General features: G+C 42.0%; 7 protein-coding genes across 10 annotated transcripts; 2 read left to right on the top strand and 5 right to left on the bottom strand.

Annotated features, from left to right (window-relative positions):
- Window positions 1-1,185: 1,185 nt before the first annotated feature.
- Window positions 1,186-15,037, top strand: LOC120045075 (dystrophin-related protein 2-like). Its single transcript, XM_038989942.1, has 21 exons — window positions 1,186-1,360; window positions 3,041-3,197; window positions 5,126-5,234; window positions 5,399-5,661; window positions 5,976-6,122; window positions 6,330-6,408; window positions 6,550-6,610; window positions 6,994-7,055; window positions 7,150-7,224; window positions 7,333-7,552; window positions 8,619-8,704; window positions 8,832-8,989; window positions 10,185-10,351; window positions 10,441-10,552; window positions 10,649-10,785; window positions 10,900-10,965; window positions 13,468-13,599; window positions 13,801-14,035; window positions 14,155-14,278; window positions 14,388-14,486; window positions 14,689-15,037. Exons 1-21 carry the CDS (start codon window positions 1,197-1,199, stop codon window positions 14,706-14,708), a joined length of 2,673 nt encoding a protein of 890 aa, XP_038845870.1. The 5' UTR covers window positions 1,186-1,196; the 3' UTR covers window positions 14,709-15,037.
- Window positions 14,902-16,791, top strand: rpl36a (ribosomal protein L36A). The gene is made up of 6 exons (XM_038988204.1): window positions 14,902-14,922; window positions 15,360-15,512; window positions 15,797-15,902; window positions 16,133-16,200; window positions 16,384-16,506; window positions 16,716-16,791. Exons 1-6 carry the CDS (start codon window positions 14,902-14,904, stop codon window positions 16,734-16,736), a joined length of 492 nt encoding a protein of 163 aa, XP_038844132.1. The 3' UTR covers window positions 16,737-16,791.
- Window positions 16,792-19,231: 2,440 nt separating this feature from the next.
- LOC120044267 (glycine receptor subunit alpha-4-like) lies at window positions 19,232-19,932 on the bottom strand. Its single transcript, XM_038988874.1, has 2 exons — window positions 19,770-19,932; window positions 19,232-19,516 (listed from the first exon to the last, which is right to left on the bottom strand). Exons 1-2 carry the CDS (start codon window positions 19,899-19,901, stop codon window positions 19,259-19,261), a joined length of 390 nt encoding a protein of 129 aa, XP_038844802.1. The 5' UTR covers window positions 19,902-19,932; the 3' UTR covers window positions 19,232-19,258.
- A 343-nt stretch (window positions 19,933-20,275) lies between these two features.
- LOC120044268 (glycine receptor subunit alpha-4-like) lies at window positions 20,276-22,188 on the bottom strand. Its single transcript, XM_038988875.1, has 6 exons — window positions 22,032-22,188; window positions 21,715-21,938; window positions 21,439-21,521; window positions 21,101-21,238; window positions 20,797-21,011; window positions 20,276-20,591 (listed from the first exon to the last, which is right to left on the bottom strand). The coding sequence occupies exons 1-6, from the start codon at window positions 22,113-22,115 to the stop codon at window positions 20,298-20,300; spliced, it is 1,038 nt and encodes a 345-aa protein (XP_038844803.1). The 5' UTR covers window positions 22,116-22,188; the 3' UTR covers window positions 20,276-20,297.
- Window positions 22,189-30,198: 8,010 nt separating this feature from the next.
- aifm1 (apoptosis inducing factor mitochondrion associated 1) lies at window positions 30,199-49,435 on the bottom strand. 4 transcript variants are annotated; one of them, XM_038989943.1, is made up of 21 exons: window positions 49,190-49,435; window positions 47,982-48,112; window positions 46,896-47,004; window positions 46,759-46,785; window positions 41,138-41,200; window positions 40,953-41,018; window positions 40,775-40,849; window positions 40,446-40,511; window positions 40,265-40,336; window positions 39,647-39,795; window positions 39,323-39,453; window positions 39,146-39,236; window positions 38,700-38,784; window positions 38,506-38,582; window positions 36,251-36,359; window positions 32,681-32,788; window positions 32,277-32,506; window positions 31,897-32,039; window positions 31,680-31,804; window positions 30,871-31,064; window positions 30,199-30,749 (listed from the first exon to the last, which is right to left on the bottom strand). In XM_038989943.1, the coding sequence occupies exons 1-21, from the start codon at window positions 49,275-49,277 to the stop codon at window positions 30,678-30,680; spliced, it is 2,211 nt and encodes a 736-aa protein (XP_038845871.1). In that variant the 5' UTR covers window positions 49,278-49,435; the 3' UTR covers window positions 30,199-30,677. The 4 variants fall into 4 exon arrangements, with proteins under 4 accessions (XP_038845871.1, XP_038845872.1, XP_038845874.1 ...); XM_038989944.1 differs by lacking the exons at window positions 40,953-41,018; window positions 41,138-41,200 and having other exon boundaries at window positions 49,190-49,434; XM_038989946.1 differs by lacking the exons at window positions 40,265-40,336; window positions 40,446-40,511; window positions 40,775-40,849; ... (1 more) ...; window positions 41,138-41,200; window positions 46,759-46,785 and adding an exon at window positions 42,225-42,311 and having other exon boundaries at window positions 39,647-39,739; window positions 46,888-47,004; window positions 49,190-49,434.
- Window positions 49,436-51,413: 1,978 nt separating this feature from the next.
- On the bottom strand, window positions 51,414-57,773 carry LOC120045077 (non-POU domain-containing octamer-binding protein-like). The gene is made up of 10 exons (XM_038989947.1): window positions 57,659-57,773; window positions 56,847-56,973; window positions 56,561-56,754; window positions 53,557-53,858; window positions 53,352-53,447; window positions 52,998-53,194; window positions 52,582-52,769; window positions 52,298-52,319; window positions 52,087-52,187; window positions 51,414-51,915 (listed from the first exon to the last, which is right to left on the bottom strand). The coding sequence occupies exons 2-10, from the start codon at window positions 56,971-56,973 to the stop codon at window positions 51,811-51,813; spliced, it is 1,332 nt and encodes a 443-aa protein (XP_038845875.1). The 5' UTR covers window positions 57,659-57,773; the 3' UTR covers window positions 51,414-51,810.
- Window positions 57,774-64,923: 7,150 nt separating this feature from the next.
- zgc:113208 (uncharacterized protein LOC550591 homolog) lies at window positions 64,924-68,864 on the bottom strand. Its single transcript, XM_038989948.1, has 6 exons — window positions 68,498-68,864; window positions 68,078-68,233; window positions 67,895-67,993; window positions 67,712-67,782; window positions 65,630-65,760; window positions 64,924-65,513 (listed from the first exon to the last, which is right to left on the bottom strand). Exons 1-6 carry the CDS (start codon window positions 68,625-68,627, stop codon window positions 65,279-65,281), a joined length of 822 nt encoding a protein of 273 aa, XP_038845876.1. The 5' UTR covers window positions 68,628-68,864; the 3' UTR covers window positions 64,924-65,278.
- Between the last annotated feature and the right edge of the window lie 410 nt (window positions 68,865-69,274).

A 69,274-nucleotide genomic window follows, 5' to 3' on the forward strand; every position in this document is an offset into this window, starting at 1 on the left:
TCCTGCCTGCCCTGACCTTGATTCTGCCTGCCCTTCGGTACCTTTTGGACTCTGAACTGGTTTTGACCCTTTTGCCTGTCCACGACCATTCCATTGCCTTACCCTATTGGATTAATAAATATTGTAGGACTCCAACCATCTGCCTTCTGTGTCTGCATCTGGGTCTCGCCTTGTGTCAAGGTACTGAACTCTAAAACAGCAACATTTTCTCTCAGCCTCATGGCAAAATGTGTAAAACCGTATAAGATTCGCTATAAATACTGCACGTTTTTCTTTCTGCACCATGGAAGAAAAAATGTATTCTGAAGTAAAAGGGGGGTGATGGGGCTTACTCTAACCTTTCGGGGGCCGCGAACTGCACTGCACTGCTAATACCCAAGTTCCTTTGGAAACATCACTCTAATCGCAAACATAGGCAAGGTTCTCACTTCTCACCAAAATTATATTTTTAAGATAGTGAGAGGGCCCTAAATGATAAGGAAACCATTTCTGTTTAGTCCTGTTTTACTGAGATATTGTGACATACAATAACTGTATTATGTGTGATATTGGGCTCTTTTGCCAAATGACTCTGCCCTGCAAGTTATGTCTGTCACAAGCATTTTATGTTTTTCCTGGCAATGATGTGTGTGTAGGATCTTAAATTGAGCACTCTTTCGTTGCTGAGAATCTTCCTGCTCCCTAGTAAATGCAGATGAGTTTTGTGATTTGCATAAATTAACTGAAAGCCCACACTAACACACATATTAACAGTATTGCACTTTTCATGTAGTTGACGTTTGGCCATCTAATAGCCTAACCATCGATCAACAACATTATGGACTAACCGTTCAAAACCTGTTGCTGCAGGACTATTTTGATGTGATAATATAGGTCAAATTAAGATCCTACGTATGTAGTGCTAGACAGCATGACTCCCAGTATGCAGTAATGCTTAGTCTCATAGATTAGGCACAAGACACAGAATGGTTGCCTTATTTGCAGTGACACATTTTACTGTAGTGTGTACAGTGGCTCAGTCAGGATCACAACCATGCTTAAAGATGAGAACAGATACAGTATATAGTTTGCAGGAATAAATCACTTAAAGATTTAGTCCGATTCTTGTCTACGTTTGCTGTTTATTTGTTTGTATTGTAATGGCCATCTGTCATGGGTACCTGCTTGTGTCTCATCTAGCTCGGGGACGCCTCTCCATGCCACAGTGTCAGTGTGAGCCACAGCCACACCCTGAGGTTCCGAGGGACCAGGAGTGGGCCAGAGATGGCAGAGGACCAGCCAGCCAGCAGGGAGGGCAGTGTGAAGACTGTGAGATGTGTCTGTGGTGTAGGGGAGTCCAACACAGTCCTCATAACACCAGGTAGGACTCTGCAGAGGCAGGATTTGTTTATAATGCATTATTCCTAATGCTTAGAGAGAAGTGTATAGCACTGGGCAGAAAGTATGTATTTCTGTTGACGGGCCATGTCTGAAATGTTATCGTTAGCCTTGGATCTGCAGAAACCACACATACTTAGTATGAACTTTGTATGTAATGTGCATGAATGTGTTTTCATAATATTATGTATAAATTGAGTCTTAATATGAGCATGAGTCTACGAAGAGCATGTTTATTTGTGCAGTGTGTGTGTACAGTATGGGTGTGTGTTATGCCTGTCAATGTGTGTATGTCTTGTGTACGCTGATGTGAGGACTGATGTTTCTGGGTTAATTATTACACAAGGTAAACCAGTCAAGCGAAAGAAGAGAGATGCAACCCTGCATTTCCCCGGGCATTAGCTTTCAGCTTCCATACAGAACAACCCATTTTATTTTTACTGTGATGCCAGTAGAAGTCAAACACAACCCTGGTAGTTTGAAGCATGCATTTGTGTGATGGTAAAATCACATAATCATTTTTAAATTGCTTGTTTATTTTGCTTAATAACAAGCGGTTGGAGATTCTGTCTGTAATGAAAAGCTCTATAAAAGTAAAATAAATTATTATCATTATTATAATAGATATTTATTCCACAATATTCTTAACTGTGGTGTGTTTTCTTTACCAAATATGTTGTGATGTGCCCTCCTAGATGTATTTATATCACGCTACTTATCATCTGCCATCTGTTAATTTAGCCCCTGACTTTCTGGACCAGTGTCTGTGGCTCTGTTTTGTCAATTCTATATTTTCCTGTTTGATTATCGTTTACAGTTTTGGTAAATTGCTACTTGTGTGCCGTGTTGTTTTTGTCACTGCCGAGGAAAGTGGAACTTATTGAACCAGGGAGAATTCTATGTAGAGCGGGGTAAATTAGTGCTAACCCAGAGCTTATCGCCCAGGCTTTAATTAGCACATAAACCATGAAGGGACCCCCACTGACTCTCACAGCACTTAATAGACAGGCTGGATGTAGCATTTTAATTGCTGGTGTTGACATTGAACTGACAGAAAGTAGACGTTGCTCTGAATCATAGATAACACAGAGGGGAACATGCCCTGCAAGAATGTTACTTGTCAGTACCATGTTGGATTGTGCGTTTGAGGGTTCCCTCATTCAGACTGCTGGGCTCAGAAGTGGCCTCTGGCAGGACATTGATTGACTCTTGAAGTTTAGGTCAGGTCAGGGGTCAGTGTTGAACTCTAGGGCATCTTTGGAAGAATCTCAATTGCATACTCCTCACGTCCTCTCCCCTCGCCTCCTTCTCAAAACCCATTGGAGAAGTTCACCTCTGGCTTTCTCATCCAATAGGTTTTGAGAAGGAGGCGAGGAGAGAGGATGTGAGGTTTATGCAATTGAGATTCTCGCACTGTGCTGATAGGCCTAGATGGAGAGCATGGTCTGGTGCGGTTTTCTGAGGAAGTCATTACAGTACATTTCAAATACATCCATTAATGTGTTTGAAATTCTTAACCACCCACACATAAAGATTACCCACTTTCAAACTTTTCACATATTTTAGAATGATTTGTGAGAAAATTGCTGTATTTACTCAACATTTAACAATGTATGTACGATTCGTGCTTGTCTGTGTTTCAATGTATTTCCAATCCACACAGTGTAGGACTGGAGACTCTCTCAGACATTAATGAGAGGCTTCAGCGTTCGCTACAGGGCATCATTGATTGGCTATCTGTGAAGGATGAGGAGCTATCTGACAGTTTGCCTTTACATGGCGATATAACAAGCTACAAGCATCAGAGTGAGGTACATCAGGTAGGCCAAAACAATCTATGAGATATACACTATTGTTCAAAAGTTTGGGGTCACTTAGAAATGTCCTTGTTTTTGAAATAAAAACATTTTTTGTCCATTAAAATAACATACATTTGATCAGAAATACAGTGTAGACATTGTTAATGTTGTAAATGACTATTGTAACTGGAAACGGCAGATTTTTTAAAATGTAATATCTACATAGGTGTACAGTGGCCCATTATCAGCAACCATCACTCCTGTGTTCCAATGGCACGTTGTGTTAGCTAATCCAAGTTTATCATTTTAAAAGGCTAATTGATCCTTAGAAAACCATTTTGCAATTATGTTAGCACAGCTGAAAACTGTTGTTCTGATTAAAGAAGCAATAAAACTGTCCTTCTATAGACTAGTTGAGTATCTGGAGCGTCAGTACCCGCAAAACACCAGTCTCAACGTCAGTTGAGTGAAGAGGCGACTCCGGGATGCTGGCCTTCTAGGCAGAGTTTCAAAGAAAAAGCCATATCTCAGACTGGCCAATAAAAATAAAAGATTAAGATGGGCAAAAGAACACAGACACAGGACAGAGATATGGCTTTTTCTTTGCAACTCTGCCTAGAAGGCTAGCATCCCAGAGTCGCCTCTTCACTGTTGACATTGAGACTGGTGTTTTGCGGGTACTATTTAATGAAGCTGCCAGTTGAGGACTTGTGAGGCATCTGTTTCTCAAACTAGACACTCTAATGTGCTTGTCCTCTTGCTCAGTTGTGCACCGGGGCCTCCCACTCCTCTTTCTATTCTGGTTAGAGCCAGTTTGCGCTGTTCTGTGAAGCGAGTAGTACACTGCGTTGTACGAGATCTTCAGTTTCTTGGCAATTTCTCGCATGGAATAGCCTTCATTTCTCAGAACAAGAATAGACTGACGAGTTTCAGAAGAAAGTTATTTGTTTCTGGCCATTTTGAGCCTGTAATCGAGCCCACAAATGCTGATGCTCCAGATACTCAACTAGTCTAAGGCCAGTTTTATTGCTTCTTCAATCAGACACAGTTTTCAGCTATGCTAACATAATTGCAAAATGGTTTTCTAATGATCAATTAGCCTTTTAAAATGATACACTTGGATTAGCTAACACAACGTGCCATTGGAACACAGGAGTGATGGTTGCTGATAATGGGCCTCTGTACGTCTATGTAGATATTCCATTAAAAATAAGCTGTTTCCTGCTACAATAGTCATTTACAACATAAAAAATGTCTACACTGTATTTCTGATCAAATGTATGTTATTTTAATAGACAAAAAAATTGCTTATCTTTCAAAAACAAGGGCATTTCTAAGTGACCCCAAACTTTTGAACAGTGGTGAACATTTTATGTTTGATTTTTATTGTCAATTTTTTTTGCAGGATATGTACACAATATACATGTGCCGTATATAAATAAAATATGTGCATAAAAATGGCCTTGTACAGTTATTTCACATTAAGCCATTGTTTATGGGGCGGTTGGCAAGAATGGTTTTGATGATCTTTATATGCCTGTGAAAAATCATCTCTACAGTCTTTGACGTCTGTCGGTTGTACTGAATCGCAAATTCCCAATGTATGAAATGTAGTCCAAGTGAAATTCTAAATAGAGAGAGAGTACGTCAACCCACATTATGATGTAGTCTGAATGTATTGTCATTGGAAATCAACACAGATTCAGTCTGGAGCCTGAGCGTGTGAATATTTCTTCTCTTGTTTGCTCTTGGCTATATTTGCAAGTCCACAGAGGTCTGTTATCTAATTCAGTTACAAGGATGAAAAAAACAAGATATCCAGTGTCTTGTGCATACTCCAGTTTTCTAGTTTATTAACGTTAAGTCTTGTTATGCTGCTATGTGCAGCACTTAACCCAGAGCAGATAGAATGACGATAAAACGGATGTCTGTTCTGTTCTCTTCTTTAGGTTTTCGTTGAGGATTTAAAGTCTCGGGGACCCTTTATTTACTCGGTGTTGGAGTCCGCTCAGGCCTTTCTGTCACAATGGGCCACTGTGGATCCAGATGACAGCAAAGGTGGGGAAGTCAACAAGATATGGCAAACCCAATTATCAGACTAAGAAGTTATGTGTTCCTGGTTAGGAAGAAAATGCTTATTTCATAATAAGCTGAATCCTGATTTGTCATTGTCTCTCCAGTGAGACCTGCCCTTTATGTTCCTCTGCATCTCCTGTCTGTAGACGTGAGTACTCGGCAGCAGAGTGTCAGTCGCTGGGTGTTGAGGCAGGCCGCAGTGGCCGGAGACCTGTGGGAGAGTGTGATGTCACGCAGTGTTCAGCGCCACAAACACATGCAGTGTACTCTGGAGCGCCTCACAGAGCTACAGGGGGCTGTGGAGGAGCTGTGCCTGGACATAGAGCAGGCTGAGGGGGTGCAGGAGGCCTGGGGGCCCATAGGATACCTCCTCATTGACTCACTGCAGGACCACATCGACGCCACCAAGGTATGCAGGAATCAACAACATACAACCATTTTTGTTTTCCACTACCAAGGTCCATTTTTATGTTCCATTATATAATGACTACTTAGACTAACATTGAAAATGAGCTGATATGCTCCAAATGCTTAATGTGTGTGCATGGGAATAGAATAACTAAATTAGCAGCTATTCTCTGCACATTATAAAGTTTGATTTATTCTAGATTGCTTTACCAGCAGATACAGCATATTTGGTCAAAGACCCTACATACCAGGATGTTGTGTTATGATTGGCAAATGGTTGCCATGTTAGTGACTGGCATGGCCTCTATGTTGTAGTTGTTCCAGGAGGAGCTGACTCAGGGTCAGGAGGGCATGAAGCATGTCAACCAGCTAGTCCACCAGCTGACCATCTCCAGTGTCCCCCTATCAGAGGACAACACCCAGGGTCTGCAGCAACTCAACACCAGGTGGAAACTGCTGGAGGTACAAAAAAGGGAGAGGCTAAAATCCTATGAGATTTTACAATCCTGATCTTCCCCTGCAACAATGTTCTCCAGCAGTCTCATTTTTCCCATCACTTTTCTAAAGCCTCTTGTCAGATCCCGTGTAGTATGTTACTCTGTCCCTGGGAATGTGCTGTAGCAGGCTTAGAGATGTGTGTGCTGTAGTGTGTGTGTTTCCCTGTTGCAGGAGTCCACTGAGAAGAGGCTGAGGCATCTGCAGGATGCCCACAGAGACTTTGGGCCCAGGTCCCAGCATTTCCTCTCTGGTAAGCTGTGTCTCTCTCTCTCTGCTGGAGAACCCCCTCAGAACACTGGTTACATTTGCCATGCTGTGTGCCCTTGTTCTTCTGTTTACATTTTCCATGCTACATTGTTGTGCTTGCTTGATTTACATTGTTTCATTTTAGGTTCAGTGCAGATTCCATGGGAACGTGCCATATCGCCCAACAAAGTGCCATACTACATTAAGTAAGCATAAATAAAAACACAAAACCAGTGTGAAAAAACATCAGCCTTCCAGCACAAATACAAGTCTAGCAGCATACAGTGGTTCTTCCTTTAAAAGTTTAGAGCTTATGCCGCGACCGTTTGTGGTAGATGGTGGCAGATTGGGGTAAATTGTGTCATTCTGGCACAATAGCTGACACTTAAATAACGTGCCATATAATTATGCGGCACTCTGCAAGCTGTGCTGCAATAAGGCCGCAACTTTTAAGGGAAGAACCACTAGCATGTCACAACAGTTTCCCTCTTTTTGTGACCCGTGTCCCAGTTTGTTAACTGTGACCTCAATATTTACTATGACCTCTGTCCCTCTACGTCTCTCCACATGTTACTCTCTCTTGCTACAGCCATCAAACCCAGACCACTTGTTGGGATCATCCACAAATGAAAGAGCTCTACCAGGCACTTGGTAAGACTGAAGAAAAGGATCGCCATATGATTGCAAGGATGCTTCCTATTATGGTGTTGATCTAAAGATGCCATTATTTACCATCTTTCCCCAGCTGATCTGAACAATATCAGGTTCTCTGCCTACCGAACAGCCATGAAGCTGCGACGTGTACAACAGGCCTTGAGATGTGAGTGTGTTACTATGTCCAGTGGCCTGTCATATTAATTGCCCCACTCAATCACCGCAGCAGTAGTGTCACAGCTAGCGACCTTCTCCCTTTCCCCTCTACCCAAAGTGGACAAGCTGAGCCTTGGCTGTGTGGCAGCGGTTTTCCAGGGCCTGGGGTCGGGGTACGATGACCCCGTGGTGGAAGCTGTTGAGGTTATGGATGTGCTGGAGGTCATCCATGCTCTGACCAGCCTGTACGAGCAGCTGAAGGAGAAACATGGCGTCTTGCTCAACATCCCGCTCTGTGTGGACATGTGTCTCAACTGGCTGCTCAACGTATACGACAGGTCTGTCTAATGGAACATCTTAATTTTCTACAGTTTATTCCCCTTTTTGTCTATCCTTTAGCCTTTCTATTCCCAATCACTATCTATTCCGTAACACGTCACTCTCTCCACTCTTTCCCTTAAATATTTTCCCCCCATCTCTCTCTGCATCTTCCTCTCTTCCTCTAAGAGACATCCTAGGTCAGTCCCACATCAGGGGTTGCTCTCTCTATCTCTTAGATAATTTAGCTACAGTACATCACTCTTAGCAGGGCTCCTTGGATTAGCCATTCAGTTTAGTGAACAATATTCCCCAGGGCAACATCACCAACCAAGTATCAAATAAATATCCAATGATGCGTGACAGCGCTCAGTTTGTGTGTGTGTGTTTTATACTGCGGCATTTACGCTCTTTGGATAGCGTGCATTTGTCCCTGGGCGATTGTATGTATATGTGTGTGTGTGAAGACTGTGGACGTGTTTAACTTCTTGTGGGGATCAGAAGTCCCCACAAGAGTAGTAAACAAACAAACATTTGACCAACTGGGAACATTTTGTTAGTCCCCACGAGGTCAAATGCTATTTGTAGCGGGTTAAGGTTAGAGTTAGTGTTAAGATTAGAATTAGGGTTAGGAGCTAGGGTTGGTTTTAAGATTAGGGTTAGGTTTAGGGTTAAGGTTTGGTTTTTGGGTTAGGGTTAAGGTTAAGGTAAGAGTACGGGTTAGGGAAAATAGGATTTTGACTGGGACTGAATTGTGTCCCCCCACAAGGTTCGCTGTAAACGTGTGTGTGTGGCTATAGATGCATTCATATGCACTTCAGCTGAGCGGCTGAAGGCCAAAACATTGAGTTTAGCGCTCTGGGGCTAACACCTGGATATCTTATGAATGCGTGTGGGTAATGAACCATGTGCATTTGTGTGTGAGAAGGATAGTGAGGGTGTATTACTGCATTATCTCATGCTTAGATGGCAGTTGACGCTGTTGAGTAAGAATGTTTTCCACTGTGAAAAAACATCCACCTCACTCCATACTGTGTGGCAGTCAAACACTGAGACTTCCTCTTTTTCTCTCTCTGCACCCTCTAGTGGCCGTAATGGGCAGGTGAGAATCCTATCCTTCAAGACAGGACTGGTGTGTCTATGCAATGCTGACATTCAGGAGAAATGCAAATGTAAGATGTGCTTTGTTACTGTATATGATGCATTTCCAATCAACCGTAACTCACATAATCACTACAAGCAAGTTCAAGAGTACAGAGAAGTGTAGGTTGTGTCCTGTCTGAGGAGAGGGTATGTCAGATCTGTTCTGGCAGGTGTCTGGGCCTGGTGGATGTGCTGACCAGCAGCACCTCAATGCCCTGCTTCAGGAGATAATCCAGATCCCATGGCAGCTAGGAGAGGTGGCTGCCTTTGGAGGGAGCAATGTGGAGCCAAGCGTGGCCAGCTGCTTTCGCATGGTGAGCTAGGATTTACATTGGTCAAACTAGCTACTACTGTTAAGTATAGCTAAGGTTTTCCCCATCTAATTCCCTGTTATTGTGTGAGATTACAATAAGTAAAATCCAATCTGTGTTAAAAACTGATACTTGTCATTAGATTATCTCCAATCTTGATATGTGATGTTGATTATCAAAGTGGATTTTGAACATTCTTTATGCATTTGTAAGGTGTAATCTATAACAAATAATGTGAGCAGCAGACTAATGTCACAGAGGATTTGAGGCTGTTTATAAGTCTGAGTAGCTATGAGACCATGGTGGAGAGATGCATATGCCTGATTAAACACTGTGAGCCCTATTCAACTAACCATCTATGATGACAGTTATGCTAACTCAAACTGTATAATGTTAAAAGCTAATGTCAAACATTCATGATAAATACTGAGACATCAACGCCTCTGATAGACTCTTTTAGATCAGCCAGTCATATGTCTGCTGCCTCTTCATCTTGACATATCTGAGTGAGATTAGTAAACAGTCAACTATGTCAAAGGGGTCATGGCATTTTAATAGGCTGTGTTAACTTATCTTAAAGGGCTAATTACCACAGGCTCTGTCGCTCTGACCTTTTGCTGTCTGTCAGCTTGTTTGTGTGGGCTTTACGGAGGTACATATGTGTACATTGGTGTATTTGTGTACGTTGTGTATATTTGCATGTCCACATGCATGTCTGTTTTGTGTAGTAAATATGTGATTTGTCCTCTGGTATGTCCCCATGATAGATACTCAGCAGTCCTTCACTCCAGTGGCATCGGGATGCTACTATAGTAGACAGGCTTTATCAGGCTCCACAGCTGGATTAGAGCACACCACTGGAACCCAAACGGGAATGACAACTTAATTATGCAATTTCTCTCATCAAGGCCCTCAAGAAATTTAACATGGAGTGCCTTTCAAACCCTTTTAATGAGAATTTAGTCCAGTAATGAACATTAGTGACTCATGAGGCTTTTCTTTAACATTTCTTATCATCAATGTCATGAATTATTTCTGGCAATGAATGACTGTGAAGCGCCAGTAATTTACTACAGCTCTACTTAGTCAGTCTCTGAAGGGGACCAGCTGCCCTCAGGGTGCCAGATAGCACAGGCCCTGCCTTCGAGATCTCTGGTGGTCTCATGGTCCTCTTCTCCTCCCCACCGTGTGGCTGCAGGCTCCTGGGAAGTCCTCCATCCAGCTGTCCAACTTCCTGGAGTGGATGAGCCTGGAGCCCCAGTCCATTGTGTGGCTGCCCGTGCTGCAGCGAGTGGTCCAGGCAGAGAACGCCCAACACCAGGCCAAGTGCTCCATCTGCAAACAGTGTCCCATCAAAGGCTTCAGGTGAACCACAGGGCCTCGACAGGGGAACACCATTTTAACCATATAGAGAATGTCAATAATATTTAGGCTTCTAACTCCTTTGCCCCCAGATACAGAAGCCTCAAGCAGTTCAATGTGGACATTTGTCAGAGCTGCTTCCTGTCCGGACGTACTACCAAGGCCAAAGCTTTAATTTACCCCATCATGGAGTATTACACCCCAGTAAGACTCATTTTATTATGCTATACTACACCCAAGCATGGCTACAAGAATATTCCCATGGAATTGAAATGTACATTATTTTCTGATCTCTGGCAGACCACTTCAGGGGAGAGGATGCGTGATTTTGCCAAAACACTGAAGAACAAGTTCAGATCAAAGCAGTACTTCAGCAAGCATCCCCAGAGGGGCTACCTGCCTGTACAGTCTGTCTTGAGGTCAGGGAGTGAGGAGACGTGAGTCCACAGAATTAGGTCTAAAGCCTGGGAGGTCTTATGTGATGGCACATCCGGAGACTGTCAGCACAGATTGACTCCTGACTTTGATTGACATCTCTGTGCTTCCTTTAGGCCCAGCTCGTCCCCGAGGCTTCCCCACTCGGACACACACTCCAGGATTGAGCACTATGCCTGCAGGTATGAGTCAAGAAATCCTAATATAGCATCAGCCACCTGCTGCTGCCCATTAGCTGGGTGGACTTCACCCTGGGGGTGTTGGGTCAGGCTGAGTCAGAAAAGTGAGCCTGAAGCCTACCAGCGCTGGGGCCAGGAGGAAAGCACGCTGAAGGTTAGCAGTGTCCACAGAACCCTATAATCCAGTTTCTCAGGCAATAACTCCTGCAGCCTATATTTAGAACAGCTGGGCTGAGATCAGCAGCCTGCTGAACACTGCCACACATTTGTCAGTTTCTTTACTTCAATGTCAGTGAAGAAATCTCAAAAAACTTCTCTAGTAACTTCTTAATTTTCATCTGTTCACTATCAATGCATGCAGTCTTTATCTGTCCCTACATTCGGCCCTCAGCAGCACTGCTCACGATGTGCCTTTTCTCTGAAATAATCTTCTCCACACAGATGAACATGATGCCACTAATGAGTATGGTGGAGTGGCGTGACTTCCTTATTTCGGCTTAATCATATTAAAACATTTAGTCTGGCGTGTCCTCTTTCTCTGCAAGATCATGTTTATAAGAAATTAAAGCAAAAAGTGAAGAAAACACAGAAATGTAATTCTGCCAAGGAAAGTGTCTACAGAAAAGCACAGAAGCCTGATTTAGGAGCAACAGAAGGAGCAACAGTTGTTTCCCCTTGTAATGTTTAGACTGCTGCATTTGTACTTCTTGGAATTCCCTCCCATGATACATATTCCATTTACCTCGCAGTGAACTACAGTACCAGTCAAACGTTTGGAAACACCTACTCATTCAAGGGTTTTTCTTTATTTTTACTATTTTCTACATTGTAGAATAATAGTGAGACATCAAAACTATGAAATATCACATATGGAATCATGTAGTAACAAAAAAAGTGTTAAACAAATCCAAATATATTTTATATTTGAGATTCTTCAAAGTAGCCACCCTTTGCCTTGACAGCTTTGCACACTCTTGGCATTATCTCAACCAGCTTCACCTGGAATGCTTTTCCAACAGTCTTGAAGTTCCCGCACTCGTTGGCTGCTTTTCCTTCACTCTGTGGTCCAGCTCAATTGGGTTGAGATCGGGCGATTGTGGAGGCCAGGTCATCTGATGCAGCACTCCACCACTCTCCTTGGTCAAATAGCCCTTACACAGCCTGGAGGTGTGTTTTGTGTCATTGTCCTGTGGAAAAACAAATGATAGTCCCACTAAGCGCAATCAGATGGGATGGTGTATCGCTGCAGAATGCTGTGGTAGCCATGCTGGTTAAGTGTGCCTTGAATTCTTCTAAATAAATCACTGACAGTCACCAGCAAAGCACCATCACACCTCCTCCTCCATGCTTCACAGTGGGAACCACACATGCGGAGATCATCCGTTCACCTACTCCGCATCTCACAAAGACATGGCGGTTGGAACCAAAAATCTCACATTTTGACTCATCGGACCAAAGAATGGATTTCCACCGGTCTAATGTCCATTGCTCGTGTTTCTTGGCCTAAGCAAGTCTCTTCTTATTATTGGTGTCCTTTTAGTAGTGGTTTCTTTGCAGCAATTCGAGCATGAAGGCCTGATTCACGCAGTGTCCTCTGAACAGTTGATGTTGAGATTTGTCTGCTACTTGAACTCTGTGAAGCATTTATTTTGGCTGCAATCTGAGGTGCAGTTAACTCTAATGAACTTATCCTCTGCAGCAGAGGTAACTCTGGGTCTTCCTTTCCTGTGGCGGTCCTCATGAGAGTCAGTTTCATCATATCGCTTGATGGTTTTTGCGACTGCACTTGAAGAACTTTCAAAGTTCTTGACATTTTCTGGATTGACTGACCTTCATGTCTTAAAGTAATGATGGACTGTCATTTCTCTTTGCCTATTTGAGCTGTTCTTGCCATAATATGAAATTGGTATTTTACCAAATAGGGCTCTCTTCTGTATACCACCCCTACCTTGTCACAACACAACTGATTGGCTCAAACTCATTAAGAAGGAAACAAATTCCACAAATTAACTTTTAACAAGGCACACCTGTTAATTGAAATGCATTACAGGAGACTACCTCGTGAATCTGGTTGAGAGAATGCCAAGAGTGTGCAAAGTTGTCATCAAGGCAAAGGGTGGCTACTTTGAAGAATCTAAAATCTAAAATTATATATTGATTTAACACTTGTTTGGTTACTACATGATTCCATATGTGTTATTTCATAGTTTTGTTGTATTCACTATTATTCTACAATGTAGATAATAGTCCAAATAAAGAAAAACACTTGAATGAGTAGGTGTGTCCAAACTTTTGACTGGTACTGTATGTTTTTACTGTCTGCTTATGTTCAAGACTCGCTGACATGGAGGACCAGAACTGCTCCTTCTTCAATGAGAGCTTGTAAATTCATCATAAAAAGCTCTTACTTAATGATACAAAATGAGACTGTCCAAGATGAACATTACATTATCTTTCTTACATGTCCGCATAGTTCATTCTGTCCTTCCCTCTGTTAATGGCCAGGGATGAGGATCAGTATCTTGACCGCCTGGAGCAGGACTCCCTGGCCTCCTGTCATCATTACCTGGGTTATACAGGCTGTGAGACCCAGGATGAGCTGCAGAGGACTCTGGCCATGCTGGAGAACGAGAACAGGTGAGAGGTCACTAACGCTCATGTCCTTATCATTTCATGAGTGGTGAGGTCAGTCCAATCACGTACAAATCAAAATATTTCTGCTATCAGGGTATCGAATCCAATCATCATTTGTTTACCTCTGATCTGCCATAAGAGCATAGATGAAAACATAAAAACACAAATGAGTGCCTGGGGTCACAAAGGTGTAATTTCCCCCAGGGTGCTCCAGGGGGAGTACCGACGTCTGAAGTGGCAGCACGCTGAGGCCCAGGCATGTCCACACCTGAGGGAGGGCTCTGTGGACCAGGAGGACTACCAGGACCAGGCCTTGCTGGCTGAGGCCAAAGACCTGAGGCACCATAAGGGCAGGCTGGAAACCCGCATGCAGATCCTGGAGGACCACAACAAGGAGCTAGAGTCCCAGCTTCACCGGCTCAGGGAGATTCTACAACAGGTGAGTCTCAGCCAGAGGTTAGCAAATAGGGGGATGCCTCAAATGCACAGTCCTGTCCACATGAAAGTGCATCCTTTTATTTCCTTGTGATATTAGAATATGTTTTGTGAGTCCAACAGAACAGAGAGGGTTCAGAGGACAATGTATCGACTGGAACACCGTCATCTGTGTACTCTCCTGTGTCACGAAGAGACCAGCTGGGGAGACAGCTAAGCTCAGGAGCCTCCAACACAGAACCCCCAGGTAACATACTATGCTAGTTTGATATGAGGATTAACTATCAAAGACATGTTGCCATTAGGGGCTTGTCTAAAAGGGAACCCTCATGCCTTTTTTTCCCTTGTGTAATCAGGGCCGGCCTTGGAGCCAGAGCAGGGTGTTACAGCCTATCACCTTCAACAGGTCATAGAGCAACTGAAGAACGTCTTCCCCTTAGAGACCAGAGAGAACGGTAAGTTCAAAGGGGTGATAACCTGGCACAAAGGCTACATTCTTCTGATAATGATCAATGGGATATCTCCACTGCATAATCCTTATTACATCAGAAAAATATGTCTAAGTATGCCAGACTTCTTTGACCGTCTCTGGATATTCTCTAATAGTGTGTACTTAGTACATTTAAATGTCTGTTCTTTTTCTTTTTGGCCCCATAGGTGTTGCATCACCTTTTTGACTTGTTTGCCATTCCAGAGACCAGACTGTGAACCTAACAACACCTATCGTTAACGGATAGCCTTCAAGATACCTCTCACTATGATCAAGCACATATCACTACTGAGATCCATGTGTGTTTTATCCAGCTTAATACACATTGAAATGAACAAACAGGCTGATAATGAATACGTTTTACAAAATAAGTGTACATTATGGATGTCCAGTGGCCAAATGTACTACTGGATGGAAATATGATGTGTTTTATGGTGTCAGGTCCATCTTTGTCAATGTGTAATATTTCATGTTGATATTTTTACATTTTCAAGAATTAATCAATTCATAATTCAATGTTTCTCTCTAACCGTTTAATTATTTTGCACAAAAGTACATTTCCACATGCAGTTATTCATGTCAGTATTCAATATTCTGTCTCTCAGTAATAGTTTAAATATATGAAAAAGTTATATTTCATTGTCACAATATAGGCCCACAGAGGGAACAGCCATACAAATCACTTATCAGTACTTTCCATGCAAGGATATTCTCTTCTGTTAAATTGACTTTATCGACAGAACGGCACAATTTTCACGCCACTATACCGAAGTGACTTTTTCGTAGCAGGTTAGGAGAATTTACACAGCAGGTTAAGATAATTAACGTAGCTGGTTAGGAGACTGAGGTTAAGGTTAGGAAATGGTTAGGTTTAGAGAACGCTCTCCAGCCGACCCACGAATTTCCGGTTTACTACCGGTGTACGTCATTTACATGTGGTCCCTTACATTTTTCTTCATTTGAGCACCTGCCCCAGGAGAGTGCAGTCATGGTATGTTTATTCTCCACGCATTTCTAATAAATAACTTTTTCTAATATGTATATTAGCTAATGTACAGACATACATACAAGCCATTTGTTTGCGGCCCTAGCTAACGTATTCGCAGAGGTGTTAGCTAGCCAGCCACGTAGCTAACACTTCCAATGTGTACTTAGCAAAATCGCTAGCTAACGTTATTGAAATTGCTAGCAAGCAATGTGATACAGGCTTCAGTGGAGCGAAGTCTTAACTATATCTTTGGTTCAGTCGTTTACTAGTGTTTATGTTGTATCTAGGTAAACGTACCGAAGACCCGCAGGACTTACTGCAAGAAATGTAAAAAACATCAAACTCACAAAGTTACCCAGTACAAGAAGGGCAAGGATTCTCTGTATGCACAGGGTAAGTTTGATACGGTGTTTAACGTGCAAATCAAATTGTATTGGTCACATACACATTTAGCAGAAGTTATTGCGGTTGTAGCGAAATGTTTGTAACTTTTTAAACTTAGGAGCTAGAAGCAGAGCTGCCATGTGTCGTTACTTCCCAGTCTCTGTCTGCTTGAACATTCACATGCATTTATGCGTGGTGTCTACCTCAGCATGCATTAATCAGGTAACAATGTATTTTAGGCAAAAGGAGATACGACCGAAAGCAATCTGGTTATGGGGGCCAGACAAAGCCTATTTTCAGGAAGAAGGTATGCAAGAATCACAATGGGGAAATATTTTACAAATGCACTGTTACCCTAGTCTTCCCTTCTAAAGATGGGACTTGTTTGCAAATTGCCTCTGTTTTAGTTACCATGTCTACCCTAGTCGGCACATGAATGATTTCCATATTTTTATGCTGCATGCTTGAACCCTTGTGATTTGTCCTGCAGGCTAAAACTACAAAGAAGATTGTGTTGAGGCTGGAGTGTGTGGAGCCCAACTGTCGGCAAAAGAGAATGGTTCCCATCAAGCGATGCAAACACTTTGAATTGGGAGGAGACAAGAAGAGGAAGGTAATAGTACTGGTTCTCCTCAGTTTTGAGAGCCAGCAATCCTTTGTGCCTAATTGTGAAAGGTAGGCACGAAGCAGATGGTGGTGTTAATGAGATGGACACTAAGACAATTTAGCTTCTTATAGATGGTGATTTGAATCTATTTGCAGCAATCTGTGAAATGTTATATTTTTTTTACCTAATCGCTATCCTTTTTCTTACTCTTTCAGGGCCAGGTCATCCAGTTTTAAACTGTTTCTCTTTTCTTGGGCCACTTTTATCAATAAAATATGTATTCTAACTGTACCTGAACTTGTACTGTTGTCACTTTATAATAAACCTCTAGTATACGTTGAAACATTGGATCCAGTCAGACAAGTGATCTTGAATTGTCTGACACATGCAGTTACACATGATAATGCAATTCTGACCACGGCTCCATTTTGTTGCTCCCAGCCTATAGACAGAAACTATAACAGGAAATGCCCGTGCTCAGGTCTGTTCAATCTGATTCCACGCTTCGATCACGTAGACTGGGATGTGTTCCGGATAGCGTCGAACTATTCGGTGAGCGAGTTTATTAGCAAGTGCATCAGTGATGTTGTACCCACTGCTACTATTAAAACCTTCCCAAACCAGAAACTGGTTTGATAGCAGCATTTGCGCGAACCACTGCTTTTAATCAGGGAAAGGCGGCCGGAAACAGTGTAGCTATTCCCTCCAAGCCAATCAAACAAGCTAAGCATCAGTATCGAGACAAAGTAGTCGCAATTCAACGGCTCAGACACGTGGCAGTGTCTACAGTCAATCACGAACTACAAAAAGAAAACCAGCCCTGTCGCAGACCCTGATGTCTTGCTCCCAGACAAACTAAACTTCTTTGCTCGCTTTGAGGACAATACAGTGCCACCAACACAGCCCGCTACCAAAACCTGCGGGCTCTCCTTCACCGCAGCCAACGTGAGTAAAACATTTAAACTTGTTAACCCTCGCAAAGCTGCCGGCCCAGACGGCATCCCTAGCCGCGTCCTCGGAGCATGTGCAGACCAGCTCGCTGGTGAGTTTACAGACCTATTCAATCAATCCCTATCCCAGTCTGCTGTTCCACAATTGTTCCTGTTCCCAAGAAAGCTACGGTAACTAAGCTAAACAACTATCGCCCCGTAGCACTCACTTCCGTCATCATGAAGTGCTTTGCGAGATTAATCAAGGATCATATCACCTCCACCCTACCTGACACCCTAGACCCACTCCAATTTGCTTACCGCCCCAATAGGGCCACGATGCAATCACACTGCCCTAACCCATCTGGACAAGAGGAATACCTATGTAAGAATGCTGTACATCGACTACAGCTCAGCATTTAACACAATAGTACCCTCCAAACTCGTCATTAAGCTTGAGACCCTGGGTCTCGACCCCGCCCTGTGCAACTGTGTTCTGGACTTCCTGATGGGCCGCCCCCAGGTGGTGAGGGTAAGAAACATCACCCCGCTGATCCTCAACACTGGGGCCCCACAAGGGTGCGCTCTCAGCCCTTTCCTGTACTCCCTGTTCACCCACAACTCAAATCAAGTTTGCAGACGACACTACAGTTGTAGGCTTGATTACCGACAAGACGGCCTACAGGGAGGAGGTGAGGGCCCTCGGAGTGTGGTGTTAGGAAAATAACCTCACACTCAACGTCAACAAAACAAAGGAGATGATCGTGGACTTCAGGAAACAGCAGGAGCACGCCCCTATCCACATCGATGGGACAGTAGTGGAGAAGGTGGAACGTTTTAAGTTCCTCGGCGTACACATCACGGACAAACAAATGGTCCACCCACACATAGCGTGGTGAAGGCACAACAGCGCCTCTTCAACCTCAGGCGGCTGAAGAAATTTGGCTTGTCACCAAAAACACTCACAAACTTTTACAGATGCACAATCGAAAGCATCCTGTCGGGCTGTATCACCGCCTGGTACGGCAACTGCTCTGCCCACAACCGTAAGGCTCTCCAGAGGGTAGTGAGGTCTGCACAACACATCACCGGAGGGAAACTACCTGCCCTCCAGGACACTTACACCACCCGATGTCACAGAAAGGCAAAAAAGATAGTGACACATTACATCCAATTTTTTATTATTAAAGGGGCTAGAGATTTGAATCAGTCTGATGGCCTTGAGATAGAAGCTGTTTTTCAGTCTCTCTGTCCCAGCTTTGATCTCACCTTTTTGATTTGTTTAATTGAGGATGACAAAGTCAATACTTGACACAGGCAATGTCCTTGATTATCATACTAACTAGACAATTCAATATGTCCAGCATTCACTTCTGTACCAATAATGTACAATTACATAAAGTGTACCATATGTTGAAATCAATATATTTGTAGGGGTTTATGATTTGCTAATGTGGCAATCCACAAGAGTACAAAATAAATACAATTCTGAAATACCAAAAAATATATTTTTTTCCATGCAGTCCTGCTTCAATATCTGGACTTGTGCCCTCCATGAGGGTGACATTAAAAGTATCCATAGTGCAAGAGGGCCTATATGCCATTAGTGCGTTCCATTGGAATTGTAAAAAAAACTTACAGATGACACTTCGAAGAGACATCAAGTTTGCTTACTTTCATAAAAAAATGAATGGAACTGGACATGCAGTCAGTTATTTATCCATTGGCACAGCTGATGGATTTTAACATTGTCTCAAAGTGTTCTGTGGAAGATTCAACTCGGTATTGGTTTCTAGTGCTATAATTCAGTCATCAGATGTTGGAGTAGCTCAGATGGCTTCATTCCGTAGCACTTTGTAGGTGAGCCAATAGAAAACATTGAAGCAAAGGAAACTCAGAGGGAACACAGCCCTGGATATAGTGTCAATCCTTTTTGCCCGATCTACAAATGGCCTGCGGATGTCATACAGTGGAAACCCAGGAGGTAAGGCCTGAAAGATTGGGGCATCCATCTCTGGTGGTGCATCTTCTGCTACTCCATAACTATGGAGAAAATAGGCCTGACTCTGCTCTGCCAGTGCCTGCTCCTAGGAAAGAGCAAAAGGAAAAGGGTCAAATATGTCTGTCACCCTCAACCTGCAACATTTTCTCCACATACAGTATTATGTGGCAAAGGACTTGGATTTTGTGATGAATACATTTCACGAGAGAGATTAAACAGATAGCGATGACAACCGTATCACTGTGAGATCTACCATTTTGTTTTTCTAAGTTAACAAACAGTGGAATATCCCCATTAAACTAGACTCCAGTCAATGTGAGAAAAATAGGCGTTTTTACCCTGGCACAGACACTGCACTGCTGAGGGCCAAACAAGGTCCCCTGGCAGGTGTTGTTGCCTGGCACGCTGTTACCTTTCACTTTGCTGCTCTCACCACTTCCACTTCCCTGCTGATAGAGCCAGAGCAACATGGAGGTTTAGCAGGCATACGGGAATACTGTGATTCAATCTAAACAACATGCTGTGACACATTACTGATGACATTCAAGTATGTTAACAGAGTCTGAGAAATACCAACTGAATGTGTAAAGGTCTCAAAATAAGATGAGACTTAGGTAAAACAGTAGGCTACCTGGTCCCTGGAACTGATCTAGATGGAGGTGTCAGGGAAAAGTATTGGACATTTTCATAATATAGTGGAAGGCTAACTGTGGAGCAACAGACAAACTACTACCTCAAGTCAGTTCAATAATTCCAGATAATTCTTTTTTTGATCACTCTTTTGGGTTACTTGTTTATTTTGAGGTCCGAAGTGAAACGGAAAGCCAAGCAATTATGGCCAGAAGAAGGAAGAAAATGACTTGAATTCAGAACAGGTCTGTGGATCTCCCAGCATGATACGACAGCCAGCTGAACTGTGTTGCTGCTGCATAACAGGGCCTAGAGGGAATAGCAGGTGACAGCAGCCTGAGGGAGTGGGCTGCACAGGGTCTTGTACTCACAGTTCTCTGCCGCTGTTGTTCTTTGATCTTTTTCCTCAGTCTGAAGAACTCTTTGTGCTGTCGTGAGACAAAGTTTACTGCTGCATACTCCAGCAGTGCAGCGAACACAAAAAGAAGACACACAGCCATCCAGATATCAATGGCCTTCACATAAGATACCTACAAACAGATGAATAAGTGTTAGAACCTCAACATGCAGGTAAACAACTGAAATAACCTGTGATGATTAGGTATTAAGTATAAAACTGGTAACTGGCATTTTCTGAATGAAATAATCTTTTGAAATCAATTTTGATTGAATGTATGTAGGTTGTCCAGCTAGAACACCTGAGCAAAATAAAAGATCAAACATTTCCTCTCTTACCTTAGGCAAGGATGCCCTGGACCCAGAGCTTTGTGTTGTCATGGTGAGCACTGTGGTGATACCAAGGCCCACTCTAGCTGGGGCAGCATCCATGTTGATCCAGAAGGAGACCCAGGAGAGGATGACAGTTAGCAGGCTGGGGATGTACATCTGGATCAGGTAGTAACCCATCTGTCTCTCCAGGTGGAACTTTACCTCGATGCAGGCAAATTTACCTGCCAGCAGATGCCAGATGGTTAGAGATGAAGACATTGTCATTAAGCAAACTGTGGCAATAACATTCCATTGAGAGTCCAGAATCTACCTGTGTTGTAGTGTTTGGTGCAGCAGCCCAAGTCTTTCTCCTCTTTCAACACAAACTGAGGAAGCATCAGGTCATCAGCCACCTGCACAGGGCCAATGTCCAGCCACTGGAAACACAGGTCATTCATGGTGTAGCCAACTAGAGCACAGAGGAGAAGGGAGAACACGGGTTTCTTTTATTCATGATCTAGCCTGCTACAGAGGGAGAGGCAAGTTTATATATAAAGTTGTCAACATAAAAAGCCTGTCTAGTCAAGTGTAGAGAATGGGGAAAAAGAGGCACCAGGAAGTGAAACTAGCCAAGTGCAAAGAATGCATAAAAAAAGAGGTAAAACTCACAGCTTTCCAGCTGCATAGAGCATGTCTGAATGTCCATAGGGAAGTTCATCAGATCCATAGGGCAGGACAGGATCAGAGTTAACCTGACTCACAGAACCAGAAGCACATAGTGAGAGGGTGACTAGAAGACAGGTATGGGGAGCTTTGTACACTAATCTTACTTGTGGCTTCAAATTGAGTGTTGATAATTATTGTTACTGATCACATGTTATAAATAACACAATTGTACTCTTATATATCATTATGAGGAGACACTGTTTTAGAGACATCGGCCACCTGATACTGTAGAGGACATTCCCATTTTGAAATATCCGCAGCAGTTTGTTGTCTGTGGTGACTTCGTGAAAGTTTGCCCCTTTTTCATTGGCAAAGAAAAGGTCAGGTTTCCAGATGGAGTCCAACATGGAAGGATCCAGGTCCAGAGAGTCGTCAGGGTACTCCTTATAGGCTAGTCGTGGGTCATTCCATTGTTGCCGTAGAAACACATTGAGCCGATAGTCCTATGGTAGTTATAGTAGAAAAGAGACAGTCTATTAAAGTGAGCGAACAGCCGCTGTTTGGAGGAAAGGTGGATGAGGATAAAAAGCCCTCACCATAGTGGTTTCTGTGATGGACCCAAAGCTGTTGATGAACAGGTTGATGGTGACATTCACAGGAGGACCTGAAAAATAGTCCATGAGAAACACAGCTACTCATATATACTGCATTATAATTTCCCTGTGTTTCACTATACTATTTTCTGAAACAGACCGTTTTTTCATTGCTTAGCCTGTACTGTAAAATGCATTACTCATACAGTACATATTCATACAAATGTATTCATATTTCAAGGAAAATATCTGTGGCAAATAAAAACAGATCTGAAAACATTGTCAGGTCTATTTAATGATGGTATAATATTGTATTCCAGCGCACAATGGAATAAGAACTATTTTACTGTATATACTGAACAAACATTGTAAACGCAACATGTAAAGTGTTGGCCCCATGTTTATGAGCTGAAATAGAAGATCTCAGACATTTTCCATAAGCACAAAAAGCTTATTTCTCTCAAATTTTGTGCACAAATTTGTTTACATCCCTGTTAGTGAGCATTTCTCATTTGCCAAGATAACCCATCCACATGACAGGTGTGGCATATCAAGAACCCGGGGACAATAAAAGGCCACCTGTGGCGGACTGCACTAGCATCGAATAGTCCCCGTGATATGCAACTTTTCAGGGAAGTCAGGAACCAATACACGGAGTCAGTCAGGAAAGCAAAGGCTAGCTTTTTCAAACAGAAATTTGCATCCTGTAGCTCTAACTCCAAAAAGTCCATGGAGAATAAGAGCACCTCCTCCCAGCTGCCCACTGCACTGAGGCTAGGTAACACTGTCACCACCGATAAATCCACGATAATCCAGAATTTCAATAAGCATTTCTCTACGGCTGGCCATGCTTTCCTCCTGGCTACCCCAACACCGGCAAACAGCTCTGCACCCCCCCGCAGTTACTTGCCCAAGCCTCCCCAGCTTCTCCTTCACCCAAATCCAGATAGAAGATGTTCTGAAAGAGCTGCAAAACCTGGACCCGTACAAATCAGCTGGGCTAGACAATCTGGACCCTCTCTTTCTAAAATTATCCTCCTCCATTGTTGCAACCCCTATTACCAATCTATTCATCCTCTCTTTCATATCGTCCGAAATCCTTAAAGATTGGAAAGCTGCCGCGGTCATCCCCCTCTTCAAAGGGGGTGACACTCAAGACCCAAACTGTTATAGACCTATATCCATCCTGCCCTGCCTTTCTAAAGTCTTCGAAAGCCATATGAATAAACAGATCACTGACCATTTCGAATCCCACCGTACCACCTTCGCTGTGCAATCCGGTTTTCAAGCTGGTCACGAGTGCACCTCAGCCACGCTCAAGGTACTAAAAGAAATCATAACCGCCATCGATAAAAGACAGTACTGTGCAGCTGTCTTCATTGACCTGGTCAAGGCTTTCGACTCTGTCAATCACCGTATTCTTATCCGCAGACTCAACAGCCTTGGTTTTCTCAAATGACTGCCTCGCCTGGTTCACCAACTACTTCTCAGACAGAGTTCAGTGTGTCAAATCGGAGGGCCTGTTGTCCGGACCTCTGGCAGTCTCTATGGGGGTACCACAGGGTTCAATTCTCGGGCTGACTCTCTTCTCTGTATATATCAATGATGTCGCTCTTGCTGCGGATGATTCCCTGATCCATCTCTACGCAGACGACACCATTCTGTATACATCTGGCCCTTCTTTGGACATTGTGTTAACTATCCTCCAAACGAGCTTCAATACCATACAACACTCCTTCTGTGGCCTCCAACTGCTCTTAAATGCTAGTAAAACCAAATGCATGCTTTTCAACCGTTCGCTGCCCGCCCGACCAACATCACTACTCTGGACGGTTCTGACTTAGAATATGTGGACAACTACAAATACCTAGGTGTCTAGCTAGACTGTAAACTCTCCTTCCAGACTCATATTAAACATCTCCAATCCAAAATTAAATCTAGAATCGGCTTCCTATTTCGCAACAAAGCCTCCTTCACTCACGCCGCCAAACATACCCTCGTAAAACTGACTATCCTACCGATCCTCGACTTCGGCGATGTCATTTACAAAATAGCTTCCAATACTCTACTCAGCAAACTGGATGCAGTCTATCACAGTGCCATCCGTTTTGTCACCAAAGCCCCTTATACCACCCACCACTGCGACCTGTATGCTCTAGTCGGCTGGCCCTCGCTACATATTCGTGGCCAGACCCACTGGCCCCAGGTCATCTATAAGTCTATGCATAAACTTGTTCTCAACTAGCTTACCTTTTTTTTTTTTTTTGCAGTTTTGTCACACAACCCAATGCCACAGATCAAGTTTTAAGGGATTGTGCAATTGGCATGCTGACTGTTGGAATGTCCACCAGAGTTGTTGCCAGAGAATTGAATGTTCAATACTCTACCATAGCCTGTCATTTTAGAGAATTTGGCAGTACGTCCAACTGGCCTCACAACCGCAGACCACGTGTAACCACGCCAGCCCAGGACCTCTACATCCAGCTTGTTCACCTGCGGGATCGTCTGAGACCAGCCACTCGGACAGCTGATGAAACTGAGGAGTATTTCTGTCGTTAATAAAGCCCATTTGTGGGGGAAAAACTAATTCTGATTGGGTGGGCCTGGCTCCCAAGTGAATGGGCCTATGCCCTCCCAGGCCCACCTATGGCTGTGCCCCTGCCCAGTCATGTGAAATCCATCGATTAGGGGCTAATTTATTTATTTCAATTGACTGATTTCCTTATATGAATTGTAACTCTATAAAATTGTTGAAATTGTTGCGTTTATATTTTTGTTCAGTATAATAATAATACATTTGTATAAAGCTTTTCATTACAGAGTTATTTTTGATACTGTATATATACAATAAAAACAACATACATTTAGAATCAAGGCAGATAAAATAGCAATAGTGTGCTGGGTGCTAAATACAATTTAGATTAGGAATATAAAAAATTCAGTCTGTAGAAGTGGGTTTTAAGGCATGTTTTAAAAGTTCAGAGTGATGGTGCAACTCTCAGATGGCCAGGGAGAGCATTCAATAGGCGAGGGGCAAGGGTCGGTCCCCCATAGTTCGGAGACGTGTCTTGAGGACTTGAAGCAGTAGGGAGTGGCTGGAGCAGAGAGTGCAAGGTGGCTCGCTGATTGAGATAAGGTCGCTGGGCTTTAAATACAAGCATGACCATTTTGAAGTCAATCCTGTAGTTGACCGGTAGTCGGTGGAGTTGGACCAGGATCGGGGTGATATGGTCTGACTTCTTGGTCCTGGTCAGGACCCTGGCAGCACTGTTCTGGATTAGTTGGAGCCTTTGTAGGGATTTAGCTGGGAGGCCCCCAAACAGCGCATTGGCGTAGTCATTCTGAGAGAAGAAGGCATGGATGAATTTCTATGCATCTAGCTGGGAGAGTGATGGTATGACCTATTGGAAGAGGTAGGAGGAGAACCAGTTCAGAGCTGTTCCAGAGACAGCAGTGTGTTCTCTGAGATGCCACAGGAGGATGATGTGGTATACAGAGTCAAAAGCAGCACTGAGATCTAAGAGGAGGAGGATGCTAGGAGGTCCAGAATCAGCAGGTCATTGGTAACTTTAATCAGAGCTGTTCTGGTGCTGTGCAAGAAGTCAGATTGGAAAACCTTTTACAACTGTTTTGAAGATTGATGGTACTATATCTCTCCGGTCAGCAGGGACTTGTTGATCAGGGTGGTGAGAAACATAAGCAGGCTTGATGAGCAGGTTTTGAGTAGGGATGTAGGGAGAAGGTGGTGGCCTTTCATTTTAGAGATGATTGACTGCACAGCGGTGGATGTGTTTACACAGTTTATAATGTGGCAAGCTGTCTTGTATTAGATTGAGTAATCACAAACAGACAGGATAAAATGGTTGTCGTTTCCAATATGCTCCCATTAGTATATTGCATCTCTCAACTACTGACATCATAAATATTTCATAATCTAATTTCCTAAGAGGGTATAATTTATTGATTCTACTTAAATTAAATTAGTGTATTTATAAACAATCAGCAGGGAGTTACTTTGCATTGCATTCACTGGCATATTTCAGTGATGTGCAGCAAGTATAAAATATATATGATGAGATTTGACCCTTGAGAAATAAAGAGGAACTATGTCAGAGGGAATCTGCTGGCTTCGCTGGCTGTGGAGAAACAGACTGAACTAGGGGCTCTATTCATTCTGATCCCGAGATAACATTTTTAGGTAATTTCCGATTGAGCTGACATATGCAGCATATACTGTGAAATGCAGTCTCCGCTAAAGCAGGAATATTGGCTTTACATTTCAATCACACTGTAAGGCTGAACTTCTGTGACGCGGATTTAATAGAGCCTAAGGTCTGTGGGTTATCATACACGCAAAATTACACTTTCTAACCAAAAACAAATGCTCTGAGTAATTCCGGCTTTAAGTATCAAAATAAATCATAATTATAATATGAAAGTGGAAATCTTTCAGATTTATATCCAATTGTATCTTAAATATATTCTTTAAAGCTACTGTACTACAGCCACCTGTTTAGGCTTTACTGTACTGTATCATAATGTGTATAACTGTATATGTATTGTTGTATAATCTACAGTGTATTGCATTATACCTTTGAAGTTGGGTCTAATGCGGGCGTCATACCCAGATGTCCTTCCCATGAGTTTATCCAGAAAGTCAGATGGGGAAGGGGCCTTCCCTACCCTGCTAGGTAGCTTCATCTCCTTACAGGACCCAGGCCTGCCAGAGGGGAGGAAGAGGAGCAAACTGTGAGAGGAATGTCAGGAGTGGTATTATCTGGAACTGATGGGCAACTACTGTTTCAGACGGTCATGATAAAGAGATGTGATAGAAAGGATTTGATTTATAAAGGTGAAGTGTTACATACTCTGCTCACCAAGTGATTTTCTGCAAAAACATATTTCTGAAAATATAAGGCGGGAATAAGAATGGTAGGGACGATATATGCTTTTTGTAATTACTATTTCTTTGTAATCAGCCACAAGCAGTAAAGTAGTGACTATTTTTGTAATAAAATTTGAATATTCATGTATTACAATGAAGAGATGGTACTTGAGTTGGTGTGATCATTTATATTGATTTTAGTAAACACACAGGTCATGTAGCTTTCTCCTTTATGTAGACTGCGTATATCTAATCCCTGGACAAAATCATCTCTCCACTGTGTCTTTCCCAACATTCCAAATCACCTTGCTCCCTCTATCAGCGGTTTTCTTTCATAGATGATCCTACTTTGTTAAGTGTAGGACGTCTACGGTCTAGTCCCAATGCATTAGACTAACAGCAGAATCGTATAATATTGTTACGGTAAATGTAGAGTTGTTGTATGAATAAATATTTAATACAGGGTAAAAGTCTGCAAAATTTGGAGGAATAACTACGTCATACACCTTTTAGTATACAGTCCAAATAAATATCCTACAGTTATTGGTAATTATTTTTACAAAATGTAATGTAAAACATGATTAGCTCATCAAAATCAATTTAATATCTATTATACATGTATTATTTTTAGGCACATTTAAAAAACATAATATCTTGTAGAACATATGAACCTTTCAAGGTGAAAAAACAGATTTTATTTCTCTGCGATTTTCATATAATTTGGAGAACATTGTACATTCCCCATGGAACAACTTCTCTCACTTCAAAAGTAGCAGATCTCTATTTCTTCAGTTTACACAAATGCACATTGAAACAACATTTTCATTTTTCTTAGTCTCCTTTTAGTTTTACTCAAACAACCACAGGCTATAATAAAACAATAATTACTTACTAAGCCAAAAGGCAAGACAATTATGTATCTTACCTGCATTGTAGAAAGCAGACCGAGGAGACCCATACCATCCACAGGACTAGTGAAAGCATTCTCTGCTTACAGCTCTATGTATAAAATAAAATACAAACGGATGAAGAAATGTTTAGCGGCATATAACTCAGTGAAGAGTCTGTGAACCTAGGCTGAGAAACATGGTGTTGCTCCTCTACCCAGACAAATCCTTATTGAGCCCTCTGAGCCTCCGGCTCAGGTGTAACATCCAAGATGATGCTGGTCTATAATTCAAGGTCTGGGGAAGTTTTGCCATGTGATTTTTTGTGTTGAAGACCCACAAGCTTTATGTCTTTTTCATAGCCAAATGCATGCTCCAGGAATTACAGCAGGAATATTTAGAGACAGCAGCATTTGAGACCTCTTTAAAAAAAAAAAAAATTGTCAGTGCATCTTAAAGTTCCAAATATTTTTAGACTTTATCTTATGATGGCTTTAGACTTTAATGAGCACAGTTTGGATCCACAGTCAAGGCATTTTCTATTAAATACCTTTTTTCACCTAAAAATAAAAACACAATCATAACAGAGAACATGGACATACATTCCCCAAATATATATACACTGAACAAAAATATAAACGCAACATGTAGTGTTGGTCCCATGTTTCATGAGCTGAAAAAATAAATGTTCCATACGCACAAAAAGCATATTTCTTTCAAATGTTGTGCACAAATTTGTTTACATCCCTGTTAGTGAGCATTTCTCCTTTGCCAAGATAATCCATGCCAGGTGTGGCATATCAAGAAGCTGATTAAACACCATGCTCATTACATAGGTGCACCTTGTACTGGGGACAATAAATTACCACTTTAAAATGTGCAGTTTTGCCACACAACACAAAGCCACAGATCTCAAGTTAAGGGAGCGTGCAATTGGCATGCTGACTGCAGGAATGTCCACCAGAGCTGTTGCTAGAGAATTGAATGTTAATTTCTCTACTATAAGCCCTCTCCAACGTCATTTTAGAGGATTTGGCAATACGTACAAACGGCCTCACAAACACAGACCACATGGGGGGTATTTCTGAGGAGTATTTCTGTCTGTAATAAAGCCCTTTTATGGGGGAAAACTCCTGATTGGCTGTGCCTGGCTCCCTAGTGGGTGGGCCTATGCCCTCCAAGGTCCACCAATGGCTGCATCCCTGCCCAGTCATGTGAAATCCATAGATTAGGGCCTAATGAATTTATTTCAATTGACTGATTTCCTTATATGAACTGTAACTCAGTAAAATCATCGCATTTATATTTTTGTTAAGTATATTTCTAGATACAAAGTCTACCTCCATTATTAAAATAATTAATTTCAAGAATGTATTAAATAAACATTAATTGGTAAAAGGATTTTGAATTATTCAAGGATGAAGAGGGGCACTCAAGGCAGTTAAGCAGACAAATGAAAGAATAAAGGGCACAACATTGTTATCAAAAGGAAAGTACTTTCAAGGTGTACAATACAAAAGGGAAAGACATTTTGTATATTTCTTTGAGAAGTTCTCGACTAGTTAATTAAACTATCCCTCGAAGGGATACGTTGTCTGTTCACAGGTTAATTACTTGTCTCTTTCAACACCTAGATAAATTATCACACCTTTGGAGGAACTCGGTAGTAACAGTCAGACAAAGCGGCAATACATTACTTTTAATAATTACGCCTATGGCAGACTATCTTAGCAAAAGCGATGCTAGCTGTACCTCACACGTGTTAAGACATTTCCTTCACATCTGTAAAAACTTTCCCGCCTTCCCACAGGGAGGTGTTTAAGAGCCAAATAGTGTCAGCAGATTGGGAGGGAAAAAAATCTTTAAAATCATGCAAGTTTTCTGCATGTAAAAGCATGTCCAGCTCCATAGTGGTTAAGTAGGCCAGCTTTAATTTTAAATGTGGCAGCCTTCTGTAGAGTATAAAGTTATACTGCAGACCTACTTTCCCAGTGAGTGTTTCTGTATGCTGTAGCCCACACAGGTCAGGCACCCTTGGAGCAGGACTGCCTGTTCCCATCCACTCTGAGGAGAGCCATGGCACTAACCTGAGAACACCCAGGACAGGAACAGTCTACGTGGGAGCAGTACAGGCAGGTGAGCAGTGATGGTTGGGAATGGATCTTTTGTTCAACAACAGTCTCAACATGGTAAACCATAGCAAAAGCCACTGCATAAGAGACTCCATATTTGAGCTTGTGTGATTTAATTACCAACATTTAAAACAATGTCAAACCATGTTATAATACAAGTTCTCTTGGAAATGTATCAAGGGACTTTAGTGCTTACAGTCCATATCAGAACCAGTTCTCCTAACCGAGTGATAACATCTTAGGAAATAAAAATGCAAATGGTAGGATCATTTCAATTTAAAAACATGTTTATTGCAGCCTTTAACAATAGGAGCTGCTCTGATGACACTGGAAAAACAACCTCTATGTACCAGTATGTTGTTAGGCTTGTACACTGTCACCTGTATTCCCGGGATAGACAATTTCACCTTGATCACAAAACGCAACAGAATAGATCTGGGGATATGGGGGCGGCATTCATTCTATATAGAATGATTAGACTGATCGACATGGGGAATATTTCTACTCACTATCTTGAATAGAAAATAAGAAAAAAAACATGCATGTGATAGAAATTACAAACATGACAATATTCCAGCGACATTAAAATGTACAGAGTAGATGTGTGTCCAGAGATTCTCCCTTTTCAAGTGCATCATCAGTGGGGTCTGCCAAAGCCTGGCGATGACTGTGAAAGTTCAAAGCCTTTATGAGTAGTGACAGCACACATCTCTCCCAGCATAGGCTCAGCCTCCCCAGAGGAGACTCAGTCCTCGTGAATGTTGAAGAGCTTAGCCACTTCATTCAGATCGGCATGTTCCTCTCCATCTTTGATGATCTGCAAAGACAAGAATGCAAAGCAGTCTATATTTAACTGTTTTCAACATCACTTAAGTGACATGGAGCGGGTTAAAGAACAGAGAAAATATGTATCCTCTGACATTTGTGACAGTTCTCACCTTCCTTGCAACGGGCATTCTGTTGAACACGTTCCACAGGATAATGCCCACCACCACTTTGTCTCGCAGATAGAAGATCACTCCTTTCCCGTAGTTGTCCTTCCGCTCGGGTACTGGAGGAGGTTCAGGGGTGGAGGAGGCTACAGGGCTACTGGCCGTCCCCTCAGTCTCACTCTCTGAACGGATTCCAGTTCCTATCAGGATAGGAAAGACGCTCAGTCTATGTCTTTGAAACAATTGTTTGGGAGGGGGGTTTAAACGTTTAGTTGATTTGTAAAATAGAGGTCCTTCTGTAGAATCAAATAGTTGTCGTCACATGCTTTGTAAACAACAGGTGTAGACTAACAGTGAAATGCTTACTTACAGGCCCTTCCCAACATTGCAGAGATGAAAAAATAAAAAATGGTACCGCGAGGAATAATTACACAATGAGCAACGATAACTTGGCTATATACACAGGGTACTAGTACCGAGTCAATGTGCAAGGTAATAGAGGTAGATATGTACATATAGGTAGGTGTAAAGTGACTAGGCAACAGGATAGATAATAAACAGTAGCAACAACGCATGTTATGAGTCAAAAGAGTTCATGCAAAAAGGGTCAATGCAGATAGTCCGGGTAGCTATTTAACTAACTATTTAGCAGTCTTATGGCTTGGGGGTAGAAGCTATTCAGGGTCCTGTTGGTTCCAGACTTGGTGCATCGGTACCACTTGCAGTGTAGTAGCAGAGAAAACAGTCTATAACTTGGGTGGCTGGAATCTGACAATTATGTTGACTGTAAATCAGTATAATGTGGATGGTTATACCTGACTTCTCTGTGGCAGCTTTGGGGGTGTCCTTAGCAGTGGCTTTGGCAAATACTCCAACCGTTGGAAGGCTACTGTCTACTATCCCAATGGCCTCATAGCCTACATCAGGCCCCAGGTCACTCCTGTGGGACATATTAGGACATGAGATACAAGGTTAGAGGAGAGCGAGTCACTGACGACTACTGACAAGGAAACTGAATGATATGACTCGTACCAGAACATGGACTGATGCCAGTAGGGCTTATTGGCTCCCGTCATGTTCTCTCCGGCCAGCCGGCCACTCACGACTGCATGGTCATGGTGCTCCACTCGCCTGCGGCCCAGTCTGATGTCATAGAAGCACGCTGCATCACCTGCCTGTAAACAGAGGACACAAAGGATCAGAACAGTGGCCTACATAGTCATGACACATCGGTAATAAATGACAACACTTTTTAGTTTATAGTTTCCTTGTGCATGAGAATGAGAGTAAAGGATGCATATCTTATGAGATGTTCTCAATCTTTCAATGGGGGAGCTCTTCTTTACTGAGAATTGACCTTTCAGAAGAAAATGAAGTAGGAGCCGAAGACAACCACTTGAATTTGCACTTACCACCCATATATTGGACCTAGCCTGCAGTTCTGCATTGACCCGAAAGCCCCCAAAGTCAGAGTCTACCTCCAGACCTGCTGACTTAGCCAGCTCTACGCTGGGCTCCAGCCCAACAGCTGCAACAATATGGTCCGTCTTCACCAGACGACCATCCTTCAGTTTGATCTCCACTTTACCATCTTTGAAGCTCACAGCTTTTACTAACGCTTCTGTGATGACCATCACTCCCTCTGTAAAAGGTGAGAGATGAATTTCAGTATAAATAACTTATTTCAAAAATGTATCAACCAGGCGAGGTTGGCAATGGCTACCTCAGTCATTTCCACAGGGGAGAAGAAACTGCCATATACAGTCCATTAGTGAAACATACAAGTAATAGAGATTAAGAGGTTTCCCCTCCTTACCGCTCTTGACTTTGGCTGTTGTCCAGTTGCTTAGATACTCCGGCAGCACCTTTCCCATGTTGCCCTTCTCAGGGAACATCTGGATTACCTCCAGGTCAGAATCAGCAGCTGGGAGAAGGATGGACAGAGACACATTACAAAAAGGGGCATTTCACTCTGGTGAATGTTGGTTCAGTAACAGTGTCAAATCGATTGGAAAAATACATGTTTGAACATTTGGGCCATAGACACATCCTATGTGTTTTAATCAAATCAACTATATGCACTGAGCTTGTCTGATAATTATTTCTTCAAACAGTTCGCTTAAAGTAATAATTAAGACACAAATGAATAGAGGGAGTTCGACCGCAATTGATTTGAATGTGCCTGGCTGCAGCGACCACCACAGCTGGCTGCTGCAGCGACCACCAAAACATCAACTGTGTGCCTTGTACTGTTTTTACCGAAATCTCTCATTTGTCTTTGAGAAACATTCCCTATCGAATGCATGTGACCAATAGGGCCTGACCTATAGAATATTATTAGCACATCAATTAATTGATTATAAACAAACTCTGAACACCGTAACAACAAAATGGATGCAGAGTACGTGACAAATAAACTCGCAACGGGGGACTGTTTACTGGTTCCGCAGGAGGTAAAGGGGAAGTCTGATGTGTGGAATAAATTTGACTGGTTGTGGAAAATACTGGAGATCAAGAAACAGAAAGGTATGGAGCAAGAGCTGCGTGGATATTATGTGCCAAACAAGTGCTGTTAGATTACAATATCATTTTCCTGACCGTTTGGAACCACAAACACAAAAATTGTAAGTGTAATTGAGTGTTGTAATTTTTGTTTTGCCCTTTTGTAAAGCCTTTATTACAGAAAAGACTAAAAACAGTCACATTCATCTGTGAATGCAATTCCCGAAATGGAACGGTTTAGGCCTATTTATTGTTCAAGCTAATTATTCAATGGTTGCTTTGTTATTTTATTTTAAAACAAAATGCTTGATTGCATTTCATATCATGATTGACTCCTATGCTGTGTGATGACATGAACAAATTAATGATTGATTCAGTAGCCTATATAAGTATTGAGCTATTAAGCTATTAAGACTAAGCAGGATGCGCTCTAAGGCCTATAGCTCAATGATGGAATACAAGGCTAGTAAACCTAGTAATAACATTACTTATTGATCATCATAATAGTAATAATAACAATAAGGAGATCAAGGAAAGAGGGTTATTATAATAAACATAATTTGACCATTTGGAACAGCGTAAACACTAAATAACAATAATACCATGGTCTAACGAAAAAAAGTAAAGCCTTTATTAAAGCACAGCAAAGATTACAAACAGCCACATGTGACATTTTTGCATGAGGCTTGGTGCTCACGGAATCAGTAGGCTATTAAACAAGCACCCAAACAGGATCTGTCATATTTCTGTAGATACAGTGCATTCGGAAAGTATTCAGACCCCTTTACTTTTGACATTTTGTTACAGCCTTATTCTAAAATGGATTAAATCGTTTTTTTTCTTCATCAATCTACACACAATCCCTCATAATGACAAAGCAAACAGGTTTACAAACACTTGCACATTTATTTAAAAAAATATATAAAAACTGAAATATCACATTTCCTTAAGTATTCAGACCCTTTAGTCAGTACTTTGTTGAAGCACCTTTGGCCATGATTACAGCCAAGTCTTGTTTTTTTTTTTGTACCTTTATTTAACCAGGCAAGTCAGTTAAGAACAAATTCTTATTTACAATGACGGCCTAGGAACAGTGGGTTAACTGCCTTGTTCAGGAGCAGAACGACAGATTTTTACCTTGTCAGCTCAGGGATTCGATCTAGCAACCTTTCGGTTAGTGGAACAGCGCTCTAACCACTAGGCTACCTGCCGCCCCATATAATACCAAAAGCTTGGCACACCTGTATTTGAGGAGTTTCTCCCATTCTTCTCTGCAGATCCTCTCAAGCTATCAGATTGGATGGGGAGCTTTGCTGCACAGCTATTTTCAGGTCTCTCCAGAGATATTCGATCGGGTTCAAGTCCGGGCTCTTAGCTGGGCCACTCAAGGACATTCAGACTTGTCCCAAAGCCACTCCTGTGTTGTCTTGGCTGTGTGCTTAGGGTCATTGTCCTCGTGGAAGGTGAACCTTTGCCCCAGTCTGAGGTCCTGAGCGCTCGAGTAGGTTTTCATCAAGGACCTCTGTACTCCGTTCATCTTTCCCTCGATCCTGACTAGTCTCCCAGTCCCTGCAAAACATCCCCACAGCACCATGCTTGACCGTAGGGATGGTGCCAGCTTTCCTCCAGACATAACGCTTGGCATTCAGGCCAAAGGGTTCAATCTTGGTTTCATCAGACCTTTTACTGAGGAGTGGCTTCCGTCTGGCCACTACCATAAAGACATAACTGGTTGAGTGCTGCAGAGATGGTTGTCCTTCTGGAAGGTTCTCCAATCTCCACAGAGGCACTTCTTAGTCACCTCTCTGACCAAGGCCCTTCTCCCTCGATTGCTCAGTTTGGCCAGCTATAGGAAGAGTCTTGGTGGTTCCAAACTTCTTCCATTTAAGAATGGAGGAGGCCACTGTGTTCTTGGGACCTTCAACGCTGCAGACATTTTTTGTTACTTCCCCAGATCTGTGCCTCGACACAATCCTGTCTCCGCGCTCTACGGACAATTCCTTCGACCTCATGACTTGGTTTTTGTTCTGACATGCATGGTCAACTGAGGGACAGGTGTGTGCCTGTCCAAATCATGTCCAATCAATTGAATTTATTGCAGGTGGACTCCAATCAAGTTGTAGAAACATTTCAAGGATGATCAATGGAAACAGGATGCACCTGAGCTCAATTTCGAGTCTTATAGCAAGGGGTCTGAATACGATATAAAAAAATAATTTTGTTTTATACATTTGCAACATTTCTAAAAACCTGTTTTTGCTTTGTCATTATGAGGTATTGTGATGAGAATTTTTTTTTAAATCAATTTTAGAATAAGGCTGTAAAGTAACAATTTGGAAAAAGGGGTAGGAATACTTTCCAAATGCACTGTATATACAGATGATTTATAAAACAAGGCACATTTAACAGTTAGGCAAATGATTATAAAACTAAATTGGGTTTTCCTCTCTCCTCAGTTTTCTTAAGACAATTAAGGCAAGGGCTGTTTTCTCATCTCCCAACTCTGCTGCTGCATTGTTCTAAACACCAATATGCTGGTTAACTTTGCTATTATGCACATAGCAACATGGTCTAGGAAATGGCGCCAATTCAACAGCGCACTGATGTGTTTCAGAATTGTGGACAGCGACCACTATCCAACGCAGGAGAAAGCGCATTTGTTATAAAATAATATTTTATTTGTGTTGCACCAACATTCTCACATAATATAACCACCATATACAAGTTTCACATGTATTAGACTGATGGACTGTGCCATCTCCACGGCCTCCCCAATGGATAAGTCCACTGTGACAGGTGCGACTCTGAAATCTTGGTCAACCAATAGCCTATCAACCAAACAATCGACCAGTGGACAAAATGTGGTCAGCCCTACTTAACTTACATCTCCTACCCAGGGCACAGGCCAGCTCACTCCCCAAGAAACCTCCTCCAATGATGGTGATGGATTTGGTGTCTCTGGAAACCTTATCCAAAGCTTTGAAATCTTCAACCTAGGGATGATAGCAAAAAAGCATTTATGAGGTGGATTTGAAAAGTAACTACAAGTATTTCCTGTCAAAAAACATACTTGCTGGCACTTATCTTAAACCTTAATTTATTTTGAATGATCGACATCACTATAGTTTTATGCAAAACAGGAAATACATGACATAACTCATGGCTCCATTGTAACAAACCTAACGCAATGGTAAATCTAAGTGCAGGGGGTAGCGCTATAGGTTCAGCGGTGTCAGAAATATTTTTTACTAATTTCACCATCACAGTTATCGGTGCACTTGCTGGCATTGGCGCGAAAGGGCTAGGTTTTGATGAATAGACAATTTGTGGGTGTGGCGATACGTGGTTGCTTTAAGTTCTGTATTGCCTTGGAATCAACTCCAATGTTAGCTCGTTATAGTTTGTTAAATGGCTTACAGAAACAAAAATAAAATGTAGACCCATCTTTGATAAATAGGTTAACTTGAACCCATTTGCAGTCCACATTGTTCTAAGTAATTGCCTGGCTTCAATAGCATTCACACTGATACAGGGGCTAGGCCTACTGTAAATGAATTATTGATAAAGGCCTAAAAAGAGAAGGAATAATTTGAATCAAATTCTAAACAAAACAACCAGTTTTAAATAGGCTGTCACACTTACAGGCACCATCATTTCTCCCTGTTGGCATATAATATTAAAATGACAGACTATGGAGAGTTTAACACTTATCCAAACTTTTCACAGTAGCTGGACAAAGATCCAATATAAATAGCAAAGGATAATGTCGTTATACTGCTCCCAAATAGGCCTGTTTTTTTTTTTATGAACATAATCGGAACTATCTTACAGGTCAGATCTCCAGAAGTTGCATTGCAAGTGCGCTATGGACATGGTCAACATAAAACCAGGAAGGTAAATTATTCTAACAAGTTTGGTTGTAATAAAAGTAAATGAAAAAGCAATATGTTGTTTTTTAAACAATAAATGTAAAGATATCATAAAAATCGACAGGTTAAAAATACACGCATTGCTGTCGAACCAGCCTTCGTTATAGTAGGCCTAAGGGAGGGCTTGGGTTTTTAACGTATGAAACGGGAAACAAGCAATTTTTACAGGTTACAGATAACTTAAAAATTTGAGGTTCACCGGTATTCACCAAGGTTCTCATCTCTTGTTTCATGATAGGCATGGACATGTAGCCTGCAGCATGGAGGGGGTTTTACGCACGTCCAAAACGGGACCTACATGACTAAAATAATGTGGGCCTGCCTACAATGCATAGATAAAAAGGGAATGTCAGCTCAGTTTTACTCCTCTCAAACTTGATATTTTAAGAAAGCGTTGATGATGAATATATATTTCCAAGCTGTCTCAGAAGCCAAACCCTTTATCGACAGTCCTGACTACTTCATGATTGAATTGGGCAGACAAAAAAAGCCATTGAGAAGGCAATGCTTGGTTAAAAAAATAAAATAAACGAAAATGGGAAGAAACATTCATTTTTTAAATACAAAGTATACAGAGGCACCAAAAGCACATTAGGCTACTCTTGTTCCATGTTCATATGGGCAGTGTGCTTCTTGGCTGGATAGGCTGCGTTTGAGGTCAAAAGTCATGCCATAACCAACTGCGTTATCAATAAAACCAGCATTTGGTTGGTCTTAAATATCCCCATCAGTACTGCCAGAAATTAGCACTTAAGGACACCACACATATTTTCACCCCGCCCAACTGAGCGCAATTGAGCTAATAGAAGACAGGTAAATTGCCAAACCTGGCGTTAGGGCTGGAAAATGCCAGCACGACTGTTTGCAATTCCGTCATGGAAAAACTAACGTGCGTTTGACACTAGCGCCGCCTTAACTCCAGCCCGAAAATAGAGCCCCCAGGCTTGTGATGCATTAACACCAGATCGCATCAATCAAGCACAAAGGCTCTCCCTGGTGGCTCTCCTTACAGATAGAACATGTCGAAGTTATGACTTGGAAGTCCCTGAAGATGACTAAAATAATAGCCCCTACCTAACATTGTAAAGGACCTAGCTTCAGCATGTTTTGTTGTCATGTCAATGGTACCAAACACCAAATTAATGAATCATCGTCTTGTGGCTTCTGCCCACACCTTTTAAAATATTGATTCTTTAGGCAATGTGTTTACCTTTCTAAACAGTGTAGTCCGCTTTGTCACCTCTTCTCCAGCTCGCTCAATCACTTGCAGATTCCTTGGGACTCCACCTTAAGAAAAAAGCTCAGATTAATTACTGCTCAGTCCTAGCCTGTTGTGAATGTCACACCCAAGTCAGCAGCTAAAACAGGATGCGCTCAATAAACTGGATTTTCACCATGGTTTACCTGTGGCAATCAAGCACTTATCATAGGAGATCTCTGTGTTGTCACTCAGTGTCACTTTGTTGCCCCTCACGTCCATGTGCACCACCTGAAGAAGATTGGGGAAGTTTTGATAAAAATGTGATATTAGGACATGCTCATCACTCACAGATTATTCTTCATGGAGGTTGGGTGCTGGATTCTCATTAGTAAAATACATTGAGTGACTCTAAGGATACGGTTTAATAATTTATTCACCAATAAATCATTCACGAATAATTTAATTATTAAAGATTATCCTTGGAGTGCTGTCCATTGCAATCTCCAAGAAGGTTTGATAAATCCTTTTACTAAATCGGAATAAGTTTGGAAAAGATAGTATAACTAATGAAATGTAAGCAAATTCTTCAATTATATAGAATATAGCTCAAGACCAGAATACTATGCTATAAAAACAAAAAAGCACCAACCTTTTTCCCAGTGAGCACAGCCACTCCTCCATTCTCCACTTTCTCCAAATCCTGAGGACTGATGTAGAATGAGGGAGGCTGGAAGTAGATACTGAAAACCAGAAATAAACATGCATTAATACAAGAATATTGCACATGTTGATTGTGTTCTGTTAACATGTGAGAACACACACACACCTCCTCTCCTTGCCATTCCACTGTTTGAAGCGCAGGGTGTCAACCACACTGGGGTCATCAGAGAACCACAGCTCCTTGGAGAGAGGAGGCCTCATGTATGGAAGGTCTGGTTCATCAGTGATAATCAATACCTGTGGACAGATAACAAAAGAAAAATAGATTTTTGTTAAGGAGCTAAAATAGATTAGTTATGGTCTAAAGAAATCAACATGAGGTAGGACTGCATTATTCTGCAAAACTCAAACCATAATGAGCCTACTATCATAACACAGCTTGCTAAGTTCTTGGTCACTCCATAGATCAACAACAGAGAGGCCCACTAACCCTGGCTCCTGGGTCCCTGGCCCTGATGGAGCGTGCTGCAGCGAAGGAGGCCGTGCCTCCGCCAATCAAGAGGTAGGGGGCGTGTGAGGGAAACTCTACAGGGGTAGGTGCAGGGACCTCAGCAGGTGCAACAGTTGCAGGTTCCGCAGCTGGGACAGCAAATAGGTAAAAATCACTGCCTGATCTGATACTGTGGACTCAAAGGTAGACCCCAAGCATGCTCCATCCTGCTGTACAATGGAAAACCTCAAGTCTAAAAACACCAGAACCATGTGTAGGAGATTATCGTTTAGCCGTACAATGACCATTGCACAAGTAACCTTAAAAAGGAAAGGAGATTCAAATGGAGTTAAGGGAAAACAAAAAAAGTTAAATTGTTATCCATCCATGTGAGAGCTTTATCACTTAGCATAAACAGGACCCAAACATATACAACAAGTAACCTTAACTGGGAAGGAGAAAATGAAATAAACGTAACCGTAAACAGAATATGAATAAAGAAATAAAAAAAGGAGAGATGTGTTGGAAGTAACCATATCGTGTTTACAGGAAAAACCATAGTGCTGTGTTGTCTGTCTGCCCCCTCCCACTCCAGCAGAGGTTGGACTCAGGTCTTACCACTCTCGGTCTCTGTCGTAGTTTGTGGCTCCGCTGTTTCTGCAGGAAGGCTTTCTGCTACTGGTGTTGGTTCTGTTAGTATAACCGAAGCGTTAGGCAATTGGGGAAAAAATCTGAAAAATCTATTTTGATAATTGAAAAATATGGGATCATTTTCCCATGCACTGGTCTGAGTGCTTACCACTCTCCACAACAGGAGCAGGAGGCTCTTCTGTAACCTCTACGGGGGACGGTTCCACTGAAGGTTCTGTTTAGCACAATGGCATTTTTTAAATGTAACTGCTTATTCATTATGCTAGTAGTGACTTCACAAAAAAAAGACTTCATCTTCATTGGCCAAAGCGCTTACCAAATCAGAGCTGGTGCACTTGGCTGCGCCACTGCTTCTGAGACAGATCTAGCTACAAGTGCTGCTTCTGTTAAGCATGGGTCCTAAATTATTATTATTAACTCTCTATTTCCACTAAAATAAAAATGAACAATTATTTATTCCATGAAGTCAGATCTTACCACTCTCAACTACTGGACCAGCATCAGGCGTCCCTACTGATTCTTCAGGAGCTGGTTCTACCACCGGTTCAGGTGCTGTTGGGGGTAATCCATAGTCCATGATTATAGGGTGAACTCCACATCAAAAACCTATGGGAGTGGAGGGCCTGCTTTCTTCATCCATGCAACCATGCCTTACCAATCTCAGGCTCTGGTGTGGTGGGTGGATCCTCTTGTTCCACTGCAGCAACTTCAGGGGACACTTCTGTGTATTTGACCAACATTCTTTAAAAAAGTTATGGGGGTCTATGATACTAACAGGCCAAGCATTGATTTGACTAAAATGGGGAGTTTTCTTCTAGCAACTTTAAGCCATCCCCTCACCTTCGACAATAGGGGTTACTTCCGGAGTTTCCGCAGGAGCATCTTCCGTAACATGTGCAATCTCTGTTAGTAGGCATGACCGTAAAGGTTAAGGGGAGTGGTACAAAAATGGAACGCTTGAAAATGTGCTGCACTGGTTTTAGCTCTTCTCCATTTGATATGACGTAGGCAGCTTAACGGACTTCATAGAGGAGTTAACTGTAAAGGTGGGATCTGCCTCCCTCAATTAACACAACCAGAACATTAAGGCAAAACATAACGCAATAAACACACAAATTTCATTTTCAACAATATATAATAAAACATAACATTCCCATAACATCTAGTAGTTATAACGGGAAAAGAAGCAGAGATTGGAAAGGCTGTGGTGTTAGTCAAGATTTTAAACTATTAAAATCAAACTTATTAAAAGTTTGATTGATACAGAAAATGTGAGACAGGAGGAGAACCATTCACAATCATGGACCTGTGGGCTAGGTATTGTGTCAACCAACAGACATCCCATAGATAGCCGACAAACTCCAATGACTATGCCCCCACGAACCTGTCCCATCCAATTACCCCATCATAGCTATACGTTTGAAATAGTACACATTACATTCAAGGACATGGTATGGTGGGGCATGTGAGTGGAGTTCCAGAACACATGTGCTGTCACAAAACAAGATCGGATGAGTACACATTGCACCCAGACAGTTGATCCAAGTTTGAGAAGACAAAAACAATTGCAGAATAGGAACAAAGTAGACAACAGGGAAATGTGCTGAAGGGAGGTGAGCAACTTGAAGAGGGCGTTAAAACAGAGAAATAGTCACATGCCACAGATAGAAGAGGAGGTTTGACCAGAAACCGGCCCCATGCAACACCCAGTACAGGCAACTAGATAAGCTAGTTCTCAGTCTCTAAACTTAAGCATCTCTATACACATAATGGGGTGTGAATGAGTTTGGAAGTTCCAGACGTGACGGAGGAATATACATATATAAATAGCTATATATTCTATAGAACTTGTAGATAGTTCCGTTGTTTCACAGGGGGCGGGTTCCTCTGGAGGTGGGGAGCTCTCCTACACAGCTGAAAGTGACGCCTCACTCTCAGCCGCTATAGGCTCAGAGCTCTCCTCGCTCTCAGCCGCTATAGGCTCAGAGCTCTCCTCGCTCTCAGCCGCTATAGGCTCAGAGACCGAACCCTGCACAGAGGTCTCTTCATGGTGAGAGATCACATGCAAACTCAACACATATTAGTAGCTAAGGGCCATATGATTGACCAAACTTAAAGGATCAAGCTCAGCAAAGCTAAAGGCAGCCTGGTAAGTGCAAGATGATAGACAATGACTAGGTTGTACAACTGGAAAGCAGAAGCATGGTAGGTTGGTAGACAAAACTATAGTTTTCATGTGTTAGCTTTACTTTGAACACACAATTTACAAACGATTAATAACAGCCAAATTAGTGTTGCAAACAGAAGTGACATTGGTGTGATGCCAGGGGTAACTGCTTTATAGAGTATTCATGTTTTCAGTGAAATCTTGCTATGCCCACCAAACTTTAAAATCTGAAAAGTCACAAATAAAAACCGAACCATGTAAATAAAAAAAATATTCAACATAAGCATCCATGCCCCCTAGTGGTGCTTTTCCAGAGTTCGACAATAAACATCTAAATATGAAATATACAGTACATTCGGAAAGTATTCAGTCCCCTTGACTTTTACACATTTTGTTACGTTACAGTCTTATTCTAAAATTGATTAAATACAATTTTTTTCTCATCAATCTACACACAATACCCATAAAGACAAAGTGATAACAGGTTTTTAGAAATGTTTGCTAATGTATTCAAAATAAGAAACAGAAATTCCTTATTTACAAAAGTATTCAGACCCTTTGCTATGAGACTCTAAATTGAGCTCAGGTGCATCCTGTTGCCATTGATCCTCAAATCAAATGTTATTTGTCACATGCGCCAAATACAACAGGTGAAATGCTTACTTACAAGCCCTTAACCAACAGTGAAGTTCAAGAAATAGTTAAGAAAATGTTGAATAAATAAAATAAAAAGTAACAGTAGAACTACGTAACAATAACGAGGCTATATACAGGGAGCCCGGTACCGAGTAAATGTGCAGGGGCACAGGTTAGTCGAGGTAATTTGTAAATGTAGGTGGGGGTAAAGTGACTATGCATAGATGGTAAACAGCGAGTAACAGCAGTGTAAAAACAAAGAGGGGAGGGGGGGTCAATGTATGTAAATAGTCCGGGTGGCCATTTGATTAGCTGTTCAGCAGACTTATAGCTTGAGGGTAGAAGCTGTTAAGGGGCCTCTTGGACCTAGACTTGGCACTCCGGTACCGCTTGCCGTGCGGTAGCAGAGAGAACAGTCTATGACTTGGGTGACTGGAGTCTGACAATTTTTGGGGCCTTCCTCTGACACCACCTGGTATATAGGTCCTGGATGGCAGGAAGCTTGACCCCAGTGTTGTACTGGGCCGTTCGCACTACCCTCTGTAGCGCCTTACGGTCAGATACCGAGCAGTTGCCATACCAGGTGGAGATGCAACCGGTCAGGATGCTCTCGATGGTGCAGCTGTAGAACTTTCTGAGGATCTGGGGACCCATGCAAAATCTTTTCAGTCTCCTGGGGGGAAAAGGTGTTGTCGTGCCCTCTTCACAACTGTCTTGGTGTGTTTGGAACATGATAGTTTGTTGGTGATGTGGACACCAAGGAACTTAAAACTCTCGACCCGCTCCACTACAGCCCCATCGATGTAAATGTGGGCCTGTTTGGCACTCCTTTTCCTGTAGTCCACGATCATCTCCTTTGTCTTGCTCACATTGAGGGAGAGGTTGTTGGCCTGGCACCACACTGATAGGTCTTTGACCTCCTCCCTATAGGCTATCTCATCGTTGACGGTGATCAGGCTTGCCACTGTTGTGTCATCCTTAAGATGTTTCTACAACTTGGAGTCCACCTGTGGTGTGGTAAATTCAATTGATTGAACATGATTTGGAAAAAAGGCACACACCTGTCTATATACGGTCCCACAGTTGACAGTGCATCTCAGAGCGAAAACCAAGCCATGAGGTTCAAGGAAATGACAGTAGACAGAGACAGGATTGTGTCGAGGCACAGATCTGGGGAAGGTACCAAAACATTTCTGCCGCATTGAAGATCCCCAAGAACAAAGTGTCCTCCAGCATTCTTAAATGGAAGAAGTTTGGAACCACCAAGACTCTTCCTAGAGCTGGCCGCCCGGCCAAACCGAGCAATCAGGGGAGAAGGACCTTGGTCAGGGAGGTGACCAAGAACCTGATGGTCACTGACAGAGCTCCAGAGTTCCTCTGTTGAGAACCTTCCAGAAGGATGACAATCTCTGCAGCACTCCACCAATCAGGCCTTTAGGGTAGAGTGGCCAGACGGAAGACACTCCTCAGTAAAAGGCACATGACAGCCCACTTCGGAGTTTGCCAAAATGTACCTAAAGGACACTCAGACCATGAGAAACAAGATTCTCTGGTCTGATGCAACCAAGATTTAACCCTTTGGCCTGAATGCCAAGCGTCACATCTGGAGAAAACCTGGCACCATCCCTACGGTGAATCATGATGTGGGGATGTTTTTCAGCGGCTGGGACTGGGAGAATATTCAGGATCGAGGGAAAGATGAACGGAGCAAAGTACAGAGAGATCCTTGATGAAAACCTGCTTCAGAGCGCTAAGGACCTCAGACTGGTGCAAAGGTTCACCTTCAAACAGGACAACGACACTTAGTACACAGCCAAGACAACACAGGAGTGGCTTTGGGACAAGTCTCTGAATGTCCTTGAGTGGCCCAGCCAGAGCCCGAACGCGATCGAACATGTCTAGAGAGACCTGAAAATAGCTGTGCAGCAACGCTCCCCATCCAACCTGACAGAGCTTGAGAGGATCTGCAGAGAAGAATGGGAGAAACTCCCCAAATACAGGTGTACCAAGCTTGTAGCTTTATACCAAAGACTTGAGGCTGTAATCGCTGCCAAAAGGTACTGAATTAATGGTCTGAATACTTATGTAAATTCAGTTTAAACAAAAAAAATATATATATATATACACTGCTCAAAAAAATAAAGGGAACACTTAAACACAATGTAAATGTGCATGTGTCTGCTCAAACGGTCAGAAACAGACTCCATGAGGGTGGTATGAGGGCCCGACATCCACAGGTGGGGGTTGTGCTTACAGCCCAACACCGTGCAGGACGTTTGGCATTTGCCAGAGAACACCAAGATTGGCAAATTCGCCACTGGCGCCCTGTGCTCTTCACAGATGAAAGCAGGTTCACACTGAGCACATGAGACAGACGTGACAGAGTCTGGAGACGCCGTGGAGAACGTTCTGCTGCCTGCAACATCCTCCAGCATGACCGGTTTGGCGGTGGGTCAGTCATGGTGTGGGGTGGCATTTCTTTGTGGGGCCGCACAGCCCTCCATGTGCTCGCCAGAGGTAGCCTGACTGCCATTAGGTACCGAGATGAGATCCTCAGAGCCCTTGTGAGACCATATGCTGACACATGCACATTTGTGGCCTGCTGGAGGTCATTTTGCAGGGCTCTGGCAGTGCTCCTCCTGCTCAAAGGCGGAGGTAGCGGTCCTGCTGCTGGGTTGTTGCCCTCCTATGGCCTCCTCCATGTCTCCTGATGTACTGGCCTGTCTCCTGGTAGCGCCTCCATGCTCTGGACACTACGCTGACAGACACAGCAAACCTTCTTGCCAAAGCTCGCATTGATGTGCCATCCTGGATGAGCTGCACTACCTGAGCCACTTGTGTGGGTTGTAGACTCCGTCTCATGCTACCACTAGAGTGAAAGCACCGCCAGCATTCAAAAGTGACCAAAACATCAGCCAGGAAGCATAGGAACTGAGAAGTGGTCTGTGGTCACCACCTGCAGAATCACTCCTTTATTGGGGGTGTCTTGCTAATTGCCTATAATTTCCACATTTTGTCTATTCCATTTGCACAACAGCATGTGAAATTTATTGTCAATCAGTGTTGCTTCCTAAGTGGACAGTTTGATTTCACAGAAGTGTGATTGACTTGGAGTTACATTGTGTTGTTTAAGTGTTCCCTTTATTTTTTTGAGCAGTATATATATATATACACACACACACATTTGCAAACATTTCTAAAATGCCGTTTTTGCTTTGTCATTATGGGGTATTATGTGTAGCTTGTGGGGGGGGAACTATTTAATCCATTTTAGAATAAGGCTGTATTGTATGGTATCAAAATGTGGAAAAAGTGAAGGGGTCTGAATACTTTCCGAATGCACTGTATAACTAGGCTTACATGTTTTTCCTCTTAAGAAAAGTCATCAAATAATCCTTTATTCCAGGTTTTGAACACTGGTTTATAAAATTTCTCAAAAATAGACTCAATGCCTAGCTAGAACGCACCGGGTCAAATTGAAGAACAATTTTGTTTTAATCTGAACTGCGCAACATAATTTAGCCTTTTATGATTCTCACCTGACCACTAATGTAAAACCATCATGCACATTGTTACATAAAACAGAGAGACTACATGTTAATGTATGACATAAGGGTTGGGGACAGGATTGTTATCGGCATGCAACTAAAATTCTCACCTTGTGGAGTTTCAGCAGCTTGTTCGCCTGAAAGACAAGATGTACACCACAAGGGTAATTTTGTTTAAATGTAAAGACCAAAAAATGCAGATGTGACTTCAGACTGCCAATGTGTGTTATGAATCGAACCTTCTCACCTGGGGCCTCTGTGATTGGTTGTTCTGGCACTACCTTATTTGGTCTGGAAGCAATTTCATTAATTCGTTCCTGATATCGCTCTTTGTCTCCTTTGATGGTGCGGTAAGCCTGTGAAAATACAAAACATTACATCTTTAAACCCCTTTTCAAGGATTTTTCTGCCATTGAAATCCTTGGGCAGGCCGCCTTCGCGTTTTTTTCCAGGATGCCTATGTCCAAACAGTGTAAAAATACATTTGCTTTCAGGATGGAAAAACACACAGTATTTTTTCTTTAAATATAATCATTGAGAACTAACAAATCACCAAAATAAAAGCTAGACAGTCAGGGAGAAGTGAAAATTCCAAAAACCATACATTTAGCAGTATTGATTTTGTTATTATGTTTGAGCAAAATAACAGCATTAGCCATAGCAAAATGCATAGAATTGCAGGGAAACTAGCAAATTAAAAAAACAATAATAATTCTCTACGTCGCCAAAATGGGGGCCTCTAAAATGTTATCTAAAATTCAGCCGTGCTGACAGGCCCGACTACCTTGGCCCCTTTTTGACGCCCCAACTCACTTGAATCTTAAATAACTACATTTGCCGGGTTTAAAACCAGAAGGTCCAACACAGTATTTAAAGGCCTCTGTTAAAAGACATGTAATGAATGGGTGAATGAGGCAAGAGGGCAATGACAACAACTGTTCAATTCCATTGAATAAAGTCCATACATAATCATTAATAGGGTGACCCACACAGTTCTGGCCAAACCCCAGAAGACATCAAATGCTGACCAGACTTGAAATAGCACCTTACCAGTTTGAAGCCCTGATGACATTTTGACTGAACTAAAATGGTCATCAGCTACAAAGGTCAATGACCTATGGTGTCCAATATATTTGCCCTACCTGTTTTTTATTTTTTAAAGCTAGCCTATAGCACTAAGCAGGTGCACGTGACAGTACACTTTCACAACAAAGCATGATTCACAGTACTACAATCAAAATCCTTTGCATTCACATTGTGATTAGACAAAAGTATAATGCACTGAAACTAGTGTGCATAACTGAAAGAAATGGGCAGGACACTTATTACTTACATAAAATCCTCCCCCTACACAGGTTGCTCCCACTAGGAGGTAGTACAAGTTGTTGTCCCCTCCACTCCCTGGAGTTCCTGAGGACATGTGGGCCTGTGGAACCAGTGGCAGTCTTCTCTCATTGTTCAACACTGAAATGAATCAAGGTGTGTGTTAAGTAAGCTGGGCTGGAGCAAAAGCCTGAACATATAGTAGCTGTCCAGTACTAGAGTTGAGGACTCCTGCTGTAGTGTTTTCCATTGGCCTAACTCAAATAGTACATTACTTTTCAATGGGTTAATGGTTATAAAGTAAACAGAAATAGCCTGCATGTGACAAGTGATGACACTAGTCAATTATTCTGGTGATTTCATAAAGGTCGTTTAACATATCAGTTGAATCTGTTCTTTGTCTCACCATCTCAATAAGACCTTATCTGCAAAGAAAACCTGACTGGCTGATAATGATGCATGGCTCAATCATACTAATACTTCCTAAAATACATATACACCTGATGGATGATACAGTTTGACATTATAAACAGTCTGAAATAAACGTTGTGTATATGCACCCGAGGCCGTGTTACAAGCCCCCCCCCCCCCCCCAAGTTATAGAATTTCTGCAAACATTCGAATATCGCCCAAAATGTGAGATAAACAAATTACTGAAGTTTCAATTTCACATCTAGCTCAGCTGGCTTACTGAACTTCTTTCCTACAGAAAATATGTCACGATGGTCCAATGAAGTTGAGATGACGGTGCCCAACACGGTGGACATGCTTTCTAGCAACGACCTTGGCAGAATACATGGCCATGGGGAGGTTGCGCCACAACAGTTATAAAACAGGGCCACGTCGGTTTAAATGCGAGAATATTTAATCCTAGTTAGCAGACATACCTGTGTGTTTTATTACCCACCAAGCGAAGTGAGCCAGCTGACTACTGCTAACTAATCTAACGTTAGACAGCTAACGTTAGCTAGCTAGTTACTGTCTAGTTAGCTAGCTACCTATGACACTTAACTAACGTTAGCTAGCTAACTAGCCGAATCTGTAGTTAGTGCATTTTACTGCACATTAACGTTACTGACTAGCTACCCTAGCAAAGTTATCAGACTGAAGTAGTTCATGTTTGACTTGGGGTGTAGTGTTGTGAAACCGGCTAACAACTGCACAGTTTCAAAGTTTCACTGGCTATCCAGGGCTCACCAAGCTGCTAACGTTACTTACCTACTCCCCTTGCATTTTGCCGGCACAAAGTTGAAGAGGATCTGGCGAGTGGGGATAACTTCTTCCACAGGTTTTTACACGTCCACATTTCGAGTTCACGATAGAGAAACGGCTAGCTACAAGCTAGATCTGTACAACAATGTCGTTAGCACGCTTTTGCCAGAGACTTCTAGCTCAAATAGCTAGTACCTCTGAAGTATAATTAGAACGGCTAGTACTAGCTACAAGGCCAGACAGATTTTTTTTTTAGGTCATCTGCTTCTAAAGCGTTTTTTTGTCATCACGCAATGCCCGCCCATCTCACCATTTCATTGGTGGTTGACTTTATGTGTGCATGTTCTTTCGATGCACATTGGCTCACACGCATGTGTTCGAGCATATCATCAATTTCTCTGGTTTCAATTTTACGCAGATGCAGTCATGCTTGTTCAGGAGAGTTGGTGTGCGCAAGACTGAGAAAGTAGGCTTGCTCTAATAAATAGATTGTACAAAATAATGATTACAGAAAATATGGTTTAAAACACACGCTCAAGTTGTTTTTCTGTCTAATTTCCTGTTTCACAAATATTTTGCATCTTCAAAGTGGTAGGCATGTTGTGTAAATCAAATGATACAAACCCCCCAAAATCCATTTTAATTCCAGGTTGTAAGGCAACAAAATAAGAAATGCCAAGGGGTTGAACACTTTCACAAGTCACTGTACTTCAAAATGATGTCCATCACCGATTGGTAATGGTCAAAACCTATTCCCTGCACTTGGAATGGACACTCCCGCAATATGGTCATGGAGCCAACAGAATACGGTAGCTTTTTGCTCCATCTTCAACAATGCAAAGTAGACTATTGGTTTTGGGCTAAATGTGATTATTTGTGTTTACAATTATACATCTGATATTTTCCTGCATACTGACATTTTCATTCAGCAACATCTTAGAGATGGGCTCCCGAGTGGCGCAGCGGTCTAAGGCACTGCATCGCAGTGCAAGAGGCGTCACTACAGTCCCTGGTTTGAATACAGGCTGTTTCACATCCGGCCGTGATTGGGAGTCCCATAGGGCGGCGCACAATTGGCCCAGCGTCGTCCGGGTTTGGCTGTCATTGTAAAATAAGAATTTGTTCTTGCCTAGTTCAAGGTTACACATCCTAGTATTATCCACTGGTGCTTTTGAAGTGACACTTGACAGTGAGCTAGTGTTGTCCTTTAAGTGGCTTACTGCGGAGCTTCCCAAACTTTTTCACTCATGAAATAGATGTGGCACAGTCCTATGGCCACAAGCACTGTCCCCTCTTGTTGGCCGATATTTAATGCATGACTCAAACATTACAGCAAAATCAACAGGCTAAAAACATTAGCTGACGTGGGTTAGTTGATCTGTACATTTGACAAGTTCTGCAATGACAAGAGAAACTGCATTACCTCATTTCAAAATTGACCACCTTGTATTGCATCGCTGGGTAGAAACACTTAACTAAAGTTCCCTCAAATATACAGAATATTAGTGTTCTATTAATTTCTCTACAGATAGACCAATGTGGTCCAAGCTTGAATTAGGATACATCCCTACTTTCTGAGATCTTGGATGGTTGCTTGTAGTTAACGTGCAGGCTAAGTCTACACGTCAAGCTAACGAGAGACTGTCTCATGGCTAAATTAAGGTCTGCACTAAACAGCATGCTGTGGGTTCAAGCCTCATGTCCTGCCACATATTCCTGCTGCCTTTAAAAACATGGAATACATCGTAGCTTGCTTTCCCCCCCATTTAACGGCAACTATAAAATAAAGATATTACTGACAGACCCGAAGAATTTCAAATCAATAGGGAATTACCCTTTTGTTTTGATCTGTAAATAAATGTCAAGCGCAGTTTGTCAATGTGGTGAGTTGTAGACTGGCAAAAAGTTGAACTGCTAGACAAACACTTGAGTTAAATGGCAAAAAGAGTAACACCCTATTTTACAGTACACCAACTTGTACATTAGACCATAGGAACAATGGTATGCTTCACTCAAATACCTTTATACTATATCATCTAATTTTCTCTGATATGTATAGCAGTGCTTTAGTAAAAATCTAAATGCTTTAAAAGACCAAATCATACTTGTAACTACATTATTCTCTTATGCATGTCTTCTATACCGTCGCTAAACCAGCCTTTTGAAGGAAAGGATTACATTCTAACACAGTTAACATGAACATTAAAACATGACAAAGTACAAAAAAAAACTACATGGAATTAAGATTTTATTTAAAGCTGTTCAGAAAGGCTTAGAGAGAGAATGAGCGTGACAAATGTACTATTGCTATATAAAAGTACATTGTTTTGAGGAGTGGTGTAGTGGTATAAAAATAGGTGGGTAAACTGATCGCCGGTCAGGGTGAAAAAAGCAACACTCCACACATTTGCAATGCATTTGCGTTTACCCTCCACTACACCACTGGTTTTGAGGAATAAAAAGAAAGTCTATACAGAAGCAGTATTCATCTGAAATACGTAAATGCCAAGTTGACACTAAAAAAAAAAAATCCCCATACAATTTTTCACAGTACATAAAATGTAATAATCCATGTATGACTTAAAATATAGTACAGTTTGAAAAGTAAAAAAGTTGAATGGATCATTTTAGAATCTGCGACGCTTGTTGGCAAAGTCAGCAGGGCCTTGGCCAGGGCCTCTTGCGAAGCCAGGTTGGCCTCCTACGGGCATGGTGTCGTTTCCTGCCCCCTGCTGGAGAAAACAGAAAATAAATAACATGAGTGACATTTACATGACACCATTAGAACACCAGAGGTGAAATTATCAAATACATTCTTGTTTATGTTCTCTTTGGCACAATAAATTAGTTAATCTTGGTATGTAAATATATTGTTTGTTATTCTAAGTGGTCTCTTATATTACCATTAAAGGGGGGTTCTCAGCAGGCATGTTGGCAGCTCCAGGGTTGGGCCCGCTGGGCTTTCCTTCAACACCACCCATTGTGTTTCTGTTCATTCCTTGACCTACACCAAACCAAGACAGACAGCACATCTGCAAACCAATGCAATATATACTAAATAACATGGTGCCCTTGATAGCTCAGTGAAGATCTGACCGCTAATGGAAAACTTACCTTGCATGTGCATCCGCATATCCTGCTCCCACAAAAAAAAGAGATAAAAAATACATGAAAGGTATTTCTTAAATCAGATACATTAAACAATATACAGCTTTCAGAATACCCAACCAAAATTGTTTTTTTTAGCGAATACTTGTCCTTTTTCCGATTGCTGAATACCAGTAACCACAAACAAAACAATTGTAAAGATGCTTAGAAACATTTTAGGCAACTTTAATTTCTGTGTATTGAGGAATAAAACCTGTGCATTTAAGCAGTGTCAAGAAGCAAAGACTCACATTTCCAGGGAAGTTCCCCTTGAAGCCCTCCTGCTGCCTCCTCATCCTCTCCTCAGTGTGCATCCTCATCTCCTCCTCCCTCCTGCGATGCTCCTCTTCCTGACGCAATTCCATCTGCTTCCTCTTCTGCATCTCCTGGTTATGGAGCTCCTCCATTCTCCTCAGCTCCTCCTGACGCCTCAGCAGGTCTATAATGAGATGAATACCCCATTTGTTAGTAACCCAGTCAAAAGACCTAAAACATATGAATCAATTGCTAACAGGACTACATTCAAGCGGTGTGGTATGCGATTGACCTCTGGGCTAAATATGGTGGTAGGACACTTTTCCCATAAGACACCACGTTGTGTTCATCAGTATCCTAAACTTTGTATTGATATGCGTCTCTAGAGTGGACCGAGACCATACATGCATACCTTGTCTCATCAGGACAACCTGGTGCTCATGTCTGGCTGCCTCCATCTCCTGTTCCAGCTTCTCCTGAGCCTCCTTTATGTTCCTGTCGACCTGCTCATACTGCTGCTTCTCCATCTCCAAAAGGGCCTTCCAGCGCATGGCATACTCATACTCAAATGTCCCTGGCTGAGCAAACCTTGGTGGATGCTCCCGCTCCCTGGCGGAGAGATTTTACATAAGAGAAACAGCTCTGTACGCAACATTTTCAAGTTATGGATTGTGCCTCTTTTCAGCAGCAAAGTGTGAGATTGTTGTACGCACAGTTCTGACCAATGCATTCTGAGAAAGTATGCCAACTCTGTATGATTACTCACTTGTGAAAAACTTGGTTTTTGTTTACAATCCTCTCCGGCAGTCCCTCATCCTCATCAAACTGCTCCATTGGTTCGACTGTTACTGGCCTGGGGAATCTGAAAGCAGAAAACAATCAGCATGACGACTTCTGCCATTTTGAAAACCTCACAACAAATGCATTTGAAACGTCAACATGTTTTAATACATTTCCAGCATAATACTTACGCAGTCAATAGAAAGGCTCCATCTGCACACCTATCCAGAGCCTTCCTTGCTGCAGGCTTGGCTGTGTATTCCACAATCCCCTTTCCTGTGGGTCTCCCTCTATCATCCACTATAACTATGGCTCTTTCAATCTGGCCAAAGAAGGAGAAAGCCTCTTCCAGGAGCTCATTGGAAATGAACTGTGGCAAATTCCTCACAGCTAGAGCAGCACCATGTGTCGCAAACCGCACACGCAACTGTCTGCCTCTGAATGAGGTTTCATCAAGTTCAGCTTTAGCAATCTCAGCCACTGTTTTTGTCTCCTGTTGGTAGAAAAATATAAAATTAGAACATTTCCAAATTGATCACATAAATAGAAAGGTTGGCTATTGAGCAACAAATCCAACACTTAGGGCAAAACAGACAGGGTTGGCTTAACTTCTTATGGCTGCAGGGGCAGTATTGAGTAGCTTGGATGAAAGGTGCATAGAGGTGCCCATAGTAAACTGCCTGCTCCCCAGTCGCTAATATATGCATATTATTATTCGTATTGGATAGAAAACACTCTGAAGTTTCTAAAACTGTTTGAATGATGTCTGAGTATAACAGAACTCATATGGCAGGCAAACCCTGAGAAAAAATCCAAACAGGAAGTGGGAATTCTGAGGTTGGTAGATTTTCAACACAGCCCCAATTGAACAAACCATGGGATATCTATGAGTTTGCACTCCCTACGGCTTCCACTAGATGTCAACAGTCTGTAGAACCTTGTCTGATGCCTCTACTGTGAAGTGGGGCCGAAGGACAGGAAATAGTCAGGTCTACCATGACCTGACCATGCGTGTTCACATGAGAGGGAGCTCTGTTCCATCGCATATCTGAAGTTAATGTAATTCTCCGGTTGGAACGTTACTGAAGATTTATGTTAAAAACATTCTAAAGATTGAGTCAACACATCGTTTGACATGTTTCTACTGACTGTCACGGAACTTTTTGACATGGTCTGCTTTTAGTGAACGCGCTCTGACTTTTGATTTGTTTACCAAACACACTAACAAAAATAGCTATTTTGACAAATGATGGACATTAACGAACAAAACGAACATTTCTTGTGGAAGTGGGAGTCCTGGGAGTGCATTCCGACAAAGATCAGCAATGGTAAGTGAAGATTTATAATGCTTTTTATGAGTTTTGTTGACTGCACAATTTGGCGGGTAACTGTATGGCTTCCTTTTGTGGCTGAACGCTGTTCTCAGATTATTGAATATTGTGCTTTTGCCGTAAAGCTTTTGAAATCTGACAGCGGTTGCATTAAGAACAAGTGTATCTTTAATTCTATGTAAAACATGTACCTTTCATCAAAGTTTATGATGAGTATTTATGTTATTTGACGTGGCTCTCTGCAATTTCTCCGGATATTTGAGGCATTTCTGAACATGGCGCCAATGTAAACTGAGATTTTTGGATATAAATATTAACTTTATCGAACAAAACATATGTATTGTTTAACATGAAGTCCTATGTGTGTCATCTGATGAAGATCAAAGGTTAGTGATTCATTTTCTCTATTTCTGCATTTTGTGACTCCTGTCTTTGGCTGGAAAATTGGCTGTTTTTCTGTGATTTTGCGGTGACCTAACATAATCGTTTGTGGTGCTTTCGCTGTAAAGCCTATTTGAAATCGGACACTTGTGGGATTAACAACAAGATTACCTTTAAAATGGTATAAGATACATGTATGTTTGAGGAATTTTAATTATGAGATTTCTGTTGATTGAATTTGGCGCCCTGCACTTTCACTGGCTGTTGTCATATCATCCCGTTAACGGGATTGCAGCCATTAGAATTAAGGCATCAGTATGCATTAGTTCGGCTGGCACCCAACCGAACTCAGCTTGCATACTGCCTTAAAAGACCTTGGCTTGAAAAATTAGAAAAAAAGCAACAATAGCACCGTTTGTCTATTTTGAGATGACATAGCCAGCATACACTTCCTCAAAAGTCAGATATTTCATTTTTATTTAACTAGGCAAGTCAGTTAAGAACGAATTCTTATTTACAATGACGGCCTACCCCGGACAAACCCTCCCCTAACCCAGACGACGCTGGGCCAATTGTACAGCCCGGGATCGAACCAGGGTCTGTAGTGACACTTCTAGCACAGATGCAGTGCCTTAGACCGCTGCATCTAAGATGAGATTTTAGTCACGCAATTTCACATCTAATATGTTTGCAGTATTTCTCAATTAAAAAATGTGCATGAAAATGAGTTGTCTCTGGTTGAATGACAAAGACTATTGAAGCATCTCTACCACTGACCAATCACCAACAAAGGGGTGTAGACTTCAGCTTGCCACCAGAAAAAAAAAAGTGTGCGCTCCCGAACAGCTGAAAAAACCCTCACCGAAGTCCAAAACGTCACAAAATGTTGTCATAAAATATGCACAAACTCTTCCTAACTGTTTCGGCTGGGAAGCACACGGACGGCCTTTAGACTATTGACAACATTTAAACTATTTTGTCTCCAAATGTTAATTGAAAACAAAAACATTTGCACAATAAGCGCTTGTCTCACATACATCATTAGTTAGAGTTGTTAGTTGGCTAGCGAATTTGAGCATGGACATGAGTCAAAACATGCCATGGTATCAATAAGATATGTGCTGAAACGAAGCCAAGATTCCCCATTGTTGCTAGCTATCTGACCATTCAGATTCATAACGTACACCTTCCAGCCACCTTGTTGTGCAAATCATGTGTGAGGTCAGCTAGTCTGTTTTCCATATGATTTAGGATTGAGGAATATAACTTCCATCACTTGAATATGCTGCTGCGACAGAGTGGAAATTCCACCTGACCAGGGTGTGAACTTTCAACCCTTCTCAACGTAACAACTCACTCGAGGCACTGTCAATACTACTGACCTGGAAATGCCAAGGCAATTCTGAATCCGGGGCGACAGCATTTATAGATCTCAGTAAGGCAGTAGATATCCACTTGGTCATCCACTACACTAGCAACTTACCAGTCTAATGAATCCAAACCCCCTGTCCTTGTTGATGAAAATCTCAGCTGCCTTGCCATACTTGGAAAACAACTTCTCCACCTCCGCCTCTGTAACACCAGTTGGTAAATTTCCCACAAAGAGACGGCTACGCTGAGTGTAAGTCTTCTCTCCTGGTTTCCTGAAGTTCTGTAGATCTATGGTTATCCCAGCATCTACAGAGAAGCAAAATATTATAATAATCTAATACAGGAGGATTTCATTTCCTTCCAATACAGGGCTCAGGAGGCGATGAATCCCATCTTACTTGGGCTCTCCTGCTCATCTGCATGCTGTCCATTGCTGTTATCTCCAGGTTTTTTCTGACTTTCCATCTGGTGTCTAGATGGGCCATGATTCTGCTGTTCACCACGGTGGCCCCAGTTTCCTTGCATCTAATAAAAAAGGACAGTCATTAACACAGTCACTACATTAATTATAAAGAACATAATCGGGTTAGCTAGTTATGAAACAAAATAAAAAGATTCCAAAGCCAGATGAACGATTTAACGTTAGTTAGCTACTGTAAGTGTTCAGTTAGTTATATAACGTGAATTGATCATTTCAAAGTCTAAAATATTTTTGGTTAACGTTTAACAAGCAAATAGTAGATGGTAAAGAGTGGCGTTTTGAGAGATAACGTTACTATCGGCTAAGTAATGAAATGCGACATCGCTGGCTAGTTAGTTAATTGTCAAGATAGAGTAAAGCGACTACCTAACGCGTTAACGTTAACTAGCCGAATTTGAAAGCCACCTAATTAGCTAGCTAACTAGTTCAAGGCGTGGATTGGCAGCTAGCAAACAAACATCGATGTTGAAACAATCAGTTAACGAACTAAAACGTATTAGCACACGTTCGATAACTAACGATAGCTAGCAGTTAGCTACCTTATACATTTGGGAAGCTGGCTAGCAACAACTCTCGCAAGCTAAGCTAATCACCCCCACTCCTAGCTAACAATAGCTAGCTAGCACACTCGTTTTTTTTCTAGCAAATGAATCCAACATATTGCTAACTAATATAAAATACTTTTCAGATGAAAGCACAATTTTTGTATATCCAACCATTACTTCATACCTTTACCAAAATAAATGTTTGGGTCAATACGATTCCAACGCACGTAGCAGGGAAAATCGCTCTATACAAAGAACAGAGAATGGATTTCACAAACAACCTTGATAACGCATGAGAAAGTAGATTTGCTGACGGAGAGGAGGCGGGTGTCGTGAAGACATGCAGTGATTGGAACAATTGCTGTCAATTATATAGAGAAGAACATATCTAACAATCTGATTGGTGCATATTCTATTTGAACGTTCTTTGATTTTTGTCTGGAAATGACGTTTATAGTTTGTACGACGCTAAAGGGTAAGACAAATAGTAACTGTGTCTTTTTGGTGGCACCAATAACTCCGCCATGGTTTGTTGGACAAAGCCTGAGGGAAATGTATGGCGTTTTGTGATAAACACCCAAAATAAGGAATGTGGTAAACACAGGCTTAGCAGATTTTATACGTTTTGTCCTATGAGATCATCTTCATCAGCTAAAGTCAGTTTTTGTGAATTTTGACATTTATGTTATAGAAAAAGCACATAAAGGCTTCATAATTCCAGTGGTGACCTGTCATTCAGGGAAGGTTTTGAGGCCTACCTTTTAAAAAATATATATTTTTGATTGCCTGTCTGGTGGAATTATTGTAATCAAAAGGAGAGACTTTTAGATTTCTTCAAAACAATCAAACTTTATTATTTCATTACTGCACTAATGGAGCTGGTCGGTAATCACCGCTGGAGGTGATCACTGAGAACTCAACGAGCTGGTTTGAGCCACAGCATTTTATAGCGAAGTCCATCCTCCTTTTGTCTACATTACAAACAACAGATGTATGGAATGGGTCACAAGGTTAAGATGTGTATGAAAGATACTTATAATTCACAGCAGACAGTATCTGCTGTAAAAACAGTTATCATTGTGTAGAGACCAAGGTATGGCCCTGGAGTCATCTCTCCCTGGTATCTTATATTACAGAAACATTAACTCATGCTCTGGAATGCAGTATCACCCAAAGACATCGTAAATTTTCCAGAGTCCCATCCTCAGTAGAACACACACAGATGAGCGTTCTAACAACCCCTTATTCAAAACAACCATTTGATGCAATTACAACATTATAACATCATCTTGCAATTTTGCTCTCACACCTGTTTTGCATGTTATTTTGGCTTTAATACATGCCACATATCAGTTTGCAAACAATGTGAAAAATGAAATAATTTAGTTAATAAAGCCGCATACAAACTTGATCTGCTATTCAGGGTGTGTGGTCCCAAGTCTGAGTTTAAGGTCTCTTTTCCAAGCTTAAAAGGATAAACATTCAACATTGGCCGTGCTGTCAATCCAGCATGACATCTGCCACGCTCAAAACAACTGGAAACTCGGGAACTGGGAAATCTGTCTTCAGTGAGTTCAAGACAACTGGGAACTCTGAAAAAAACGAGCTCCGGCTGGGATAATACGTTTTGAACGGTCATCCAAGTCGGGAATTCTGGCCTCTTTCAAGAGCTCCGACCTGAAGATCACTGACATCATCATGATTCAACCTTGTTTTTTTTCCAAGTTTCCAGTTGTCTTGAAAGCACCATAAATCCAGAGAATGCCAGACTTTGATGACAAAGTTTGACAAAATTTGCCCACGAAGGACCGCCGCACCACCTCCCTGTTCAAGTGAGCACAGCACAACAAGGCAAGTCTAAAAATGTCTTTATGCTGCTGCATAAATGATGTAATATGCCAGGGAGATATGTATACTGTAGCTAAGAAAGTAATATTAAGTGTATGTTGTGTAGTAAGCTGTTGTCCCTCACCCTAAAATTTGGTAAATTTTCCCCTCTTAATTTCGCCTACTGTTCTCACTTGGCGGTGCACATGTAGCCTATAGCCTGTTTAGAGAAATGTCACCATCAAATATTGTAAGAGCTTTCATTGTCTGCTTATATACCCCCTTTATTTTTCATATGGTTCTGACTTGGTGTACAGGGAGAATATGGTAATAACGGCCCATGTTCAATTCTGTCGCTGTACATTTCAAAAGTGCTGAACAAATAGTTACATTGACTACGTCCGTCCTAGCTCACTCATTATTGTCTTAATCAAAATAACAGATTGCCTCTTATCCACTCGTTGTCCCCTTATGCCATAGTTTGTACAGCTCAATTGTCAGTAGAAACCACATTTGTTTAAGCAAGTCAGCCATATCAGCTATGTTTTTTTTAAAGGCAGTAAATTAGGCTGAATGAACTGTTTCGCTGCCGAACAAGGCTCTGCTGGTAGCCAGGGCCCAGTTTCAGAAAGCGAGTTTAGTGACTCAGAGTTAGTTGACCCAGAGTTGAAGGAAACTCTGGGTTTTCGGTTTGACAAAGCCAGTTCAGCTTAACTTTGAGTCAGTTACTATCGCAACATACTCCGTGAAGCTAACCTGCTCGCTGGCAGGTTATCTTCAACTAACCCTGAGTTTCTCCTCCTCTTTAGCTAAAGCCTGCAGACTGAAGGTGTCAGACATGGCGTGTCCTTTTCTTGAAGAGCCAGTTGATATTGAAGCACAAATACTCAGCAGAAATCTCCGTTGGGAGAGGATAATCAGACCCCGCTTGGATGTTTTATCATTCCCTGATGATTATCTGTTTGAGGGTTTCCGTTTTTCTGCACAATCGATCAAATCAAAGTTTATTTGTCACGTGCGCCGAATACATTTACATTTACATTTAAGTCATTTAGCAGACGCTCTTATCCAGAGCGACTTACAAATTGGTGCATTCACCTTATGATATCCAGTGGAACAGCCACTTTACAATAGTGCATCTAAATCTTTTAAGGGGGGGGGGGGGGGGTTAGAAGGATTACTTTATCCTATCCTAGGTATTCCTTAAAGAGGTGGGGTTTCAGGTGTCTCCGGAAGGTGGTGATTGACTCCGCTGACCTGGCGTCGTGAGGGAGTTTGTTCCACCATTGGGGTGCCAGAGCAGCGAACAGTTTTGACTGGGCTGAGCGGGAACTGTACTTCCTCAGAGGTAGGGAGGCGAGCAGGCCAGAGGTGGATGAACGCAGTGCCCTTGTTTGGGTGTAGGGCCTGATCAGAGCCTGAAGGTACGGAGGTGCCGTTCCCCTCACAGCTCCGTAGGCAAGCACCATGGTCTTGTAGCGGATGCGAGCTTCAACTGGAAGCCAGTGGAGAGAGCGGAGGAGCGGGGTGACGTGAGAGAACTTGGGAAGGTTGAACACCAGACGGGCTGCGGCGTTCTGGATGAGTTGTAGGGGTTTAATGGCACAGGCAGGGAGCCCAGCCAACAGCGAGTTGCAGTAATCCAGACGGGAGATGACAAGTGCCTGGATTAGGACCTGCGCCGCTTCCTGTGTGAGGCAGGGTCGTACTCTGCGAATGTTGTAGAGCATGAACCTACAGGAACGGGCCACCGCCTTGATGTTAGTTGAGAACGACAGGGTGTTGTCCAGGATCACGCCAAGGTTCTTAGCGCTCTGGGAGGAGGACACAATGGAGTTGTCAACCGTGATGGCGAGATCATGGAACGGGCAGTCCTTCCCCGGGAGGAAGAGCAGCTCCGTCTTGCCGAGGTTCAGCTTGAGGTGGTGATCCGTCATCCACACTGATATGTCTGCCAGACATGCAGAGATGCGATTCGCCACCTGGTTATCAGAAGGGGGAAAGGAGAAGATTAATTGTGTGTCGTCTGCATAGCAATGATAGGAGAGACCATGTGAGGTTATGACAGAGCCAAGTGACTTGGTGTATAGCGAGAATAGGAGAGGGCCTAGAACAGAGCCCTGGGGGACACCCTGGGGGACACCAGTGGTGAGAGCACGTGGAATACAACAGGTGTAGTAGACCTTACAGTGAAATGCTTACTTACAGGCTCTAACCAATAGTGCAAAAAATGTATTAGGTGAACAATAGGTATGTAAAGAAATAAAAGAACAGTAAAAAGACAGGCTATATACAGTAGCGAGGCTACATACAGACACCGGTTAGTCAGGCTGATTGAGGTAGTATGTACATGTAGATATGGTTAAAGTGACTATGCATATATGATGAACAGAGAGTAGCAGTAGCGTAAAAGAGGGGGGTGGTGGGTGGGACACAATGCAGATAGATCATTCATCTTCACAATATTTTCAGCCCTTATATCGTTCATGTGACACATCGTGGACATGCTCTCAGTTCGGGAAACAAATTCTTTGTGTTGCACTTCGTTTTTTTGCCAATATATGCTATATATATATAGCATTTTTCCAAGGCAACCGTCTGTCGGGCTGCCAGAAATGTGACTCTTGCACTGAAAAGTTTACTGTGCACTTTTGTGGTTTCCCAAGTCACAGACCCACAAGACTAATCAAAGAAGAATTCCACAGAATTGCAGGTATCAGTCTCAGCAATAATTTATTTATTTAGTATGAAGCTTTGAGACTTGAAGCACTAATCAGTTAATTTGATATATTTTAGGGTTTCCAGGTGTGATTAGCTGCATAGATGGCACTCATATTCCTATCACAGCTCCTTCAGTAACTGAAGGAGATTATGTGAATAGGAAGTATTTCTACAGCATTAATGTGCAGGTAGGCCTAAATAGTAGCCTTTAGCATTCCAAATGAAAGATACTTCACAATACAGTTACTGCAGCTAATTACTGTTCTGCACTGTGAAGATCATATGTGATGCAGCCCACATCATCAGCAACGTGGAAGCAAAGTGGCCTGGGTTTGTACATGACTCGCACATTTTTCGTGAGTGTACACTGAGCGCTAGATTTGCCCGTGGTAAATATATATATATATAAAGCTATGTCCTATTATAATCAATATTTTGCTTCATCCTATTGCAACTGAAAATTTAAACTGTATCCTTGTATTATCATAGGAGAGTTCAATGGTTACCTGCTCGGTGACAGAGGGTACCCCTGCCAGCCCTATTTACTGACCCCTCACCCTGATCCTGATCCTGAGCCCGCAGCAACGTTATAACTTGGCTCACTGCAGGCCAAGAGCCAGGGTAGAGATGACCATTGGGATGCTCAAGGCCCGGTTCCAGTGCCTTCGTAGGCTCAGGGTCACCCCAGAAAGGGAATGTGACATTATTGTGGCATGTGTGATTCTCCACAACATTGCCACAATTAGAAGAGAACAATATCCTACTCAACCAGTGAACGATCCTGACCACCCCGCTGATGCACGAGATGGAAGAGCAGTCAGAGACACAATATGCTACCATAATTTCTGATTGACCCATCACCTCCCCAGTGTCAAATAAAGACAATATGCCTTTCTTTTTATTAAGTCTTCTTTATTTCCTGCAAGTACAAATACAGAAGTTAATATTTTTTTATGTTGTTCAAACAAGTAAAATCATCCACCTGTGGGCACCTCACTCACCTTTAACTGATGTTCCAGCAGTTGTATTTCTATCTTTTGCATCTGCAGCCTTATGTGGTCAATTTCTAAATTACATTTTTCAATTTGGTTCTCTAAGTACACCTTGTACAGCTGTTTCACAGGGAGCTATAGGAACACAAAAAAATGACATTGAATTTCAGTGCCAGGTCTACTTAGTTTCATTGTAAGTCATGGGCCAAACAGCAGTCTCAACGTCAACAGTGAAGAGGCGACTCTGGGATACTGGCCTTCTAGGCAGATTTCCTCTGTCCAATGTCTGTGTTTGCCCATCTTAATCTTTTATTTTTATTGGTCAGTCTGAGATATGGCTTTTTCTTTGCAACTCTGCCTAGAAGGCCAGCATCCCGGAGTCGCCTCTTCACTGTTGACGCTGAGACTGGTGTTTTGCGGGTACTATTTAATGAAGTTGCCAGTTGAGGACTTGTGAGGTGTCTGTTTCTCAAACTAGACACTCTAATGTACTTGTCCTCTTGCTCAGTTGTGGACCGGGGCCTCCCACTCTTTCTATTCTGGTTAGGGCCAGTTTGCACTGTTCTGTGAAGGGAGTAGTACACAGCGTTGTACGAGATCTTCAGTTTCTTGGCAATTTCTCACATGGAATAGCCTTTATTTCAAGGAACAAGAATAGACTGACGAGTTTCAGAAGAAAGTTCTTTGTTTCTGGCCATTTTGAGCCTGTAATCAAACCCACAAATGCTGAAGCTCCAGATACTCAACTAGTTTAAAGGCCAGTTTTATTGCTTCTTTAATCAGGACAACATTTTTCAGCTGTGCTAACGTAATTGCAAAAGGGTTTTCTAATGATCAATTAGCCTTTAAAATGATAAACTTGGATTAGCTAACACAACATGCCATTGGAACACAGGAGTGATGGTTGCCGATAATGGGCCTCTGTACGCCTATGTAGATATTCCATTAAAAATCAGCCGTTTCCAGCTACAATAGTCATTTACAACATTAACAATGTCTACACTATTTCTGATCAAGTTAATGTTATTTTAATGGACAATTTTTTTTGCTTATCTTTCAAAAACAAGGACATTTCTAAGTGATCCCAAACTTTTAACGGTAGTGTATACTCATATTCTGCATACGCATTCATTAATATTTCTAACTCCACTGGGGAGAAGTAGGAGGTTCAAGCCCTTTTTTCTCCTGTTGCCATGATGAATCATGTTATCTGCGTTCCATTGATGAGGGCTTTTAATCTCCTCATGCACATGCTTTACTCTGGGTTAACTTAACTCAGAGTTGATTTAACTAATTGTTATCACCTGTAATGAAACCAAAAACACAGAGTTTGAAAGCTCAGAATTAGTCAACCCAGAGTTCCGGTTTAAACTCAGCATGTTAAACCTGCTGTCTGAAACAGGGCCGGTGTAGCAGTGATAAGGTGTTGGGACTGTTGTTGAGACAGCTTAAAGTAGGCCCTACCAGTTTGTGGGCACTGTTTGTCACCATTATAGTGCAATTAATTTATTGTTTAATGTTGTGTAGTGGCTTTGCTGGCATGCATTAAAACATTTTTTTATTTTTTATTGTTTGCCCCACCAAGATTTTCATGCTAAAATCTCTGCATAATTCATAAAGGATTTGTATGTTAACTCAAATGTACTTATAAAGCCCTTTTTACATAACTGCTATTATATCACAGAACAAAACATAACATCACCCAAGTCAGTTATCCTCAGACCTTATTTTTAGGTTTTATTCCAAAACCCTATACTTTCTTCCCTTAGAGATGGCTGAACAAACCAGAGGTAACTAATTTCTGTGTTTTAGGACTACAAGCTGGTGAGCTCTGTAGCTCATTCTTTTGCAGCGCACAATACCCACCTCATAAGAGGTGAAAGACGCATGAGAATAACAAGACAGAAGCTCCAAGAAAGGGAGTTCGATATCTCTATATTTTTTTTAAGTCACATTAAAGTTAAACATTGCATTTACAGTATCAAAAATACCACAAACACATGTTTGCAAATAAAACAGTCAAACGCATGCACTTATTTCTGTACCCCAGTGGAGGCTGGTGAGAGGAGCTATAGGAGGATGGGATCATTGTTATGGCTGGAATTAAATAAATGAAATGGAATCAAATGTTGTTTCCATATGTTTGATCTGTTTGTTAACGTTCCATTTAAATTCCTTCCAGCCATTACAGCCATTACAATGAGCCCGTCTACCTACCAGCCTCCCTACTGTACACGTATAATGAATACAAGCAGGGTGCATGGTTATTTTGGCTTAACCCTCTTGGCACCCTCCTTGTAGTCCTCCTTGGTCAGTCGGTACCCCCAGTGCTGTAATGTCTGTCTGACCACAGGAGAGATTGTTGGGTTGTCAAAGCCACAGCCTGACCGGACAACTTTGGTGATAAGATTATTTCTCCACCGGCCTTTTACCCCAGCACACTTTGCCCATCGCCCGATCTGACGCTCATCATCCTTAGTACGCCGACCATGGTAAAACCTGTAGGGAATTTACATTTCAGAGTAAGATTCTGAGGAAGAAGACACTAATGTAGGAGAATAGAAAGGAGCCTTATTATACCCAGTCTGAATGTACTGTATATATTCTGCAAATACCTGCAGTACCACTGAAACCATCCATAGGGATCCTGGGTTACAATCCATCCACTGCTTTCCCACATTTCTAGACTGCCTCCACACTTCACTTTGTATGTGTTTACACTGTCTGTGTATGTTGATGAGGCCACCTGTATGGGGAAACACATAATGCATTATTTATTATAAACAGTGTGAGCCTGGCTTTGTAACGTCTTATTAGTAGGGATTCACGATATATCGGTGAAAATATCAGAATCGGACGATATTAGCTAAAAATGCCAACATCGGTATCGGCCCAATGTCTAGTGTAATGCCGATGTGGAAAACCGATGTCAAAGCTGACGTGCATACCTATATAACGTAGGTACATGACGTAATGATGCCACATAAAACATTTTGCGCTACATGTGCAACACAGCATTTCTAACCTAGCCCACAATGTCAGCTGTGTGGATCGAGCAGTCAACAAGTCGAGCAGTCATTTGAAAGAATAAGAACATTTCAGCGAGACAACTCAAAGGCGAAATCCATTAACGCCAAGATAATGGAATTCATTGCCCTTGACAATCAACCGTTCTCTGTCGTGGGTGATGTTGGATTTTTCGCGACTGGTCGAGCACCGGTACACACTACCAAGTGCACTATTTTTCAGATTTTGACCTACCGGAGTTACACAGTAATACGCTAATGTTTTCTGGGTGTCACTGAGTAGACTGATACCCCATGTCATTCATTCACAATCCATAGGTAAGGCTGTACAGTGAAATAAGTATGCCCTCAATACAATTCTAAAGTATAATACATCCAGTGTGATTTCAACCGATTTTTGATTTTATATAACATTCCAACCTCGTTTAGCATGCTCTATTCAATTATGGCATAATTCTACTATTTGTATTCATTTGCATCTGTCAATGACATACTTTTATTTTGAAGGCTAACTGCAAAGTCCACTATTGTGGCTAATCCTTATTGTGGCTAGGTTCACATTGATGGGTCCGACCACCATTAACCAAATAAGAACGGTCTTATAAATTAGGATTATTTTAGATGATGACAGCTAGCTATATAGTTAACAGATTGTCGTTTTGCTATGTTTTTGGGGAAGAACATTGCTTGCATCCATGAGCTAGCTAGCTTTTTTTATATGACCAGCACTGTAGGTGCGCAAGACAACTTCACCAGCATCATAGCATACGTATCGATGAATCGTTGTGACATATGAAATACGGGTGATAGTGTAATCAATGTGTAATAACTACGTCAAAAATGTATGAACACGTTAAATTATGTGACGTGCAGTCATATTCAGGTCCTGATTGGTCAAATAGTGTTATTTGACCTGTATCTTTTTGACACACAAAGACCCAAACGGCGTTCCATAGAAATCCTGGTTGAGAATGAAACGACTGAATAAATGAACAACGAAACAGCACAGCAAGTAAGTGAAAGAAATAGGTTTTGATTATGTTTTACTGGTAAATGCCAACAAAATAACTTTTTGGTCAGTGTGGTGCGTGTAACCCTTATTTAACTAGGCAAGTCAGTTAAGAATTCTTATTTACAATGACGACCTACCCCGGACGACGCTGGGCCAATTGTGCGCCGCCCTATGGGACTCCCAATCATGGCCGGATGTGATACAGCCTGGATTCAAACCAGGGACTGTAGTGAAGCCTCCTGCACTGAGATACAGTGCCTTGGAGCGCTGCGTCCATGTGTGTGTGTTAACTATTTAACTGTAGTAGAATGTTTAAAAAGGCAGCTAAAATGTTAAATATCGGATATCGGATATCGGTATCTGTTTTTTTTTGCAAGGAAAATATCGGTGCATATATTTCATTAAATTTCCAAATGACTCAAAATGTCTAACTTCGTCAGGATCATTATGAGATCATAGCAACATTGGTGGGCATGCTTATGACAAGTCTTATAATGTTTTATTTTCGCATTATACCAATCAGCTTTAATTGTTCAGTCTTGTTTGGGTGTCTCTATTACAATGAATGTGTTCATAGGTGTTTTATCGTTAATTTAGTTTGGTAGGCCAGTGTGAGGCCACAGTCAGTGTGTAGAGTAGGTTTGGTTTTGTATAATCACCTGTGTGGGAATGTTCAAACCTTTCAGCCAATCCTCAGGGAGCTCCTTCCATTCATCTTTGCAATTTTGTTCTATGACGAAAGAAACAAAAAAAGTGTGATTAGTAAAGTGGTTAACCTACATTAGTAATTAACTCATAACATCCAATGTAATGATTTTAGATGTGTGGGATAGGCTACTCACTTGTGACACTTGAGCGTATTGGTCTGAAGTAGGTACCACCAAAGCTGCCAGCCTGAAGTACGTCTTTTGGTGACATGTTAGGTTGGAACTGTGGGAAGTCTAAGAAAAATTTACCTTACTTGTCACAGAGCCTTCTGTGGAATGAATGTCCATGTGTTAAAACAGTTGCATATGTAGGCATACCTTTAAAAACAAGTTGTCCTTTGTCATTTTTTGAAACCTCTAGGCATCCATCCCGAATCATCTTCTGGCTTGCATCTTTAGAACTTAGAGAAACTTCTGACCTACCCAAGAATTTGTGTTTTTTCTTGCTTGAGTCCTTCTCTATTTTAGTCTTTTCTGTGGAAAGTAAAGTTATTTTTAGGTGGCTAACGTATTTTTTGGGTTTGTTTTTTACCATTGGCCGTGTTCAAGAGGATCAAACCCGCAATGTATCCTGGTTAAATTGTGACTGACTGACTAATAATGAGTCGTTATTTATGATGAAAATTGATTTGTTGATAGTCGTTTTGATGCTCTGGAGCACGGCCATTTTCTATGCAGCATACTAGGCAGACCTTAGGCCACGTTGTACCTACTCAAAACCGTGACTCACTCACTTACCCTTGTTCAGAGCTTTATTTGCGCAAGTCTTGCCACTATCCTTCGATTTCAGCTTTTTGCAGTCTGGAAGACTTGTCTCAGATGAGGAAGCTTTTCTTTTTGTAGAAGTTGTCCCGCTGCTTTTCTCCATGTTTCGTCTCGTTATGTTCCTTCCTGTAAGGCCCTAGACAACGTTCAAATGAAATACATCGAAAACGACCACGCATCGGAGTTGCACAAACCTAGCTACAATGGTTTTGTTGTGAAAAAGAAGGGACTCAATTGTATCCTCAATATGAATGGGGGAAAAATCGTGTTAAGTAACTGCGCATCTCACTGTTTATGTAATGCTACGGGTGCGCCTGCTTTACAAGCCAGCGCGCCCCGAACAAGGCGCCGTAGTCAGAAGACGCGTTCCAATCAATGACATATTAACCCTGGATTGCTGATGCTATGTTTTGGCCATGGAGAGGCTTTGAAGGCGCCTCCTCAGAAAAGCATTCTTCCATAGGAATGAATGAAATTCTAGAATGTTTCAAGGACAAAAATTATGTTTATTTACATATTTTTGTTGTTGTAGTGGGGACAGTAACATTAGTAGTTTCCAAAATTATGCTTTAAGGAAAATGTTTTTATATATTTTTTGGTTCCAACCAATGATTTATATATACCTTAGAAAACTGACAGTGGGTGCTGTTTTGAAACCACCATGCCTCCATCTTTGCACCCCCATCATTGTAAAAAATATTTTGGAATCTATAGAAATGCATTTATTAATGTCTACATTGGTTTTTGCCA

The sequence above is a fragment of the Salvelinus namaycush genome, chromosome 3, assembly GCF_016432855.1.
Source record: "Salvelinus namaycush isolate Seneca chromosome 3, SaNama_1.0, whole genome shotgun sequence".
NCBI classification, from domain to species: domain Eukaryota; kingdom Metazoa; phylum Chordata; class Actinopteri; order Salmoniformes; family Salmonidae; genus Salvelinus; species Salvelinus namaycush.

Excerpts from the sequence above, each read along its gene's own strand:
- LOC120045075 (XM_038989942.1), top strand. The coding sequence starts at position 1,197 with ATGCCACAGTGTCAGTGTGAGCCACAGCCACACCCTGAGGTTCCGAGG. Across the intron at positions 1,361-3,040 it reads CACAGTCCTCATAACACCAG|TGTAGGACTGGAGACTCTCT; the intron begins GTAGGACTCTGC and ends CAATCCACACAG. Across the intron at positions 6,123-6,329 it reads CCAGGTGGAAACTGCTGGAG|GAGTCCACTGAGAAGAGGCT; the intron begins GTACAAAAAAGG and ends TCCCTGTTGCAG.
- rpl36a (XM_038988204.1), top strand. The coding sequence starts at position 14,902 with ATGGATGTCCAGTGGCCAAAT. Across the intron at positions 15,513-15,796 it reads CCCAGGAGAGTGCAGTCATG|GTAAACGTACCGAAGACCCG; the intron begins GTATGTTTATTC and ends TGTTGTATCTAG. Across the intron at positions 16,507-16,715 it reads GAGGAGACAAGAAGAGGAAG|GGCCAGGTCATCCAGTTTTA; the intron begins GTAATAGTACTG and ends TTACTCTTTCAG.
- LOC120044267 (XM_038988874.1), bottom strand. The coding sequence starts at position 19,901 with ATGTTGCTCTGGCTCTATCAGCAGGGAAGTGGAAGTGGTGAGAGCAGC. Across the intron at positions 19,517-19,769 it reads AGTGCAGTGTCTGTGCCAGG|GAGCAGGCACTGGCAGAGCA; the intron begins GTAAAAACGCCT and ends GCTCTTTCCTAG.
- LOC120044268 (XM_038988875.1), bottom strand. The coding sequence starts at position 22,115 with ATGGACTATTTTTCAGGTCCTCCTGTGAATGTCACCATCAACCTGTTC. Across the intron at positions 21,939-22,031 it reads CCATCACAGAAACCACTATG|GACTATCGGCTCAATGTGTT; the intron begins GTGAGGGCTTTT and ends TAACTACCATAG. Across the intron at positions 21,239-21,438 it reads CTCTATGCAGCTGGAAAGCT|TTGGCTACACCATGAATGAC; the intron begins GTGAGTTTTACC and ends TCTGTGCTCTAG.
- aifm1 (XM_038989943.1), bottom strand. The coding sequence starts at position 49,277 with ATGTGGACGTGTAAAAACCTGTGGAAGAAGTTATCCCCACTCGCCAGA. Across the intron at positions 31,805-31,896 it reads TGGCATCAGTCCATGTTCTG|GAGTGACCTGGGGCCTGATG; the intron begins GTACGAGTCATA and ends TATGTCCCACAG. Across the intron at positions 30,750-30,870 it reads GAATGCCCGTTGCAAGGAAG|ATCATCAAAGATGGAGAGGA; the intron begins GTGAGAACTGTC and ends TTGTCTTTGCAG.
- LOC120045077 (XM_038989947.1), bottom strand. The coding sequence starts at position 56,973 with ATGCAAGGAAACTGGGGCCACCGTGGTGAACAGCAGAATCATGGCCCA. Across the intron at positions 53,859-56,560 it reads GGTTTGGATTCATTAGACTG|GAGACAAAAACAGTGGCTGA; the intron begins GTAAGTTGCTAG and ends TTCTACCAACAG. Across the intron at positions 52,770-52,997 it reads GGTTGTCCTGATGAGACAAG|ACCTGCTGAGGCGTCAGGAG; the intron begins GTATGCATGTAT and ends ATCTCATTATAG.
- zgc:113208 (XM_038989948.1), bottom strand. The coding sequence starts at position 68,627 with ATGGAGAAAAGCAGCGGGACAACTTCTACAAAAAGAAAAGCTTCCTCA. Across the intron at positions 68,234-68,497 it reads AAATAAAGCTCTGAACAAGG|AAAAGACTAAAATAGAGAAG; the intron begins GTAAGTGAGTGA and ends TACTTTCCACAG. Across the intron at positions 67,783-67,894 it reads AATACGCTCAAGTGTCACAA|AACAAAATTGCAAAGATGAA; the intron begins GTGAGTAGCCTA and ends CTTTCGTCATAG.